Here is a 72,089-nt window from a genome sequence, read left to right as displayed (position 1 = left end):
GACCAACAGGAATGGCTAGTGTTGATGAGTTAGGATGTGTGGGATTAAATTGTTTGGAGAATCCTTCATTTGATAATCAGTAAATTTTAAAGTTAAATAATTGGTTTAATTTTGTTTTCTCCTAATTAATAATTACTATACTCATGACCAATTTAAAGAATATTTGTTAATGCTATGTGTGCATATGTGTTTACATAAACTACATTTTTAGATTTCCAAATTTTAAGAACTGTGTTTCTTGTTTTGATAGCTTTCCCTGAGTCCTGAGACCAGAGTCTCATAAATATAATTTGCAGACATGCATTAAATTTAACTAAATCAGCATGTTTTATTTTTAGGTGCTGAACCATGAAGAACATAAATGCTTTTGCAAATTTTGGACGTTTTTCTTTGTCCTCTCCACCTGACCCCATTAAACAAAACAGTTTTTTTTTTGTTTTTTTTTTCCCACTCTAAATTGAGCTTGTGCTCACTGGAAGTATTTGTCATCGTTTTTTTTTTTTTTTTTTTTTAACAAGTTCCAAGATATTTGAATGAGAATTTGTGCTTTAGAGAAATAGTCATTCAAAATCACACTTAATTTTCCAGATTAAAAAAATTAAGAATTGATCCAGGTGAAGAACTGTTCTGCTAGTATTTTGAAACAGTAATAAAATTTGACAGCCACAATATTTTTTATCCAAGTTCTCTTTAAAATCTCTGTAATTTTAATGATGTCATTCTTTCACACAGATAATACATCTGGTTTTATCCCAACTGATGCTTCTTCAGACTTCCTATATTCCAACTTATCAGAAAAGCCTTCCTCTAGATTCCCGTTAAAATATATATAGTGATCTAGATATAGACGTAAACTTGGTGTGTAACTCTAAATCAGACCTTGGCATATTATAATAACTTTTATGTAAACTTTGTTTTCCAATTGTGTTGGTGTTATTATAAGCTCTCTTCTGTTTTATGTTTAATCTTTCTGAGTACCCTTTAAAATAGGTATAATTGCACATATTTTGACAAGTAATATTAGTTCTCAGAAAGATTGAATTACCCTTGGGATGATATGAGGAAAAATATGATAAAGCTAATTTTTAAATCATAATGGTGAAGTTTCTTCCACGATACTGGTTTATTTCTCACACATGTTTGACTCTCTAATGTTTAGAACAGTAGCTGACACAAGCAGGGCTTCTCATTAAAAACTGCATGATTGGTATAAGGAAGTGTAACATAACAAAACAACATGACATAACAAAATGTAAATGAGAAAGCTGGCAAAACAGTTTTTTCCTTTCAGAAGCTGTTATAAGGATGGGTTTAGAACCAAGTTTTTTACTTTGACCAAAATAAATAAAAAAACAAATTAAAAAAAAATAGAAAAAACATGACTAAAAGCTGAAATCAAAAGGATTATATTCTATTAGCTCTTTGAAGCTCAGGTTATGATAAAGCAAGAAGATTTTATGCTAATAACAAAGATATATGCATGGCATATGTATTTGAATGAGTGTGTTTATGTATATGTTTATGTGTAAATGTAGGATATTTTTATAACAAGATGCATTATGTGATTTTAACCTGCTTCTACCTGGGCATTAGTCATTTTTACTTGTATAAGGTAGAATGTTTAAAATCAAAGTGCCTCTTTTTAAAACTTTGTGTAAGAACTTGGCTTCTAGTTGGGCTTTGAAGAGAAAAATGAACACACACACATAAAACACTCAACATTCATATATTATTTTGATGTACACTCTTTTATGTATAGTAAGTACTTTGCTTATAGAAATTCAAGTACTAGGATCTAGGAAATATGTTCTGGTTTCAGCACTGCAGTGAGCATCAGAAGTTCCTTAATTATTTTTTCTAAAAATTTCCCACCTTTCTTCCCTCCACCTCCCTTCCTTCTTTCCACCCTCTCTCCGTTCTTTTCTTCTGTTTTTCTTTCCACCTGTATCACTGTCTTACTCTGCCATTCTTGCTGCTTCTGCTGCTTTTTTACTTTATCCAACACATGTTTAAGCTGCTATGTATTGAGCCGGAACATTGGCTTGTTAAACTACAATTTCTTACCAATTAGTATTTTCTTGTCAAATCACCATGGGATTTTATTTTATAATGTCTACAATTTACTTATGTATATATTTGTTTTGAACTGAATACTATAAAAGCTCAAAAACAAATGCTGACTAACTTTTAGGCAATATGCGGTGTGCTTTTGCTCTGCCTTATATAATTAATCCTCATAGCAACATTTAATATAGCATCTTTATTACAAATTTATTAAAATGAAAGCTGAGAATTATTGAAATCGAACAACTTGCCTCAGCCATTTTGTTAAGCCACTCATTTAGAAAAAAAATTTATCATAATAAGTAAAATATTTTCAGAAAAAAAATCTCACTAGAGAAAGAGGCATGTGATCTCAAATACTTGCAGATTAGTTAATAGGGCAGAAATACAAGAAATACTTTCTAGAAGACACAGTATCTGAGATTAATTTTTCAGGACTAAATAGAAATTCACTGGGTATGTAAGAGAGAGGGAGGAGCGAGTGATCCAGTCAGAGGGCTTGTCTTGAGCAAAGGTTTAAAGACACAGAATGATAATGCATAAAGCTAGGGCTCCCAGCACCTTCAGAATTATTGCAACAAAATACGGAGCATAGGGATGTCATTTATATTAGTGATGAACTTAGAGAACCATGCACGTTTGTTTTGTAAATGTATTGTGCCTCATAATAAAGAAGCAAAGGAAATTAAGTTTATTTTGTTGCTTATGAGAAAATATTTAAAAGGGTACAATGTAGTCTTGTTGACATTTTAGAAACTATGAAAAGTGTAGGAACAATGTACTAAAGAACTACTAGGGGAAGAGCTTTCAGATAAGAAATTACTAGTTTGTTTAAGGTAAAGAGCAATGTTGAGAGTTAATAACAGTAGCCTTGAGTTGAGACCTGAGTTCGATCCCTGGGTTGGGAAGATCCCCCTGGAGAAGGAAATGGCAACCCACTCCAATACTCTTGCCTGGAAAATCCCATGGATGGAGGAGCCTGGCAGGCTACAGTCCGTGGGGTCACAAAAAGTCAGACATGACTAAGCAACTTCACTTTCACTTTTTAAACAGCATTTATATCTGTCTTGTGCATGCTCAGTCATGTCCGACTCTCTGTGACCTCATGGATTGTAGCCCACCAGGCTCCCTTGTCCAGCAGATTCTTCAGGCAAGAATACTGGAGTAGGTTGCCCTGCCCTTATCCAGGAGATCTTCCCTACCCAGGGATTGAACCAGCTCCCTTGAGTCTCCTGTATTTTCAAGCAGGTTCTTTACCATCTGTGCCACCTGGGAAGCCTATGTATAGACATATCTGTATGTATACATACAGATGTATATAGATCTATATATATATATGAAGTGAAAAAACTGAAAGTGTTACTTGCTCAGTCATGTCCAACTGTTTGTGACCCCATGGACTGGAGCTTGCCAGGCTCCTCTGTCTGTGGAATTTTCCAGGCAACAATACTGAAGTAGGCTGCTGTTTCCCCCTCCAGGGGATCTTCCTAACCCAGGGATGGAACCTGGGTGTCCTACATTGCAAGTGGCTTCTTTTATATAGTGAGGCATTTTTTCCTAGTGATTTCCCATTAGAACCTTACAGACAGTAGATACTGAAATCCTCATTACACCAAGAGGGAAGTAAGCACAGAAAGGCAACAGCCAAAGGCAAATGACCGACTCGAATGGCGCCATCTATTGAACTCGACAGTCTGGCTCCTGACTTTGCTTTTCAGAGTGACATTACCAACAGTAAAATAAACTGGCATTACGTTTACAATAGTCTCATCAACACTAGGGCTTACCAGGTGGCACCGTGGTAAAGAATCCACCTGTAATACAGGAGTCACAAGAGAGGCGGGTTTGATCCCTCTGTTAAGAAGATCCCCTGGAGGAGGGAAATGGCAACTCACTCCAGTATTCCTGCCTGGAAAATTCCATGGATAGAAGAGCCTGACAGGCTACAGTCCATGAGGTCACAAAAATGTCAGACATGACTGAACACATAGTCCATCAATAATATTTTTGAATAAAATACATGAAAAAGTTGTATGGGTTGGAAAGGGTTAAATTAACTCTTTTGCTTAGGGCGTATATTTTAATTTCCTGTGAAGCAACTGGCTACATATGTCTTTGTATCAGTTGAACACATGTTCAGAAAAGATATCTGGATTGAGTATGAAAATTTGAAAGTTAACTGGTGACTTTAGAATATTCAAATTGCTCAGAAATTTTACATGAACCATAACAAAAGGGAAAAGGCATAAATGTAAGCAGAAGAGTAACGGAAATACTTGAAGTTTCTAAGGAAGAAAATAATATAGAGATTTAGAGCCTTCTGAGATGGAGAAATAATGAAAGTCACTGCTCACAACAAAGGATAGAGTTAATTTGTTTTTCTATGTAGTATGTATGTTGTACCACTTAGAGGGAATCAAATAGGTGAATGTATAAAATAAAATAGCCTGATACCCATCCCAGATATTAATCAATTTCTAGTAATGGAGATCAAATTATTTCACAAACTACAGTGACATTTCCTTTTTGAATTGACTGAAAGGAAAGAATTAGGGAAGATATCCCTAAAGAGATACATTTTAATGAACTACAATTTGATGAGCTTTAAATAACATGTAAAATCGTGTGATTAGTACATCAGCCATGATATGGAACATTTTGATCTTCCAAAAAGTCATTTCCTGCCTATTTGTACTCAGTCTCTTTATACTTGCTTTTCATCTCTAAAATCTCTGATCAACCATCACTGATTTTGGCTTTTCTAAAATTTCATACAAATGAGATCATACAATATGTGGTGGTTTGTGTTTGCTTTCTTTCACAGAGCACAAATGACCCATTCAGCTATTGCCTCTATCAGGAGTTATTTCCTTTTCAAATTAAAGCTTATGGATCTTTGCAATATGTGCATCCATTCAACACTGGGTGTATGTTTGGTTTCTTTCCTTTTTTTTTTTCTTGCTGTCATGAATAAGCTTATTTGATTATGTACAAGTCTTTGTATGGATATGTGTTTTTATTTCTCTTGGGCAAATTCTTAGAAGTGAAATTGCTGGGTTCTGTTAAATGTTTGATAAGCATGCATGTGGCTTTATGTGAAACTGCCAAGCTGATATCCAAAGAGGCTCTGTATCATTTGTATCCCATCAGAATTTCAGTTGTTCCATATGCTCACCAACACAGTATTTTCAGATATTTTTAATTCTAGCCATTCTAATGGTATCTTACTGTATTTATCATTTACATTTTCTAAATAAATAAAGATGTTGAACATTTTTTCATGTGCTTAGTTGCCATTCGTAATATCAAGAGGAATAATTATGAAGTTATAAACTCAATTTTGAGTTCTTCATGTTTTAATTTTGTAACTCTATATATAGGCAATCAGTTTGCTTTTAATCAGATTTCCTGACACACAATTTCTCTTTTATAGGGTGAGAAGCAGAAGCATTGTGGACTTCAGTCTGACCTACACCTTTCCATGTGGTCTTTTAATCACACTGTTTCTAATTGGCCCACCTTCTCCTTCATTGGTATACCTGGTCTGGAGGCTGCCCAAATATGGATTTCCATTCCCTTCTGTCTCCTGTACGTCCTAGCCCTTATGGGAAATGCTCTTCTGCTTATCCTAGTTAAAACAGAACGTAATCTTCACGAACCTCAGTTCTATTTTTTGGCTGTGCTGGCCCTTACTGACCTAGGCCTTTCATTGTCTACAATGCCTAGTGTCTTGGCTATCTTCTGGTTCAATGTCCACTTCATCGGCCTGGATGCCTGCTTAACGCAGATGCTCTTCATCCACACCCTCTCCTCAGTAGAGTCAGGTGTCCTGGTAGCCATGGCTTTCGACCGCTTGGTAGCTATCTGTGCTCCACTGCACTACGCCAGGATCCTGACCCACTCTACTGTCGCCTGTCTTAGTGGAGCTGCTGTCATACGCGGTGCCAGCCTGGTGGCCCCTCTGCCTTTCCTCCTCAGGACCTTTCCTTTTTGTGGGGCCAATATCCTCTCACACTCTTATTGCTACTACCCTGATATGCTGAACTTGGCCTGTGGGGACGTCACTTTTAGCGGTGTCTATGGATTGGTGTTTGTACTCTTCACATTTGCAGCAGACGTTGTCTTCATCTTAGTTTCATACATGAAGATCTTGGCCACTGTTCTAACGCTGGAGAATCGAGACAGAAACTGGAAATCACTGCATACCTGTGCCTGTCACCTATGCGCAGTATTTGTGTTTTACCTGCCCCTCATCAGCGTGGCAGTGCTGCATCACTACACTCAGAACACTTCCCCAGTTCTGTTTACCAGCATGAGTAACGCCTACCTCCTCATGACACCAGTGCTCAACCCCCTTGTCTACAGTCTCAAATCCGGGCAGATCCAGGCTGCTCTGCGCAAGCGATTTGGGGTGCAACGTATCATTGCTGGAGAATGACATTTTTCTCTATATCAGAAGAGTGCTGTTCAGGATCCGCTATGTGCCAAATAGTATGATAGGCACCATGAATTCAAAAATAAAAAGACTCAGGCCTTTCCCTCAAGCTAATCTAACTATAGAGGGAAAGAGAAGCAGAGGGCTTAAATAAATGATCACAATTGCTCATGAGTGATGACGGTTTGGTAGTGGTAAGGGGAAATGGCAATAGAAACTCAAGTTCAGTGTTTTTGGTGTATGAGTTGGATAAAATCATGTATTCACAACTGCTAAATTGAAGTGTATGATGCTGGATTTTATTTTATTTTATTTTTATTTTATTTATTTATTTTTTTTTAGTTTTTTATTTTTTCAATTTTAAAATCTTTAATTCTTACATGCATTCCCAAACATGAACCCCTTCCCACCTCCCTCCCCATAACATCTCTCTGGGTCATCCCCATGCACCAGCCCCAAGCATGCTGTATCCTGCGTCAGACATAGACTGGCGATTCAATTCTTACATGATAGTATACATGTTAGAATGCCATTCTCCCAAATCATCCCACCCTCTCCCTCTTCCTCTGAGTCCAAAAGTCCGTTATATCCATCTGTGTCTCTTTTCCTGTCTTGCATACAGGGTCGTCATTGCCATCTTCCTAAATTCCATATATATGTGTTAGTATACTGTATTGGTGTTTTTCTTTCTGGCTTACTTCACTCTGTATAATCGGCTCCAGTTTCATCCATCTCATCAGAACTGATTCAAATGAATTCTTTTTAATGGTTGAGTAATACTCCATTGTGTATATGTACCACAGCTTTCTTATCCATTCATCTGCTGATGGACATCTAGGTTGTTTCCATGTCCTGGCTATTATAAACAGTGCTGCGATGAACATTGGGGTACATGTATCTCTTTCAATTCTGGTTTCCTCGGTGTGTATGCCCAGCAGTGGGATTGCTGGGTCATCAGGTAGTTCTATTTGCAATTTTTTAAGGAGTCTCCACACTGTTCTCCATAGTGGCTGTACTAGTTTGCATTCCCACCAACAGTGTAGGAGGGTTCCCTTTTCTCCACACCCTCTCCAGCATTTATTGCTTGGAAATTTTTGGATCGCAGACATTCTGACTGGTGTGAAGTGGTAAAAGATCAAAGAGGGGCTGATTTTACTGAGAAAACAAGATTTCACTTGATTCAGTTTCACTTAATTTCCCATGTTGTTTAAGTTGAGGTATTATAAAATTTTAAATTGGTGATAAATTTATGACTATATGCTTACTATTTTTGACCATTTCATGGAGCTGGAGTACGAGTTGATATCCCAATCTGATGGTTTTTAACAAAAAAGTAAAGGAACTGTATGAAAAGAAATAATATATAAGAATGTGAGAAATGGTTATTCTTACTCATCCTGCTACTTCATTCAGAATTCATACTTTATTGGATTTTGTTTGGTTTCCCACTCCATACTGAGAGTATATAGGGTTACATTTTGGCTTCTAAAACAAGGATTCAACTCCTTTCTCTAACTTTCTAAGAAGAAAAATGAATTATTCTCTTGGGATCAAGTCTTGAGGTTAGTCATAAACAAATGAAGACTTGTCCTGCTTTCTGTCTTGTCAGTTCAGTTGCTCAGTCATGACCGACTTTTTGCGACCCCATGAATTGCAGCACGCCAGGCCTCTCTGTCCATCACCAACTCCTGGAGTTCACTCAGACTCAACGTCCATTGAGTCCATGATGCCATCCAGCCATCTCATCCTCTGTCATCCCTGTCTCTTCCTGCCCACAATCCTTCCCAGCATCAGAGTCTTTTCCAATGAGTCAACTCTTCTCATGAGGTGGCCAAAGTACTGGAGTTTCAGCTTTAGCATCATTCCTTCCAAAGAAATCCCAGGGCTGATCTTCAGAATGGACTGGTTGGATCTCCTTGCAGTCCAAGGCACTCTCAAGAGTCTTCTCCAACATCACAGCTCAAAAGAATCAATTCTTCAGTGCTCAGCTTTCTTCACAGTCCAACTCTCACATCCATACATGACCAATGGAAAACCCATAGCCTTGACTAAATGGACATTTGTTAGCAAAGTAATGTCTCTGCTTTTGAATATGCTATCTAGGTTGCTCATAACTTTCCCTCCAAGGAGTAATCATCTTTTAATTTCATGGCTGCAGTCACCATCTGCAGTGATTTTGGAGCCCCCAAAAATAAAGTCTGGCACTGTTTCCACTGTTTCCCCATCTATTACCCATGAAATCATGGGACCAGATGCCATGATCTTCTTTTTCTGAATGTTGAGCTTTAAGCCCACTTTTTCACTCTCCACTTTCACTTTCATTAAGAGGCTTTTAGTTCCTCTTCACTTTTTAGCTTAGGAAACAAATAAAAGACTTAATTGTCAATGGCAATAAATAAATATACAATAGCTTTAGCAAGAATTTCAAACTAATTTACGGAAGTTCTAAGTAAATTTCAAAATGATCTCTAAAGTAATAAAAATATTTTTCAGATTTGTCTAGCATATTTAGTAAGGCATCAGAGTCATACAGAAGGGAAAACTATAATATTCATATAGCTTCCATTCTATTAATGAAAATCATGGAACAGCAGCAGGTCATGCACCTAAATATAATTAATGAATTGGAGACTTGGTTTAAATTATGTAAATTAGAAGGAAAGTAAGCCAGTGAAAACTGGGTTTATTAGAAACTTCTGCCTGCAAGACTGAAAAGATCACAAAAAGAAAGACCATGGAAGCTTAATATCTATCTCAATTTCAAAATCATTCATCTACCTGAAATCTGTTATATATTAACAGAATAGAGGGAGTAAAATATATTTAAATGTGTAATCTTTGATCTTACTGAGAAGTTATTTGAGAAATATTGTGAGTACCTTCAAAACATAAAATGAAATTCTGATTCTTAGTATGTTTCTACAAGTTGTAAAATCTGATTTAATGTTTCTCTTTATTGAGTCTTTCCACTCAAAAGCATTTTAACTTTAACAGTCTTAAATATGATGATAGAGAAATGGGGATCATTTCTCAGCATTGTTCCATTTTTTGAAGACTGCAGATAAATTTCCGATGAGGAACTCCTCACCTCTCTGTACAGCTTGAATGAGACCAATAATAACAATATTCTAATAAATCCCTCTCCTGACCTTTCAACTGCAGAGATTAAAAACTGAAGAAAAAAATTCTCCCCCTTTACATAGTATGCTATAAAGAGTTTAAGATTGCTATTTCTACTGGACAGTGAAAGGAGACAAAACCATTTACAGAACATCTTCCCCAGTTATGTGATTATCTACATTAGGGGAAGGAAAAAATGAGTGTAAAACAAGATAAAAGCAGATACGAAAGATTGCTTCAGAAAGAAAGAGGGACATAATGACATTGATTACTAAAACTTGGGTCCCTAAGATCCTTTAATTTAATCTGTGCCCCATTCTGATATTTCAGTTTATTTATAAATTGCTTTATGTGTAAGTTAAATAATTAAGCAATTAATGGTATGTTCTGTCTTAATGGCATGTTGTTGCCTTAAAGTATGACAATTTTATTCCTGTGTTGTCTCACTCACTATGTACTAATAATCTAAATGAGAGCATTTTATCTGATTAATTTGTCCCCTAATGTGTGGCATATAGTGGATGCCAAGAATAGCTATGTAAATATACAAAATAAAGGGGAACATGAGAAAGTGTAAGAAACAAAGGACAAGAAGTGATAGGTAAAAACAATTATGCATGACTATTGAACCAATAGATTCATGAATTAATGTCCACATAGTTAATTAAAAGTGAATGGAATAATAATATTTGGCTCTACTCTTTGATAGTTAATTTTCAGGCATCATTAGCATAAATAAATAACTTAATACCTGTCTTTGACTTGAGGTGACAATACTGAGCAGATAAATAAATTATATACAGTTATAAAACAGGCAACCTAGTCTGAATTCTTGTAAACATTTACAAATACATACATTTTATATTTCAACATATGGAACATATATTAAAACGAACTTCTAAATATGTCTTTGAACTTCAGAGCAACTGTATTATTTGCTGGTCATCTTTGATATCACCATCTGAGCAATAAAGATTTTATTCTTTTATATTTATCTTTAAATCGTGCTTGACCTTTGTCCTTATCATATTTTTAGCTTCTAATATAATGGTTAATATTTATTGAACATTTATTATATACCAGATATTGTGGTAAGCATATTCAATAAGTTATGTGTAGCATAGCAAATTTCTTTTTGCAATGTTCTTAGAAAATAGATACCAGTATCAACTCCTTTTCAGTTGAGGCACATTAATGGTCATTCACCATGTTCCCTGGATACATCAGTTCAGTTCAGTTCAGTTCAGTCGCTCAGTCGTGTCTGACTCTTTGCGACCCCATGAATCACAGCACACCAGGCCTCCCTGTCCATCACCAACTCCCGGAGTTCGCTCAGACTCATGTCCATTGAGTCCGTGATGCCATCCAGCCATCTCATCCTCGGTTGTCCCCTTCTCCTGCCCCCAATCCCTCCCAGCATCAGAGTCTTTTCCAATGAGTCAACTCTTCGCATGAGGTGGCCGAAGTATTGGAGTTTCAGCTTTAGCATCATTCCTTCCAAAGAAATCTCAGGGCTGATCTCCTTCAGAATGGACTGGTTGGATCTCCTTGCAGTCCAAGGGACTCTCAAGAGTCTTCTCCAATACCACAGTTCAAAAGCATCAATTCTTCGGTGCTCAGCCTTCTTCACAGTCCAACTCTCACATTCATTCATGACCAATGGAAAAACCATAGCTTTGACTAGACGGACCTTAGTCAGGAAAGTAATGTCTCTGCTTTTGAATATACTATCTAGGTTGGGCATAACTTTTCTTGCAAGGAGTAAGTGTCTTTTAATTTCATGGCTGCAGTCACCATCTGTAGTGATTTTGGAGCCCAAAAATATAAAGTCTGACACTGTTTCCACTGTTTCCCCATCTATTTCCCATGAAGTGATGGGACCGGAATGCCATGATCTTCGTTTTCTGAATGCTGAGCTTTAGGCCAACTGTTTCACTCTCCTCTTTCACTTTCCTCAAGAGCCTTTTTAGTTCCTCTTCACTTTCTGCTATAAGGGTGGTGTCATCTGCATATCTGAGGTTATTGATATTTCTCCCGGCAATCTTGATTCCAGCTTGTGTTTCTTCCAGTCCAGCGTTTCTCATGATGTACTCTGCATAGAAGTTAAATAAGCAGGGTGACAATATACAGCCTTGACGTACTCCTTTTCCTATTTGGAACCAGTCTGTTGTTCCATGTCCAGTTCTAACTGCTGCTTCCTGACCTGCATATAGATTTCTCAGGAGGCAGGTCAGGTGGTCTGGTATTCCCATCTCTTTCAGAATTTTCCATAGTTTATTGTGATCCACACAGTCAAAGGCTTTGGCATAGTCAATAAAGCAGAAATACATAGCAAATAAATTATAGATTTCTGATTTTACTTTAATTGATACATACTTATCCTCAGATTAATGTGAAATCCAACTTAATACAACATGAGAAAATTAAGTATGATTACATAGATGGCAAATTTTAGGTACAGAAGCTTTGTTATATTTTTGCTTTAATCTCTTATTGTATTTTTGTATCTGATGAAGTTTAGGTTAATGTGGTTTCAGGAAAAATCATAAAATAGATTTCAATAAAAAATATTAAAATAAAACCTATTGTTTCCCATTTGGACTATTTCCCTTTATAATATCTCAAACCCACCAAAGATAATAACTCTCTGTATAATAATATAAATATCTTACTTTTAACCAAATTTGAGCCATATAACTGTATATGAGGGATTCTCATACAGAAAATATTTGTCAAATTGTTTAGATTGAAATGGAGCTCCTGGATAAGTGATGTGAACTTTAGGGATACATAAACTTTAGAGAAACATAAGGTGAAGGTGAAGGTGAAGGAACCTTTAGAAATATATTCCTTGATCTAATATTTAAAACTAAAAGGGAATCTCCTACTTCCAAAAATATTGTAATAAAATTACACAAAGTGAAAGTGTTAGTGGCTCAGTTGTGTCTGACTGTGTGTGACTCCATGGACTGGAGCTTTCCAGGCTCCTCTGTCCATGGAATTATCCAGGCAAGGATACTGGAATGGGTTGCCATGCCCTTCTCCAATGGATTTTCCTGACCCAGGGTTTGAACCTGGGTCTCTTGCTTTGCAGGCAGATTCTTTACCATTTTAAGTCACCTAGGAAGCAAAATCACACAGAAAAATCCAAAGGGAGGACTTCAACACACAAGAAATAAATGTCTATTCTTGTTTCTTTTTACAATATTCCTGACCTTTTGATCATTTACTCAAAATATTTCTACTCTGTTCTGTCTTGTCTTAACTTTGAGCAGTCTACCTAGTGCATTTCTAATCTGTTTTGTTTTCACAGTAAACCAATGGGTTAAGGACAGGTGTGAGAAAAAGGAAAATATTGCACATGATGATGTGGGGGAGAGGGGAGTGGTACTTGCCTATTCTGTGGATCAAGGCTAAGGCAATAAGTAGGACGTAGAAAATGAAGACAGTGAGAAAGTGGGAGACACAAGTGTTGAGCACCTTAAGGCTTCATCCTTCCCTAGAAGCTATTTCCAGAACTGTCTTCAAGATTAGAGCATAAGACAGAACAATAAAGACAGAGTCAACCCCAAAGGAGCAGAATACCAAGGCCAGCCCATAGGTGAGGTTCACATGAACAGACCAACATGCCAGCTTCATCACATCAGTGTAGAAGCAGAATGATTAGGACAGAACAATATTCCTACAGAAGGGAAGCTGTTGGAGCAGAATGGGCAAGGGGATCATCAGTGCTACCCCTCGAGCCACAGCAGCCAGGCCCATCTGAGGAATAGGGGAGGGAGTCAGGACTATGATGTAGCATAGTGGGTTGCATATGGCCACAAAATGGTCAAAGGCCATAGCCAGCAGCATGGCTGACTCCATGGAAGAGAAGGTGTGGATGAAGAACATCTGAGCCAGGCAACCATGGAACTCAGTCTCTTGATGGTTGAAAACAAAGACTTTAAGAACAGTGGGCAGTGTAGACTGACATGTCTATGTCAGTGGTGGCTAACAAGGACAAGAATACATATTGAGGCTCATGAAGGCTGGGAGTCTTGTGTACTATGTGAATGATGATGCTGTTCCCCAGGATGGCAGTCACATACATGATGCTCAATGGGATGGAGATCTAGTTATATGATGCCTCCAGCCCTGGGATTCCTGACAGAAGGAAGAAGGGTGTTTGATGGTGGGTGCTGTTGAGCATAGACATGACGGTGAAACCTGAAAAAACAGAGTATGTGTAGAAAGCCAAGCAGAAACGTTAACTCAGTTTCATTCCGTAGTTGAAGAGAGAATTTAGAGGCAGAGGAAGGTAAATTCTGTTGTATGAAGATTGAATAGGGTTAAATTTAGTTTAATTCAAAAAGCCTATTTAGTATTTTTAGGTAATTCATAAATGTTTTATGAGTATATTTGTTGATGCACTGGTAGCATCCAAAGACTGCCAGGTAAACTATGCCAAAGGATTTTAAACAGAAAGATCCCACAGAACAAATGCAAGATTCACAAATGACAAGATTAATTTATTCTTTTTAAAACATGCAGTGGGGGACTTTCTTGGTGGTTCGGTGGTTAAGACTTTACCTTCTAACTCAGGGGGTGAAGGTTCAGTACCTGGCTGAGGTGCTGGGATCCAACATGCCTTATGGCAAAAATCAAAACAAAACAAAAACAAAACATTAGTACTATTGTAACAAATTCAAAAAAGACTTTAAAAATAGTATGCATCAAACAAAATTCTTTTATAAAATAAAATAAAACAAAACAATGCGTTGGAAACGAGGGTAAAGATGGGATTTATTAACAGATTTAAAACAGTGTATAAATGAGAAGGAAAGCTTGCAGTACTTGAATGCTGGATTATGCAATATTCATATGTCCTGTCTCTCTGCTGATGGTGTTATAAAGATGAGGTGAGGTCTGAGCAAGGTAACTCCACAAGTGAAAAATCCTTGGAGCCAGCACTCATGCTCACTCTATCAGGCACACAATAGCAGGTAGGTATGGCCACAGCTTTAATTTTTCACTAATAAGCCTGCCCAACATGCATAAATCCTTCCCATATTTCTTGGGCTGAGAACCTGGGGATCAGAGCAAAACCATAATCGATGTTATTAATGGGTGACAGACTTAGATATTTATAAAATAACTGTCATTCTAGGCATGGCATTATCATACTTCTGATTTTTTCCTATTCATTTTCTATCTAGAAATAACATGTTTGTTCTATCATATATTTCATATACTCTGTATTTAGCATATCCTAACATGACTTGTCAATAACCTCAGATATGCAGATGACACCACCCTTACGGCAGAAAGTGAAGAAGAACTAAAAGGCCTCTTGATGAAAGTGAAAGAGGAGAGTGAAAAGTTGGCTTAAAGCTCAACATTCAGAAAACGAAAATCATGGCATCTGGTCTCATCACTTCATGGGAAATAGATGGGGAAACAGTGGAAACAGTGTCAGACTTTATTTGCTTGGGCTCCAAAATCACTGCAGATGGTGACTGCAGCCATGAAATTAAAAGATGCTTACTCCTTGGAAGAAAAGTTGTGGCCAACCTAGGTAGCATAAGCAGAGACATTACTTTGCCAACAAAGGTCCGTCTAGTCAAGGCTATGGTTTTTTCTGTGGTCATGTATGCATGTGAGAATTAGACTGTGAAGAAAGTGGAACGCCGAAGAATTGATGCTTTTGAACTGTGGTGTTGGAGAAGACTCTTGAGAGTCCCTTGGACTGCAAGGAGATCCAACCAGTCCATTCTGAAGGAGATCAACCCTGGGATTTCTTTGGAAGGAATGATGCTAAAGGTGAAACTCCAGTACTTTGGCCACCTCATGCGAAGAGTTGACTCATTGGAAAAGCCTCTGATGTTGGGAGGAATTGAGGGCAGAAAGAGAAGGGGACGACAGAGGATGAGATGGCTGGATGACCGACTCGATGGATGTGAGTTTGAGTGAACTCTGGGAGTTGGTGATGGACAGGGAGGCCTGGTGTGCTGCGATTCATGGGGTCGCAAAGAGTTGGACACGACTGAGCGACTGAACTGAACTGAACTGAACATGACCTACAACTTAGCCACTATCTATATTTACTATAACATATTAACGTTGCCTACATCTTATCAGCTATTTATTTGTTCTTCATAATAGTAGTTAACAAATACCATACATTCTACCTAAATCTCAAAAGGACTATTTTGTTCAATTTGTATGCTTAATGCAGATCATAACTTTTATCCACTCCACTGTCTTCTTTTCTGTACTTGAATTGAATATTCTCCAATCATACAACAAATATTTATGGCTTCTTCTGGGGATATGAAAGTTCTTGCTGGAAAAGAGAGAGAAACAAATTGTATAAACAAACAAAAAAAAATAATAAAGAAAGATTGGCATAGACAAATTGACACAAGAGAAATAAATTAGCAACTGTTTGTGTCCAAAACTCTTTCAAATAAGTACAATGAGAGACAAAACAATAGAAACTGAGTAACACAGAATTACCAAATATTTATTGAGCACTTAATTTGTACCATCAAATTTGACAGGATCTCTAGGTGATACAAATGATATGCAATTTATGCTCCCTTCTCTAAAGTTCCTTGCAGAGTATGACATACTTGGTAGAAGAAGAATTAATTCAAAACTAGGAACAAAGAAAGACAGAAAATGATCTCTCACTGTGTTATTTATAGAACTTTAATCAGTAATTTTTCCTCAATCATTATTTTATTTGATAATGACTTCACTCCAACATAGAGGAAGCCAGGTTTATTGTTTCAAAGCCAAAACAAAAATGAAAACAAAGGAAAACAAAAACTAAAATCTTCTTAACAGACTTGTGTGTGCTTAGTCACTCAGTCGTGTCCAACTCTTTGTGATCCCATGAGCAGTAATCCACTAGGCTCCTCTGTCCATGGGATTCTCCAGGCAAAAATACTGGAGTGGGTTGCCATTTCCTTCTCCATAACAGAGTTAGGGGATAAACAAGTTCCCAAGGCCATGCGACTGAGTCAGTCAGTATTAAAACCTAAATTTTCTGTCCTGCTACTCTGTTCTTCCAATAACACCCTTGTTACGTCATAAAAAATAAATACAAATAGTAGGCAGACAGTGAAAGGGTACTAAATGAGGATGTAGAGTCATAGCAGAATTCAAGGAGAGAATCAAATATGAGCTTGTATTTGGGTGATGAAAAATTTTAATTGGAACAAGTGAAATCACTTGTTCCAGGCTGAGTAATTCCAGGCTCACTGACTTATAAGAGCAACAATATAAACAAAAGCAAAACTGAAGAAGCAAAAAATAGCAAAAGTATGGACATCAGAATAAGACTAATTAGGGCAGGGCACAAGGAATATGCTTCTGAATGATATGAAGAGTTGAAAAAGAAACAAAAATAAAATAAGATAGAATAGACAGTATAGAGTCTTGTTAGAAATCATAGGTTGGTGTAAAGAGGATGTGGTATAATTAGGGGTTTACTGAGTATCAGAATGCAAAATAGTTCGTGCTAAAGACAGTTTGGATTTACTGCAAACTTCTTGGCTACTTTTATACCCACTAAGAGGTCAAGTGGTGAGACCCTACACAATTGTATTTGATCCACCAGAGAGAGACACAGACAAGGGCACTTTTAAGTGGAGGAAAAAGAAAACAAGCAACAAAAACGAACAGGATTCAATTGACAACATAAAGGGGAAGAAGTTCCGTGTCTCTCATTTTACACCAAGATTTTGAGCCTGGTTTCTGGGCTTAGAGAATGACATGAAAGGACATTTTAGCCAGTTCATGAGCAAGAACTAAACTTTCTCAGAGAGAGGGTTTGAATAAAAAAATGTCCATTTTAAAAACATTGTATCAGTCATTTATTTTCCAGCATTATCTCTAATGCCTTATTGAGAGTTAGAAGGACTGGACTGGGCAGAGGTAAAACTTGTTTATGGAAAAAGGGACATCACTCTCAGAGGTCATAGCTACTGTCAAGGAGGGGAAATTCCCTCCCCCAACCCCTTGATTCCGGGGTTCTTTTTGCTATTCTAATAAATAAATGTTGACAAGTCAGATTAACAAGAAAAAAATTAATTTAGCATGCATAGAGGTCTAATAGACACGGGGCATAAGAAGTGGCCACGGCGGCAGCTTTTATACTTTTTAAACAGAGAAACAATACCTACGAGAGGAATTGACAGGGCAAAGAAATTTAGCCTTGACTGCTTAATTAGTGAAGAATCTAAACAGAGTTTGGGCTTGGGATAGCAAATTAAAAAGGAAGTGAAAAGCTTCATTAACGTAGGCTTCTCACCCTGAATCCCTATCTCTGGTGATAGAATATCTCCCTTGGTAAGGGAAGGGTACCTTTCACATGAGAGACTTTCCTGCTTTCAGGGGCAGAGAGAAAGGTTTTCTTACACTGGCTGTTTTTCAAGTAACTTTAATTCAAAATAATCAATATGTCATTGTGCCATATTTTTGGGAGGTCTGCCCTGAGAGCTAGCACTAAAATTAGGAATAAATGATGTGTATAATGGAATGGCTAGTCAAGAGAGTTAGGGCTAAAAGATGCTTAGTAGACATAGTTTTCAGGAATTTGGAGAAGGAAAAAGAGCAATAGTAATCAACTATTTCTGTTAAGAAATAATAGTAATAAGTTAAAAGAGTAAAAGACAGCTGAATACCAACTCTCCCAGGAATCAAAAAATGAGAGGGTTTCAGTTATTACTGAAGGCACATATTGTATAATTGAAGCTGAGGAGCTGAGAAATCCCCTGTATTATAGCTGATGGTTAGAAAGATTGTTGGTAAAAAGTGGTTTTAGACTAGAGCATCAGGAATCAAGTATGGAAGGCGGTGTCTAGAAGTGAATGGGTAGTGCAAAACTGGTGGTGGAAAAATGTAAGCTGTAAAGTATAAGTAACAGCAAAAGCAGTACTAGCTTTTTGCAAGATCAGTTCAGTTCAGTCACTCTGTTGTATCTGACTCTTTGCAACTCCATGGACTGCAGCATGCAAGGGTTCCCTGTCCATCACCAATTCCCAGAGCTTGCTCAAACTCATGTCCATTGAGTCAGTGAGGCCATCCAAACATCTCATTCTCTGTTGTCCACTTCTCCTCCTGCCTTCAATCTTTCCCAGCATCTGGGTCTTTCCCAATGAGTCAGTTTTGCAAGATAGCAGGAATAAAAAAGACAATTTGAAATAGTGTTTAAGAGCGTAAGCTCTAGAATCAGAAATTCCCAAATCAGACTCCTGCTCCCACCACCCCTATAATATATTAGATTTGTGACCTTGGTTAGCAGCTTAACCATTTTCTTCCTCAGTAAAATGAACCAGAGGGATCCTATCATACTGCCACTAAAGTAAGACTTTAAGCAGATCAGCAGAGAGTGCACTGTTGAAAGCTGAGTGCTGTAAGAAAGAAGGAAGGTGGATAGGGCTTAGCAGGAAAGAGGGGGATTTGAAAAGCAAGGACATCTTCCTTTCAAAGCCCTAGTTTTGCAAAGTCCTTCCCCTGTAGAATACAAAAGGACAACTGCACTGTTAAAGCTCACAACTCTGTCACTTGTGATGCTGCACAATACACACAAAGGAGGGCTTGCTTTTTCTCCTCAAGTATACTTTCAGAAAATATACAGTGTATCACATAATTTCCCTTGGGGAACCTGAAAAAAAGAAGAAGATTAGGTATAGAATCTTATTTTTTCTAGGTCATCTTAGAGCTGTGGAGCATTGGTCTCTCTGAACTAGTTCTGGGGCAGGAAGACAGGAAGGACATTACTTGCTGTTGGGAGTGGCAAAATGCCTCCATAGACCCAGTACAAGGAGCAATAAGACTAAACTACCTAGTAACTCTCATCTTATATGTTATCCTCAAATATCCCTACAAAATAAAGAATGTGAGGATCTGCCTCCCTTTCATAATAGAGTGCAGGTACTCTTGCCTGGAAAATCCCATGGATGGAGGAGCATGGTAGGCTGCAGTCCATGGGGTTGCTAAGAGTCGGACATGACTGAGCGACTCCACATTCACTGTTCACTTTCATGCACTGGAGAAGGAAATGGCAACCCACTCCAGTGTTCTTGCCTGGAAAATCCCATGGATGGAGCAGCATGGTAGGCTGCAGTCCATGGGGTCACTGAGGGTCGGACATGACTGAGCGACTTCACTTTCACTTTTCACTTTCATGCACTGGAGAAGGAAATGGCAACCCACTCCAGTGTTCTTGCCTGGAAAATCCCAGGGATGGGGGAGCCTGGTGGGCTGCCATCTATGGGGTCGCACAGAGTCGGACACTACTGAAGTGACTTAGCAGCAGCAGTACTATCGTAAATCATTTATGTTACATTTAATATTTAGATAACTTTGTATCTGTTCTTTCCATGGTAGAGGATTAATGCTGGCAAATATTAAAAAATTTGAGAAAAGGAAAAAGTGAATAATGGAGCTTGTGGAAATGGAGATGTTCAAAAAATAGGAAGGATATCAGCTTCAAAACAGTACTTCAGGATATGGGAAGACGTGAAGAATAAAGTCTAACATGGTAATCATGAGAGGAAGCACACTATAAGGGCAGAAGCATTATTAGTGGTTCATTGACCTTAAATTCAGCCGCTATGAGAACACTTTTCCTTTCAGCTTTAACCAACCTTTTCCTGTGAAGTTCCTCTGAGTTATAATAAATTACTGCTTTCAGGTCTTCACACTTAAAGTTTAGTCAGAAAAGTCTTAGGTTACGTTTGGGGCCACAGCACCTATGACAGGGCGGCTGAACTCTGGACAATGGTTGGAGCATTTATCCACATACTGCAGTGTTTTGGCACTGCTGGGGCATGTTCCAGGTGGAAAAGTTTAGTTAAAAAGCCATCTCGCTCTTCCAAATCCCTTGAGGATTGGCCAGGTCTTACAATGTCTTAGGAGATCACAGATTTCCTCAGAGAATAAGGTTTGGGCACTAAAAGTGAAAAGAAATCAGGCCAGAAAAAAACATTCTTTCATTTTCTTTATACAGAGAAAACAGTTTCAGTGTCCAAACATTCCTGTGAAGAGATAATGAAAGTAGCTAGATCACAGTAAGATTTAGTGTTGTGTCTGAGAGTGTATGCTGGTGTGAATGGAATAGTATGAGGACAAGAGATTAGGACTTATTATTTTTAGTTAAAAATATGTTTTTCAAGAACCTTCTTTAAAAATGTCAATCTCAGTTATACTCAATGTGAAATATACTGTCACACATTTAAGACAATACAGGTTGAGCCAGATCAGTTTTCACGGAAAAATTTAAAGCATGCAAGTTAGTTTTCTTTTGGATAGATTAAAGAATTCAAGATTGTTGAAAGAAGATCCCCCAAAACAGACAAAAATATACCAATTCAGTTTCTGATGAGTTTTCCTTTAGAGCCATACACACATAGGCTGTTAGAATAAAAATGAATTGAAGATTATCATGGATTTCTCATTTATAGATATGAGTCCCTGAGGAATGGATAAATATATGGTACATACATAAAGTGGAATATTACTTTGCCATTGAAATGAGTGAAATAGAGATTGTCAAACTGAGTGAAGTAAACTAAAGTGAAATATCATATAATATCCTTATATGCAGAATCTAGAAAGAAATGATACAAATGAACTTATTTACAAAACAGAAATTGACTTATAGACTTAGAGAATGAATTTATGATTATGCAGGCTGGAAAGGAAGGCAAAAGGATAGTTACAGAGTTTGGGATCAACATGTACACACTGCTATATTTAAAATGGGTAAACAACAAGGACCTATAGTATAGTACAAGGAACTCTGCTCAATATTATGTAACAATCAAATGGGAAAAGAATTTTTAAAAGAATGGATACATATATACATATAACTGAATCACTTTGCTGTACATCTAAAACTATCATAACATTGTTAATCAACTACACCTCAGTGTAAAATGAACAATGCAAAGATGTAGAGGAAAACAATAGAATGGGAAGGACTAGAGCTCTCCAAGAATACTAGAGATACCAAAGGAATATTTTATGCAAAGATAGGCACAATAAAGGACAGAAATGTTATGGACCTAACAGAAGTAGAAGATACTAAGAAGAGGTGGCAAGAATACACAGAAACTATACAAAAAAAGATCTTAATTACCCAGATAACCACAATGCTGTGATCACTCACCTAGAGCCAGACATCCTGGAATATGAAGTCAAGTGGGCCTTAGGAAGCATCACCATGAACAAAGCTAGTGAGGTGATGGATTCCAGCTGAGCTATTTCAGATTCTAAAAGATGATGTTATTAAAGTGTTACACTCAACGTGCCATAAAATTTGGAAAACTCAGCAAGGGCCACAGGACTGGAAAAGGTCAGTTTCATTCCAATCACAAAGACAGGCAATGCCAAAGGATGTTGAAACTACTGCACAATTGCTCTCATCTAACACACTAGCAAAGTAATGCTCAAAATTGTCCAAGCTAGGCTTCAACAGTTTGTGAACCAAGAAATCCCAGATGTTGAAGCTGACTTTAGAAAAGGCAGAGGAACCAGAGATCAAATTGCCAACATCCATTGGATCATAGAAAAAGCAAGAGAATTCCAGAAAAATACCTGCTTCATTGACTATGCTAAAGTCTTTGACTGTGTGGATCACAACAAACGGTGGTAAATTCTTCAAGAGATGGGAATACCAGACCACTTTACTTGCCTCCTAAGAAACCTGTATGCAGGTCAAACAGCAACAGTTAGAACCAGACATGGAACAATAGACTGGTTTCAAATTGGAAAAGGAGTATGTCAAGGATGTATACTGTCACCCTGCTTATTTAACTTATATGCAGAGTACATCGTGTGAAATGCCAGGCTGAGTGAAGCACAAGCTGCAATCAAGATTGTTGGGAGAAATATCAATAAGCTCAGATGTGCAGATGACACCACCCTTAAGGTAGAAAGTGAAGAAAAACTAAAGAGCCTCTTGATGGAAATGAAAGAGGAGAGTAAAAAAGCTGGCTTAAAACTCAACATTCAAAAAATGAAGATCATGGCATCTGATCCCATCACTTCATGGCAAATAGATGGGGAAACACTGGAAACATTGACAGACTTTATTTTGGGGGGCTCCAAAATCACTGCAGATGTTGAGTGCAACCATAAAATTTAAAGACACTTGCTCCTTGGAAAAAAAGCTATGACCAACCTAGATAGCATATTAACAAGCAGAGACATACTTTGCCAACAAAGGTCCATATAGTCAAAGCTATGGTTTTTCCAGAAGTCATGTATGGATGTGAGAGTTGGACCATAAAGAAGGCTGAGTGACAAAGGATTGATGCTTTTGAACTGTGGTGTTGGAGAAGACTCTTGAGAGTCCCTTGGACTGCAAGGAGATCATACCAGTCAATCCTAAAGGAACTCAACCATAAATATACATTGGAAGGACTTATACTGAAGCTAATACTCTGGTTCTTTGGCCACCTGATGATAAGAGCTGACTCATTAGAAAAGCCTCTGATCTGGGAACGGATTGAACCCAGGAGAAGTGGATGAAAGAAAATGAGATAGTTGGATGGCATCACTGATTCAATGGACATGAGTTTTGAGTAAGCTTCGGGTGATGGTGAAGGACAGGGAAGCCTTACATGCTGCAGTCCATCCAGTTGCGAAAAGTCAGACATGACTGACCAAATGAGCAACAACATAAAAACTCGCAAAATTGTGAACTTGCTAAATGTAAAAAAAAAAAAGAGAGAGAGAGAGTTGTCCATGCTCATGAAATATATTTGTAGTATATTTAAAAATATAAGTCCAAGTTTTTTGACTGAGTTTACAGAGTCACTGAGTTCAATAATAAAAGCCAAAATTTTGTAGCCAAACTGCCTGGGGTCAAAGCTCCACTAAACTTGGACACTTTGGTGTCCTTTAACAAATTAATTTAATGAAATGTGCCTTTGTTTGCTTATCTATAAAATGGGTATTTATGAGTAGTAATGCATAAAGAGTATTGTGTATTTGGCAAATGGCAATCCACTCCAATATTCTTGCCTGGAAAGTTCCACAGACAGAGGAGCCTGGTGAGCTACAGTCCATGGGGTCACAAAGAATCAGATAAGAAAGAGCATGCATGCATGTTATCTGAGCCCAGTGACCATGAAATACAGCTGTTAATCTAAAATAATAAAGTAACCAGTTATTTTACTAGCAAAGCAGGTTTATTCAGAAGCAGCAAAGAATTGCAATTTGGTTATATGGAATTAAGGGCTTTCCAGGTGGCTCGGTGGTAAAGACTCCTCCTGCCAATGTAATAGACACAGGAGAACATGGGTTTGATCCCTGGGTTGGGATGATCCCCTGGAATAGGAAATGGTACCCTGTTCGTCTATTGTTGCCTGGAAAATTCAATGGACAGAGAAGCCTGGAGGGCTACAGTCCATGGAGTTGCAAAGAATCGGACACACACACATGACAGCACACATATGCACTTAAAATTATGGCGAACAACATGCAATCCCCATAAAGCATAAGAGAGGAAACTTTTATAGAGAAGGGGAAGTTGGGGGCAGGGTGGGGTGTATTAAAAACAAAATAACATTGGAGGAAATGGAATTTGTAGTATAGAAGCTTTTTATTGGCTAAATGGTAACAGTCTTCATTGACTGAGCTATTGCCAGGGAAGGAGAAAATATTTCTTCTTCCTGTTAATAATGAATTACTGTCACTTCCTGCCAGATACACAAAGCATATCTTCAGGTCAGGATCTGTATTTACATCAAGCATGAGAGCTGCCCCTTTGGCTTTCCAACTGCATTTTTGTGAGGTTTCCCATGATTAATTTGCACATAGCAAAGTTTAAGTTTTCTCTAACTTTTTTACTCTTGGAAGCAGCTTACTACAAGGAACCACCCTTCCCCGTACAACATAGATGAGCTTTAGTGATGCCCTTTTCCATACATGTGACAAGGCCATACACAGACCATTTAAATTCCCTTTTTTAAATCTCATAAATGATAGCTGAGCTATTTTGTTTCCACTGATCAATTTTTCCTCCCAATAATCCTTTAAAATAAGTACAGAGTTTGTTTCATATTTTAAAATGTCCTGACATAGGTCAAAGACTATAAAGGTGTTACTTATGGCATTTTTTACTATGTGATATTGTTAGAATCTTTAAAAACTAGGCTCACAGACTTTTAAAGTAAATTTATTTATTTATTTTTAATTGAAGGATACTTGTTTCGCAATATTGTATTGGTCTCTGCCATACATCAACATGAATCAGCCAGAGGTACCCATATGTCCCCGCCCTCTTAAACCTCCCTGGCACCATCTCTTCCCACCACTCTAGGTTGCTCACAGACTTTTAACTTAACACTTTAAATGTAAGAAATGAATCGCCAGTCCAGGTTCGATGCAGGATACAGTATGCTTGGGGCTGGTGCACTGGAATGACCCAGAGGGATGGTATAGAGAGGGAGGTGGGAGGGTGGTTCAGGATTGGGAACATGTGTACACCTGTGGTAGATTCATGTTGATGTATGGCAAAACAGATACAATATAGTAAAGTAAAAAAAAAAATTTAATTAATTAAAAAAAAGATTTTAAATGAAAATGTATGGTATTATAAGTAACATAACTAAAATTTTAGATGGGCAAATATGAAACAACATAACAGGTTTATTAAAAGTCTAGAACATTTGAAAGTGTATGAATCACTCAAAATCTCCCCACTCCTAACGCAATTGTTATCACACTTGATATCATCCCCCATCCTTTTGTAGATAGTTTAGTTTATTATAGTTTCAATCATATACAGTTTTAAGCAGTCTTCAAAAACTTATAACTATTAATTAGAGTAAATATGTAATTCATATTCCATAATATCATTTTAAAGCCTACAATTCATGGTTTTCAATATTTTCAAAAAGCTAAGTGAACATTTGAAGTAACCCTTAAATACAGACTCCCTACTGCAACAGCAAATGAAGATAGGAATTGATAGGTTTTTGTCTGCTTTTGAAGGGACAAAGGATTCTGCTTTCCCCATAAATGAGATATAAACAAAACAGTATATCACCAAAGACTTGAGTTATAACTCCTTAAATTCCAGTTGGAGGTCCAATTCTTGTGTACTAAAGCAATTTGGAGAATGAGAAGAGATAAAATTCTCTCAGTTCAGTTCAGCTCAGTCGCTCAATTGTGTCCAACTCTTTGCGACCCCATGAATCGTAGCACACCAGACCTCCCTGTCCATCACCATCTCCCGGAGTTCACTCAGACTCACGTCCATCGAGTCTGTGATGCCATCCAGCCGTCTCATCCTCTGTCGTCCCCTTCTCCTCCTGCCCCCAATCCCTCCCAGCATCAGAGTCTTTTCCAATGAGTCAACTCTTCGCATGAGGTAAATTCCATTAAAAAAGTACAGAGGAAATGTTCGGATCATCACAAACCCCAAAACTCAACCAAACAAGAAAAAATATGTATTACATGGCTTCTCAGTTTCTCGAATGGAAAAATGTAAGAACAATTAAAATTAAAACTTTTATCTAAGATGACTAATACAATATACATATACAAACAAACAAACAAACAAAAAACAATTTTAAAAGACAGAAGACAAAAACCAAGTTTCTAATCCCAGTATTTGGCCAGGGTTGTGTGCATGGTGTTGAAGCATTTATCCTCTCATAATAATAAATGGAATTTAGTAATAATCTGAGCATATCTTTATAAAGCCTCACATTTTAATATTTTAATTATCATTTACTTCTTTATTGGCCTGTAAATGACTGACTGGAGTGGAAAAAGTAGTATTCTTGACATAAAACAATAAGACATCTAGTTGTTTCTTAGAACAGTATATGTATCACTTAACTAGGGTCTTTCCTGGTGGCTCATGGTAAAGAATCTGCCTGCCGTGCAGGAGACAGGAGTTCAGTCCCTGGGTTGGGAAGATCTCCTGGAGATGGGCATGGCAACCCACTCCAGTATTCTTGCCTGGAGAATCCCATGGACAGATGAGCCTGGAAGGCTACAGTACAGAGGATTGCAGAGACAGTCACAACTGAGCGACTTAGCATGCACTTAATTAGGCATATTTGCTTGCCTAGCAAACAATTATTATTTTGTCAAGAATTTATCCAAGGCCCTTACCTCACAGTATCTGTCAATTCTAATCTATTTTATCATGAATCTTGCTCCATTTTAATCTCTAGATTATGTCTACATTTAAATCATTATTACTTTTAGATAGAGCTAAATTAGATTTATCTAGGGATTAATTATCTTCTATGAGGATCTTATATCACAATTACTGTGCAATTTGAAGGAAAGTTTTTAAAGTGCAGGTGAAATCATCCCTTTTTCTTGCACTCCAACAATATGACGTACTTTTGTCTGCCTCAAATTTGGACATTGACTTTATCTGTATTTTATAATTTATTTTATATAAAATTTCTATTTGAATATATCCATTTTTGTTGTTGAAGAAGCATGAACTTTATTATGACTCTGTTGCTGTCTGCCAATCATGCCCTTGATTCTATTTTTTAGGCATTTCATTTTTTTCTTCTTTTTGAAAATCACAAAACAAATTTTCCTGATCATATTGAACTATAATTGACATATAACATTCTGCAAGTATAAGGCATATAATGTATGTATTTGATACACTTATATATTGCAAAATTATTACATAGTAAAGAGTTAGTTAATACCGTCAGTCAGTTCAGTTCAGTCACCCAGTCGTGTTCGACTCTTTGTGACCCCATGGACTGTAGCATGTCAGGGCTCCCTGTCCATCACCAACTCCTGGAGTTTACTCAACTCATGTGTATTGAGTCAGTGATGCCATCCAACCATCTCATCCTTTGTTGTCCTATTCTCCTCCTGCCTTCAATCTTTCCCAGCATCAGGATCTTTTCAAATGAGTCAGTTCTTTGCATGAGGTAGCCAAATTATTAGAGTTTCAGTTTCAGTCCTTCAAATGAATATTCAGGACTGATTTCTTTTAGGATGGACTGGTTGGATATCTTTGCAGTCCAAGGGACTCTCAAGAGTCTTCTCCAACACCATAATTCAAAAGCATCAATTCTTTGGCTCTCAGCTTTCTTTATAGTCCAACTTTCCATCAATACATGACTACCGGATAAACCATAGCTTTGACTAGATGAACCTTTGTTGACAAAATAACGTCTCTGCTTTTTAATATGTTGTCTAGGTTGGTCATAACTTTTCTAAGGAGCAAGCGTCTTTTAATTTCATGGCTGCATTCACCATCTGCAGTAATTTTGGAGCCGAAAAAAATAAAGTCTGTCACTGTTTCCACTGTTTCCCCACCTATTTGCCATGAAGTGATGGGACCAGATACCATGATCTTAGTTTTCTGAATGTTGAGTTTTAAACCAACTTTTTGACTGTCTTCTTTCGCTTTCATCAAGAGGCTCTTTAGTTCTTCGCTTTCTGCCATAAGCGTTGTGTCATCTGCGTATCTGAGGCCATTGATATTTCTCCCAGAGATCTTTAATCCAGTTTGTGCTTCATGCAGCCCAGTATTTCTCATGATATACTCTTCATATAAGTTAAATAAACAGGGTGACAATATACATCCTTGATGTACTCCTTTCTTGATTTGGAACCTGTCTGTCGTTCCATGCCCAGGTCTAACCGTTACTTCTTGACCTGCATACAGATTTCTCAGGAGGCAGGTCAGGCAGTCTGATATTCCCATCTCTTAAATAATTTTCTACAGTTTGTTGTGATCTACACAGTCACATAATTATCATTTCCTTTTTGTGGTGGAAACCCTTAAAATGTATTCTAAGCAATTTTCAAGTATATAGTGCATTATTGTTAACTACAGTCACTGTGTTATACATTAGATACCCAGAATTTACTCATTTCATCACTAGAAGTCTGTATACTCTGACCAAAGTTTTCCTATTTCCTCATCTCCCCAGTCCCTGCCAAGTACCATTCTACTCTCTGTTTTTATCAGTTTAGCATTTTTTATGCAACTCATATTTGATTACATGAGCAAGTTTTTCCTGCACTTGAATACCTTGTGCACTGCGAATCTTATCTGTTTTGTTTTTAGACTATAAACCAAGGGGTTGAGAACAGGAGTCAAGAAGAGGAAGAGGTTGGCCATGGTGACATGAAGAAGAGGAGATGTGAATGTACCAAACCTATGAATTACAGCCAACACAATGAGTGGCACATAAAAGATGCAGACAGTGAAAATGTGGGAAACACAAGTATTAAGTGCCTTGAACTGACCATCTTTGGAGGCAATACCCAGCACTGTTTTCAAAATTAGGCTGTATGAAATGACAATGAACATAGAGTCAACTCCGAAGGAGCACAGGACAAGGGACAACCCATAAATGATGTTGACTGTGATAGGGCCACAAGCCAGCTTCATAACATCAGGGTGGTAGCAATAACAATGTGATAGAATGACATCCTTGCAGAAGGGCAATCGCTTGAGCAGAATTGGCAAAGGTACCATCAACACCACACCCCTAATCATGGCTGCAAGCCCTATCCCCATGATCCGAGAATGGGTTAAGACTACTGTGTAGTGCAGTGGGTTGTGAATAGCTACAAATCTATCAAAGGCCATGGCAAGCAGGATGGCTGACTCCATGGAGGAGAAGGTGTGGATAAAAAACATCTGCATTAGGCAGGAGTGGAACTCAATCTCTCTGTGATTCAGGAGGAAGACACTGAGTACTGTAGGCAGAGTTGATAAAGACAGACCCACATCTGTGGCTGCCAGCATAGACAGGAAGATGTATTGAGGTTCATGAAGGCTAGAGGTGGTTTTGATAATGAAGAGGATAGTACTGTTTCCTAAGAGGGCAATTAGGTACATGATACACAGTGGGATAGAGATCCATATTTGCACAGCTTCCAGTCCGGGAATGCCTGTTAAAAAGAGAGTGGGTGGCGGGAACCAGCTACTGTTTATAAACTCCATAAAGATATATTTATTTTGGGGGGGGGGGGAGTGGCACACAGCCCAGATCAGTTTCTAAATGTTTCTACTGGGAGAAAAACACAGATTTTTAAGATAGAATATAATGCATCTAACTCTTGTGGGGCAGCATTATTAATTCTAGCCATCTTTACATCAAGGAATGGATCCTTAGAATGTTTTCAACTCTATCTGAATAACTACTCAGAGTTAAGACAATGGATAACTGCTATTAAAATGTAAGATCTACTAGAATTATTTTAGTCTAGAAAGCTTCAGTCATTAATTAAGTGGCAATGAAAATTAAGAGTATTATTTTCTATTTTTATCCCAATGCTTAGAAAAATTTCATTCTTGGATTCTGTTTCTTAATATATCCACTTATGTTGAATATATTTACTTTGGATAAGATGACTCTGAAAGAAGTTTCTGCACTTTCTCCACATCGATGTCACACCTATTAATATTTAGGCATCTGGGGACTCCCTTGGAGGTCCAGTGGTTAAGATCCTATGCATCCACTGCAAGGGTGCATATTCAATCTCTGGTGGGAGAACTAGGATCCCACATGCCATGCAGCATGGCCACAAAAAAAAAAAAATCAAGCATCTTGAAACCTGAACATTTTTCCTGTTAATTATACCTGTAGAAATAAAGCATAAGATATTTCAATAAACCACATAAACCTCAAGCTATTTAAATAAATACTTCAAATGATACTGTTCATTTTCTTTTTTTTTTCTTTTTTTTACTTTAATTTCTAGGTTGTTTGACATGTTCTTTTAAAATGATATGTTGATTTTCCAAAATATGAGAGAGTGATAAAACCATCAAATGAGTATTGTTGTTACTTTTAAATTGGTGCCAGAATAGTATCAAACATTAACAAATAATTTCTTGAATAAAATCTGAAATATCTCTATTTTAAAACACATATATAATATATTGTGTGTGTGTGCTTAGTTGCTCAGTCGTGTCTGACTCTTTGCGACCCTGTGGACCATAGTCTGCCAGGCTCCTCTGTCCATGGGGATTCTCCAGGCAAGAATAATGGAGTGGGTCACTATGCCCTCCTCATATAGTATAGTAGGAAATAGTAAATATCCACATTTCAATAAATATCTTAAACATGGCATAACTGGAAGAAATGGTGTTAATATTTATGTGCTTATCCTCCAAAGATAAGTAGAAAGAGATTATATATGATTGCTTAAATACAGTTATATTTAAGTGTTTTGTTTAAATTTGGAAGCAGAAGCAAAATAGTGAGTTAACTACATTTGGATATTGGGGGAGATTGTAAGGGAACTAATATGACTGACCTTATCTGGAGAAATATGAAATCAATACACATTCTTTAATAAAATCATATTACTTAAAAGTGTAGCCAAAACTAAAACACCAGAAACAACTTTTTTTTTTTTTTAATTAATGAAGGATTCCTTTTGGAAGAAAAGGCGAGGGTGCACTTGGATAAAACAATATTCTGTTTTTGTCTTCAGGAAAAATGAGTACTATAGTGCTGTTTTAAAATCATGTAGATATAAACAAACAAAATTATATTTTTATAGATGTAAATACATCTTTGAAGAGCAGATCCAAGATGAATCACAATGTATACATTTCCACCCATTGATGTATCAAGACCTATACTTATACAGTCAGTCATCCAGCCTACAGTCAGTCACCCATTCATGTATGCTTAGCAATGACGTCTTCCATATTCTATTACATTCTCTCTTAGTATGCGTAGTAAAGAGTGTTCTACAAAGCATATGTTTTTTTTTTCTTTTAATTGGAAGCTAATTACTTTTTGCCATACATTCACATGAATCAGCCATGCACATACGATAATATACATGTTTCAATGCTATTCTCTCAAATCATCTCACCCTCGCCTTCTCCACTGAGTCCAAAAGTCTGTTCTTAACATCTGTGTCTCTTTTGCTGTCTCGCATATAAGGTCATTATTACCATCTTTCTAAATTCCATATATATGTGTTAATATACTGTATTGGTGTATTTCTTTTTTTTTTAGTTTTTATTTTTTAAATTTTAAAATCTTTAATTCTTACATGCGTTCCCAAACATTTCAGACAGGGACTGAGTCTATCATAAAGAGAACCCTAGTAGAGAAGTTGACTTCTTAGGGACTTAGAAGTTTAAGTTTTATATAATTTTTTAAGTGTCAGAGTCACTCATGTTTAAAAAAGAGAAGAAGAAAGCCATGGTTCGTAAGAGAGTAGGACATCAATCATACCACAGATACTATCCGCACACAGTCATTCAACACACTGCATCTCACAGCACTAAGATGTGAGATTCTCTTATAAAATTCTAAGCTGCCCCAACATACTCTGCATCTCATTTAAACATATGCCGAGATATATATTATTAGCAAATGGAGAAGGAAATGGCACCCCACTCCAGTATTCTTGGCTGGAACATCCCATTGGGCAGAAGAGCCTGGTAGGCTGCAATTCACGGGGTCACAAAGAGTCAGACATGATTTAGCAACTGGGCATGCATGCGCAGTACTAGCAGTAGCAGACATGGATATTAAAATAGTTATAACTGTATTCTGCATGCCAAATTAAATAGAGACAGTGGAGTAATACTGAGTCTGAGCTACTGTGTATAGTGGAGAGTTATATTCGGTAACGCTGTACTTTCTCCAGTACAGATTTCCTCCTCACTCAAGATGGGCTCTGACATCCTGTGTACAGCTCCCCCGTCGCGTGGAGGACGCCTCACCCAACTTGGGTTCCAGCACTTCGTGTCAGGCTCCCATGTCCAGGTGCGAGAACATCCTCCTTAGCTCACACAGGTCCACATTTCATTTTGGGACGCCTGTCGCAGGTATAAACCCTTCCCACTTTGCTCAGGCTCTGGCGCTCATCACTTGGACTACATTTAGAATCCAACTTCCTGCTGAGCTAATACCCTCCCTTCCACTCCCATCTGAACATTGTTATCATTCTCTCTTGCTCTGACATCCCATGCTGGTCTACCTCTCACAAACCACCCTCCTCAAAACTGTCAGGACCAAGCGCCTTGTTTAGGCACATTAGCCATACCCACTCCCCACCCCATACACGGTGAAGATGTCTACATCTGTGCTTCAACCAACAGTTATAGGACATAATCATTCAAGATGAGAAATAAAAGGAAGGGAAGGAAAGGGAAACAAAAGAGAAAGGGGAAGGTGAAGAGCCAAATTTGTTTATATTAAACTCAGTATGTTTAATTTTATTACTCATGTTTTGTTTTTCCCCATGATGTGGAGCCTGCAGGATCTTTGTTCCCAGACCAGGGATTGAACCCACACCCCCTGTAGTGGATGTGCAGAGTCATAACCACTCGACTACCAGAGAAGTCCCATTCTTATTCAGTTTACACATTAAGTTGATTTTGATTTGAAAAGTAACTTTATATACTTTGACAGTCAATCCATCATGTGATGGGCATGTTGCCAATATAGTATATCTGAGAATTACATCTTTCAAATTAACATGTTATCTGTGTTGCCTTGAGCCAAACATAAATTTTAATATATCTCTAGTGTTTTTTAAAATTAGAACTTCTGGGTTTATATTATGAAAAGAAAGGAATTTCTAACAGTTATAAAACTATATTCCAACACAGTGTACTGATTTCATAAGTAACTTTTATGTTCAGAATTTTTATTAATATTAATACTAAAAGTTAATCCATGCTTTCTACATGTATTGTTGCCTGGCAAATCCCGTGGACATAATCTCCCACTTAAGGGTAGATCATGTCTTTTGAGTTAAAGAAAGCCTGTGTTAAACTTAAACATTCTTGCTATGAAACAACTCCAAATTGAATCCTTATATTCAAACATTTTCCTTCTAAAAATTTCACTACACTGAAAGGAAAAATCAACATAAAACAGTGTCATGACTGCTTATAGTTTCTTGGATCCTGAAATGTACCCACTGCTGAATTTTCTGTAGCTTGTATCTTTTGTCTAAGTATAACAACAACAAAAACATTAGTGTCATCAATCCACTCATTGCCTTGGTTTTATAGCTTTACTGACTTGCTAATGATTCCAATGAAGGTCCAGTGTTGACTATACTGCTAATAGAACTTGGTTTTAAGACCATTCTCATCTCAAGTTTAGAGCAGTACTCAAAGCTCTTTTCAACCACCTTCAGTGAGACACATAAGGGTCCCTGCTTCACATGGACAGCTTATGGAAGTTGGAAATTCAGCAGATGCCTTTCAAGATACTCTAGCTAGACATATCACATGCCACTTATAGTCTAAGGCACTGCTCTGGGTCAACACAATGCTGCCTGCAAATCAATTTTATTTCAAATTTCTTATTTGAAACTGAACCATTTGTATTTAGTGCCTCCCTTTAAATATTTTAGGTGTTTATCAGCATGTTCACCAACTCTACCAATGAAGACTAGATAAGAGGAGAGCACTGAGCTTCATCTTCTTCCATATTTCATTTCTTCCTAAACTTCACACCATTACTGCTTACAGGAAGGGCTTTTATTTTTTATTTGTATCTGATAAGCATTTCCGTATCTAGTAACCACTGGAGAAGGCAATGGCACCTCACTCCAGTACTCTTGCCTGGAAAATCCCATGGACGGAGGAGCCGGATGGGCTGCCGTCTATGGGGTCGCACAGAGTCGGACACGACTGAAGTGACTTAGCAGCAGCAGCAGCATCTAGTAACCACTCTGTCCCTGTGCTTTGTTCTAAGGGACATATACTATATTCTTCCCTGGGAAATTAGTCCACATGACTTTAGTATAGAAGTAAACAAACAAACAACAGGAAAGAAAACATATGCCAGTATTTTAAAATTCCTTAGTATTTGACCTACCTTTTTAGAAGTTCAACATATCTAGACTTTTATTATAAAGCCTCCTTGGAAGTTTGATTTGATGGAAGGCTTCTGTGAGGACCTACATTGTGCTAAGAAAAGTGTTCTGCTTGGTTCTGTACTTTACCCAAATACATATATCCTAAAGGCACAATATGAAGGGATATCAATTATCAAGAAGATCAGACATTGTAGATTCAGAGCTTTCTCTGTCCCTAATTAAACCTAATCTGCCTTCTCAATAGCCTTATCTCATTTCTGACAGTGTTCAGTGCCAGCAGGGCACTGGCCAAGCAGATCACCCTTGTATTTGACCTTACTATACAGAAGAATTTTACTGTTCAGGGAATTTCTGGTTCTCTCTAGAGGCTAGTATAAACCTCATAGCAATGGTTTCATCAGGGCCTCTCCTAGGAAAGAGAAGGTCATAAGAAAGTATATTTAATTGGTGTAGGGCTCTGTCAGGATAAAGAGTTTTTTTGTTTGATGAAAAATGTAATGCAAAATACAACATGAGGTATAGTTACTTCTCAATGAACATTTAGAATAATGGGTAGAAAAGAAGTATTTATATATTGCTTATTCTCCAAATCAATGCATGTGAAGATTTTTTATAGTGTTTAAGCTCTAGTTTTTTCTTCTTCTGGTCTAAGAACTATCTGTTTGTGTTCTTTGCTGTAACATGCCATATCCCTTGCTGATTTCATATCTCCCACCATGAGAGAAAGGAAATGTGCATGTATGTGTTCTAAGTCACTTTAGTTGTGTCTAAGTCTTTGCGACTGTGTGGACTGTAGCCTGCCAATCTCCTCTGTCCATGGGATTCTCCAGGCAAAAATATTGGAGTGGGTTTCCATGCTCTCCTCCAGGGAATCTTCCTGTCTCGGGAATTGAACACGTGTCTCTTAAGTCTCCTGCACTGGCAGGCATGTTCTTTACCACTAGTACCACCTGGGAAGTCCTCAAAAGAATAATTAGCCACACAGTTAAAACTGTAAATGCCATAGTTCTTTAAGAATTTCATTGTATTGATGAACTATACATCTTGTTGCCCTTTCAGTTCCCTAAAACCATGAGTTCATGTTGGCTAAGTTGTTAATGATGAACCTGCATTATCTATTGTGTTGCTGGGGTATATTGGATTACTGAGGGCAAACCACAGGTGGACATCAAAAAGAACCAAGGGTAGATTTATGCACAAGCCAGAAACAACTTCTGTCTGATTATACCAGGGTGATACTATATAGAGAAATATAGATAGATCTGATAGATCTATTATCACATTTTTTATCCCACTGCTTTCAAATTGGAGTCTTTCTTTTTAATATTGCAATTCTGGTTGAGATGGGTGCATGATGGGGTATTGGATCTCTGCCATAGAGTGTAACTATAATCCATACATTCCAATACCATTTGCATAGTATCTTCCATATAGAAATAATAAGCTATGCCTAGACAGTTTCTGACTTTAAATTAATTTTTGTTCTGTTGGAAAAGCACTTCTTTTGGTTGGTCACTCTAAAATTTTAATGACAATGTTGTTTAAGAAAAGCATGGGATTAGACAAAGGCAAACCTACGTTCAGATTTTAGCTCAATTTCTTACTATATGTGCAGATGAACTTTCAGGACTTCAATGCCCTCATCTAGTCACTGGAAACATAATAATATCAGGAGTCATTGTGTTTTTAAAAGTACTGATACATCAGAAATATGTTTTAAACTTGCTAAGTACTATGGCAATAGTACTTGCTAAGTACTATGGTAATAATAGCAGATATTAAAGGCTAATTTTCCCCCACATACATATCTCCCTTCCTAAACTAAACAGTTAGCAGGGTTTGAGGAGTGTATATTGCTTTGAAAGTGAAAGGGTTAGTAGCTCAGTCATGTCTGCCTCTTTGTGATCCCATGGATTGTAGCCCATCAGGCTCCTTTGTTCATGGGATTTCTCAGGCAAGAATACTAGAGTGGATAGCCATTCCCTTCTCCAGGGAATCTTCCCCAACCAAGGACTGAACCCAGGTCTTCTGCACTCCAGGCAGGTTCTATATCATCTGAGCCACCAGGGAAGCCCCATATATTGCTTTACACGTTGCTGTTGTTCAGTCACCCATTCATGTCCGACTCTTTGTGACCCCATGGACTGCAGCACTCCAGGCCTCCCTGGCCTTCACCATCTCTCAAAGTTTTCCCGAGTAGCTATTAATATATTTGACTCATCTTTAATAAGAAAAAAGTCTTAGAAATATTTGATTACTCTACCCCTCCATGGATTTTTTAATGTTTCTTGAGAGACAGAAAATTCCTAAGAATTATGTTCCTTCAACACTAAAAAATAGACCTTCCAACTCTCACAACAGCTCATGCATTTAATAAATGGAAACCTTGACAACGTCCTATATTTCTATGATTTTTTTGTGTCTTTCAGGGCAGTCTATGTATGGGTTGCTACTGTTAATACAGCTGTTGTTAATTCCCCAGGGTTGTCTAAGAAGCATGATCTTCCCATAAGCCTATTTATTCATTCAGTGGGTCTTTCTTGGCCTTAATAAAAGGATCAAAAACTCAGAAGACCATAGGTACTTTTCTGTATTCCCAAATTCTCTTGGGTTTTAGTTCTCCTGGGATAGGTAAAACTATAGAACCAGCCTCTGAGTCAACATTGGAACCTAGATCAAGGACAGATAGCCTGTCTTATGGGATGTCTGTAAGTCTGCGGCTGTAGAATAAAGGAGGTGATGAGGGCCTGGTGTCCAATATTGGACAGTAGGTGACTGCTTGATGGATTCCGAAGGGATCATATGAGTCTCAGATACCATACTAGTCTCACTCCTAGTCCAAAGGACCTGTGATTATTTTCCTGCCTTTTATGCTTACCTTATAGCACCTGCCCAGGGCCATGATTTAAGGAGACCCAAGACTTGGAGTGGAGGCATGTCCAATGCTTGTGAAATGATATTTGTTAATAACGAGAATCTCTGGGTACCTGGCTGAACCATGATCTTTCAAGTTAATGAAGGGTTCATTGAAGGTGATTTATAACTTTTGAAACAGCCAGTCTTTGTGAGGAAGAAATTTTTCAGGATTTAAAAGCTGGGATAAATCTAAAGTAGGGAACATAGGAAGAAAAGGGCCTGGTGTTTTTCTTGCTCTGACTGTAGTCAGTCACAGATTCTTGAGATTCTTTTTATTTTTTCACATTCTATCTCACAGGTTTCTGTGTGGTTTCTTTATTTATTTTCAGCTTGCTGGTTAAAACTCTCTTTGGAATAGTTTATTGCAGAAGGAGTTTGTCTCATTTTATCTAAAACAGAAAAGGAGTCGAGATACAAGGCTAGATGTAGTGGGTGTGGAAGCCCATTTCACAGAACTGAAAGAACTGGCATCTCAGGAGGCTCTGATAGTGGTTTTTATAGACTGAGGCTTTTTTTTTTTTTTTCCCTGATGGGGAATTGTATTCTTATCTATTTGGAACAAGATAGAATTAGGATGGTAAAAACAATAAAAATAGTAAATTATGACTTAAATCACAAGCTGAGAATATGAGAAAGAAAGATATAAGTGGTTGGGAATAAGAAGAAAAAATATTTCAAAGAAGAGCATTTAGTGTAACTTCCTTCTTGGTAAGTAACAAACCCACGAGGTCTGCTGCATATCATGTGTCTGACGAAATTCCAAGGTGTCTCAGATCAGCTGGCTCACAGTTTATGGCATCTCCTTCTTGCACAGTTCCTCAATATGATCCCACTGCTGCAGTAAGAAGTTGCTTTAACCAGTGAGTACTGGGGAGAAGGGAAATAATATAAATTATAATAGAAAATATTGAGGTTCTAAAAGATCTTCAGAATAGAACTGAATGGCTGAAGGCTTCTTTCTGAAGCCTAGACAGTGAGCTATGAGGATCATGGTATCTCTACTTATCTTAGAAACTGGTTGAATTGATATCTAAGCTGGTTTTCAAAATCAGCTCATTTCTGTGTCTTTATGGATTTACTTTAATATATTAGTACACGTTCACTTAAAAGATGAAAGTACTTCTGAAAGGAAAGTGGATAGAGTGAGTATAAGAGAAAAAATATATATAAATGAGGAATATAATTTCAGACCTGTAGTTAGGGAGAAAAGAAATTAGAAAGATCCAGGACAGAATTTTGTGTTTGATTAGTGTCAGGTGAACAGGAAAGAAATTCATCCCTCCCCCACCCCTTCCCTGACCAACCCTGCTTTTTCTCTGTTGGTCCCTTGGGATCCCATTTATCTTTGGGAACCACCTGTGCATTAATTCATCATTTCCTTCAATTGCCAGCCAACTATGCTGTCTTATGATTAGCTCTCCTCTTTCTCTTTAATTTTTCTTGATTCTGAAAAATTGAACTTTCCTGAAGAATCAGTTGACTCATCCTGCTATAAAATATTTCTCTCCTCTCACCTCGATAGCCTTCACTTCTGTTGGACAATGGCTTATTCATTTGTTTTCTGTTCTATACACCTTTTGTTTTCAATAGTATCTCTCTCTGTCTCTCTCTCTTTCTCTCTCCCTCTCTATTTTTGTCTGTATGAGTTTTGACACTAACTCTAATAAGCATATTGTTGTTGTTGCTTTATCATTCAGTAATGTCCAGCTCATTTGTGAGCCCATGAATTATAGCCAGCCAAGCGCCTCTTACTACGGGATTTCCCAGTCTAGAATACTGGAGTGGGTTGCCATTTCCTTCTCCAGGGGATCTTCCTGACCCAGGAACTGAATCCACATCATCATTGGCAGGTGGATTCTACTGCTGGGCCATCAGAGAAGTCCCCTAATAAGATATTTATTATAAATATCTGGATCAAATATGAGTCTTTTGAAAATTTTCCATATACCCCATATTCTTCTGACTCCATTTTGCCTCAAGGAAAAAAGCAGAACACTCATATGGTAGCTTGAATGATTTTTTTTTTTTCTGTGATGGGAACTTAATTGTAAAAGATGTTCACTTTCTAGCTTCAAATTCTTTACCGTGAGACTCCATTGACTTTAAGCATCATACTTATTTCTTCTGTTCAAAAGAAAACTTCCTAGTATCTTTTGATACTTCTAGTTACTGTTTTCCTTTCCTCGGCCCCAATCTTCTCAAGTTGCCTACCACTGCTGTTTTCAGCTGTTACACAACTAATGTCTTGTGTTCTGTGATCAGACTTTATCCTCACTAATTTCTTGAAATTGTACTAGATGCTAGTGAAAGCCCAATGGTTTCACTAGTGAAGGTCTAGTGTTTTATCTGACATTCTACTCTCAACACAACAGTCTAGAGGTGGCACTGAACAATAAGAGCAATAACAATAATAATAACAGCAATAATGATAACACTGTAAATAATAAGATTAGCATTGGAGAAAAGACTCAGAACCGTGCAAATGTAGTACGAAGATAGGGGTATAATGGGATCAAGGAAATCAAAGGAGAAGAAAGGTTAAAGAAGGGATTGCTCACAAGTGGGAAATGAAGTTTAGATTTCTGTATCTAGAAGGGAACCATCTATGAGTTAATTTGATTCTAATCTAGAACATATAGAGAGTTCAGAGTGGTGAAATGCTTCTACCAAGATCTCAGTCTGTTTATGGCATAACTGAGGCAAGCTCAGCTAAAGCCTCATACCTAGACCAGTTCTCTTTCCAGGGTACTAGGCAAGTTTGAGTCAGTCAGTCACATTGATTTCCTCAGTCATTCCATAGACATGTTAAATATTAATACTTTCAGAACATTTGTATTAACTTTCTCTGAATTCTGCATCCCCTAGCTTATTCCCTTTATTGGTTAGAGGTATCATTATTATTCCCAGAACAATATGTCTCAAAATATTTTATTGCCTTTCACTTACCCCTCATATAGCCTATCACCTGGCAGTCTATTTTTTTCATTTTTTCTTGACGTATTTCTTCTCTATACCCTGTTTTCACTGTTAAGGCTACATTCCTGACTGCCTTGATCTGCTGGAAAAGTTTCCTAGAGCAACTCTAGAGAGCTATCTTCCTTCATTTCAATAAATTTCACCAACTTTTAAAGTATATTTACTCAACAAAAATGTATTATACTGGATGCTGAAGATTTACTCATAGCTACATGGAAATTGAAATGTATTAGTGAACAATATTGCAAAGTTTGTAATTAAGAATTGTTTAGCTATGCTACTGGGAGATAGGAGGTTTAAAAAAAGAACTTCCCACCAGCAAAAGCTTCTCTGAAACATAAATCTTAATTTTTTTATCATATTATATTCTTCTTAAAACTTTGCTAAAATATTAGAGACTCAGTATATACTGTTGACTAATAAATTAGTTCTTCGTGTGACAAACTAAACTCAAAGCCATGAAGCCATTAGCTTGACTTTTACAATTCTGTATCTTCAAGACACAATCTACTTGCTCAGTCATATTTCTTATGCTAGATGATCTTATTTTTACAGTGATTTAAATACCTTACTTTAGCTTTTTGTTTGTCTTTTCTGTTCTTTCCTGAAGGTTTTTTTTTTTTTTTTTTTTTTCTGAGAAACCGGCTAATGACCACGCTTCCATGAGTCTTTTCATTATCTCTCTAGTGAAGGTTAGGCTTCTTTGTGTCGTACACATGTGATTGAATATCTCAAATTATTTTATCCTGATTTTCTTTGAAGGGAGGTGTTTTGTTGTCCACATTTCATGACCTTCACAAGGGTAGGATTCCTTGAAATAGAAAATATTTATGATCTGTATTTGATTCCTTCCTCAGTGAGGTATTAAATACAGAGTGAGCTTAAAGAAATATTCATTAACTTATTTAATGCTTGTGTGTTTAATTCTTGAGTGCTTGAAACTCATTTTCTATTTTATTATATACAAGCTTTTTTTTTTCTTTCCTCTGGAAATAGTGTTCAAATTTGAGCTGAGAAAAGAAGAGAAGGAAAGAACAGATATTTGAATATAAGCTGGGAGAAATAAATGGGAAAAGAGAAAAAAAAAGCGAGGTAGGCAAGTGAGATTGGAGGGAGGAAGATAATGTATGTGAGTGATGAGAGGACATATGTTCTATGTTAGAATGATGATTTATCAGTCCTTGCTTTGCACAGTATTGAAAGTGAAAGTGAAGTCTCTCAGTCGTGTCCGACTCTTTGTGACCCCATGGACTGTAGCCTACCAGGCTCCTCCCTCCATGGGATTCTCCATGCAAGAGTGCTAGAGTGGGGTGCCATTTATTAGTTCACCTGAAATGCATGAATCCTGGGACCATACAAGAGAGAACATGGTTTCAGTATGCACACTCTTAAAGTAGAAAAACACTGTTCAAAGTAAGGCCTGTCTACACTTATATTACTCTTTCTAAGTTCTTCTGGTTTGATAATGAAAGTCTTCATATTAAATCATAAGAATAATGATTGTTACTGAGCTCCCTAAAAGGCCACACCAGTATTCTGAACACTTTTTTCTTTAGCTCTAGAGAAAAAAAAAAAAGTGTCTATTAATCACTAGGAGTGACTAGTCAGACAAGAAGGAAAACTGATGATACTCAAGAGCTTATAAAGTTTTCTTGTATGATGCTAAGTCAATAAATATAATGTATTGGTCACAGTGCCTAAATGAAATTATAAGCCCATTCAATGTTTATTATTATTGCTATTTTCATTATCAATACCAATAGCATCATCTCTATTAAGTCATGGTAAGTTTCATGTCAGTGAAGTCTATTTGGCTTATCATCCTTGAATCAATACTTATTACCATCCTTTTTAAAGGCAGTTAAATTACTGCAATGCCAAGAGTCGCACTTAATCTGATAAAATAGCCCTGATACTTCATTCTCATTCTCTTTCTCTCTCCCTCACCCTATTTCAGGGTTCAGTATCAGAGGACAGAGTAAAAGATGACAACCTCTTCAAAGTGCGCTAACCTTACAGACATTTGGTACCCCATGATTGGGATCCCAGGGCTGGAAGATGCACACACGTGGATCTCCATCCCCAGTTGTTCCATGTACATAGTCGCTGTTGTAGGAAATAGCCTCTTACTATTTCTGTCTTCACTGAGCACAGTCTTCATGAACCCATGTACCTTTTCCTCTCCATGTTAGCCTTGGCAGATATCTTTCTTTCCACTGTCACCACACCCAAGATGTTAGCAATCTTCTGGTTGCAAGAAGGGGGTATATCTTTTGGTAGCTGTGTGTCCCAGATGTTTTTCCCCCACTTCATCTTCGTGGCAGAGTCTGCCATATTGCTGGCCATGGCATTTGATCGCTATGTAGCCATCTGTTATCCACTAAGATATACTACCATTCTAACATCCTCAGTCATTGGAAAAATAGGCATTGCTTCTATAATTAGGAGTTTCCTCATCTGTTTCCCCTTGGTTTTTCTGGTTTATCGGCTTACTTACTGTGGAAGGAACATTATTTGTCACTCATACTGTGAACATATGTGCATTGCCAGGCTTGCCTGTAGTAGCATCCAAGTCAACATCTACTATGGGGTGATTGTGGCTCTGTTTTCCACATGCCTGAATGTGGTGCTCATCATCATCTCTTATGCCCTAATACTGTGTACTGTGTTTAGAATTCCTTCCCAAGATGCCCGGCTCAAGGCTCTGGGTACTTGTGGCTCCCATGTCTGTGTTATATTACTATTCTATACCCCAGCCTTTTTTTTCATTCTTTGCTCACCGATTTGGGGGCCACAGTATACCACTCCATGTACATATCCTTCTTGCCAATCTTTATGTGGTGGTACCACCCACTCTCAACCCCATCATTTATGGAGTTAAGACCGAGCAAATTCAGGAGAAATTTATCCAGATCTTTTCTTTGAGCAAGAAATTTTGCTGATGTAGATTAAACAGCATAGTTCTTTACTTCTTTATGTAACTCCACTAATTGAAGTGTACCTACAATTATGTTGTATATCATATTATGCCAGAATTAAGAGAGAACAATAGCATTAAGATTTGAGTAAATCAGATTATGTTAAAATCTTGTTTCACTGTTTTTGTTCAGGACAGTGTCAGACCATGGACATTTTAGCGTCTGTGTAATAATGAGTTTTGTTACAAGTTTAAAGCAAAGAAATTCAATAGCTAATTTTAAATTTATGTTAACATAGATAAGCAGGAGAACTGAAGACACAGCCCACCCACACACACTAAAAAACATGAAAAAAAAATCTCAAATCAACTTATCAGGGTTTTAGTTTATTCTCCTATAATATGACCTCTGTAAATCAGAGAAAATAGTACTCATATATTTAGCATCCTGATGTATTAGCTGAGCATTTGGGCTCTAAATTCAGAGTCTTGAATTTCAGATGTATGGCCTTGGCAGAGTGCATTTGCTCTTTCTGGAATTCTGTACACTTACCTTTATAATAGTCACAAAATATTGTGTAACTTACAAGGTTGTTAAAATTATTAAGTAAATTGATTTATATAAAGCTTCTACAATACTGCATAGCATGTAATGAAGATGAAGGAAGGTTGTCTGTTGTTACTATTACCAGTAATACTACTGTAATCAGTCTGCATCCTACATACACTGGACCTGCAGGACAGAGAAAGGAATCTCCTTTATATTTCCTCCTTATGTGTAATACACATTGGTCAGTTGTCTCCAGCTCCATGACCCCATGGACTGTAACCTACCAGGCTCCTTTGGCCATGGGATTCTCTAGGAAAGAATACTGGACTGGATTGCTATGCCCTCCCCAAAGGGATCTTCCTGACCCAGGGATTGAGCCCCCCTCTGATATCTCCTGCACTGATCAGAGGGTTCTTTACCACTAGTGCCACTTGGGAAGCCCATATTTCCTCTTTCCTAAGTATAATTTCAGGCATTATGGGACATAATGGTTTTAGGTGATCTTGAGGCATTAAGCTATTTTAATTTTTCACTCTGGAGACAGGAGAAAAATTTACCAGAGGTAGAAATTTACAGATTATTAGCATGTGTGTGTGCTAAGTTGCTTCAGTTGTGCCTGACTCTGCAACCCTATAGACTCTAGCTCACCAGGCTCCTCTGTCCATGGGTATTCTCCAGGCAAGAAAACTGGAGTGGGTTGCCATGCCCTCCTCCAGGGGATCTACCCTACCCACGGATCCAGCCCCTGTCTCTGTCTCCTGCATTTGCAGGTGGGTTCCTTACCACTAACATCATACATTAGTAAAAGCACTGGAATGAATCAAAAATCTGCATCTGCTCCTCAAATGAATGTCAAAGCTCCTCTTGATCATTTTATAATCATACTATAGACTGCATTTATTTTACCATAGTGGTAATAATTATTACTCTTACTAGCAACAGTAAAAGGTATTCATCAGGGAAGAAAAGAAACAGTGAGATGTCTGAGAACATAAATGATTTATAAAATAATAAATAATAAAGAATATTTTATGTGTTCACTTGTACAAGTAATAATGAAAACTCTTGAACATGTTAATGTCTTCACAGCATTGATGACAAAAATGAAAACTAGAAATATAAATGTACAAGCTGAATGTATTGCAATACATTTTAAAAACTTGGTACAATTATTACTGAATATGTTACTACAAAATGCTAATATGGAAATAAGCTTAAAACATTTTAAAGAGTAATTACAGGTTGCAGAACAATACATATCAGATGATCTTAAGTAAGGGAATGTACACCCATATATTAATGTATGGAATCTTACACACAAGTGTATTTGCATAGAAATTCTGGTAGAATATATAGAATTCTCCTGATAGTGTGTATATTTTTAAAAGAACATTTAAATTAAACTAATTATAAATAATTAAATTATATCTACTGATTCCTGTACAAGATGAGATATTTAGCATTAGCATGACTTAATATTATTCTACCTTCCCTGCAGCTATCCCTATTATTTTCTTAATTGCTTAAGTATCCAGGATTTATATTTAATTACTTTAATTGTCTCAAAATTATCCTTTTTTTTTTTTACTCTGATGGAGGATATTCTGAGCATTTTTGTAGTAGGATTTTTATGTAAGTAAAAATAGAATTTCTATTTTATTTTACAACTTAGCAGTGAGCAAAAGAAATCTAAGTTTATCATGATTTCCAGATTTGTATATGATTACTGATTAATTGTATTGTTTCTGATTCTTTCTGTATTTACTATTTTGCTTAAATTCTGTGCTGTTTCCCCTAGATATTGAAAGAAAACAGGAGTATACAGAAGTGATTTTGGCAAATTTTTGTTTCCCATACATGTATAAACATCAAATTTTTAAAATATTTTAAGCTTATTAAGTATATTATACTCAGTAAAACTTTCAATTCTTTCTCTTCTGTAGAAGAAAAACTCTGTAAGTTCTATCTTTAAAGTCCATTTTTAAACTTTTAAAATCATAATGTGAGTGTATTCATGTACAATCAACTATAGTGATTGTGAACTCTTATATTTTCATAAATGCTAGTTGGCCTAAATATTGCTTTAGGACTTGAAATTTGATTCGTTGTTCTGTTGATACCTGTTTACAAAGGATAACTTTATTATTTTATTGCTGGATATCACACATATCTCCTTGAAATTTACAAGAATGAGAGTATGAACTGACTTTTTAAAAGATTAATATAACTTACAAACAATCAAAGTTATCAGGAAATAGAAAATATACAATTACAAAATAAAAATTAACTTCATTATATTTAATAACTAAGACAAATGAGAAAACCCCTTGCTATGTACAAACTACTGAAGCTCATTTTGAAAGAAATAGATAACCTAAGTACTCTCATAACTACTTGAGAAATTGTAGTTTGAAACCTTGCAAGAAGGAATTTTCCAGACCCAGATGAATTTGCTAGATGAATATGACCAAACATTTAGAAGGAAAATAATATGGATTTCATAAAAACTTTTATCAGAAAATGGTAAAGGATAGAGCCCATCTCAAATTATTTAAGAAGAGCAGCTCTATGCTGCTATATAATTGAGAGTATGCAAGATAAAGAAACCACTACAATATTTTTGTAAAGAAAATCCCCTCTCTTTCCACATATATTTGTTCTTCCCTCAGCTGTCTATATTTAAAGCCACACTAATCCTGGGATCTTTTTCTTCTGTCGATCAGCATCATGGAGCATTCCCATTTTTACAATTCTTAGACATGTCTTCCTTTGGAGTTAAGTACCTCACAAGGTCTGTTCACCTCCTCATACATTAGTTCACAAATTTAAGTTCTAGCCATGTCAGTCTTACACAGTGATAGCAAGTACTTTTTCACAGGGGCTTGTTGGAAAAGACTCTGATGCTGGGCAAGATTGAAGGCAAGAAGAGAAGGGGATGACAGAGGATTAGATGGTTGGATGGCATCACCAACTCAATGGACATGAGTTTGAGCAAGCTCTGGGAATTGGTGATGGACAGGGAGGTCTGGTGTGCTGCAGTCCATGGTGTCTCAGAAAGTCAGACGTGACTGAGTGACTGAAATGAACTGAACTTCCAAGTGGTGATAGTGGTAAAGAATCCCCCAGTCAAAAGTCTGTTCTATACATCTGTGTCTTTTTTGCTGTCTTGCATACCACGTTATCATTACCATCTTTCTAAATTCCCTATATATGTGTTAGTATGCTGTATTGGTGTTTTTCTTTCTGGCTTACTTCACTCTGTATAATAGGCTCCAGTTTCATCCACCTCATTAGAACTGATTCAAATGGATTGTTTTTAATGGCTCAGTAATACTCCATTGTGTAGATGTACCACAGATTTCTTATCCATTCATCTGCTGATGAACATCTAGGTTGCTCCCATGTCCTGGCTATTATAAACAATGACTGTACACCTGTGGCAGATTCATGTTGATGTATGGTAAAACCAATACATTACTGTAAAGTAAAATAAAGTGAAAAAAAAAAAAAGAATCCCCCAGTCAATGCAGGACATGCAAAAGAAGTGTACTGGATCTCTGGGTCAGGAGGATCCCTTGGAAGAGGTCATGGCAACCCACTCCAGTATTCTTGCCTGGAGAATGCCCATGGATAGAAGACCCTGGTGAGCTAGAGTCCATAAGGTCAAAAAGAGTTGGACACAACTGAAGCAACTTAGCAGGCACAAACTCCAAGATCTCATAAATATCAGTATTTTTGAAGATTAAAAGAAATAGATAAAGCATGGGTCACTGTCTAATACTGTGTATTTGGCACAGTGTGACTCTGGTTGTTTTCTTTAAATTGATAACAGCCCATAGGAACTCTTTAGCAACCTCCAGGTTATAGAGAAGCTAAAAAAAAATCTGAAAATATGCTGGTCCTGGTAAGATAATAAAAGTAAAAAGAGAAGTAAATGTATTTTAATTATAATGTAGGACCAGACTACTAGTTACAAAGAAACAGACTACTAGTTACAAAGGCAATAATTCTAAAGAGCTATTCTAACATCCAACCACATATTTTTAAAAACAATGGGGTTGGGATTGTTTGCAAAATTGCCTTGAAGCCATAGACACAGAGAGGACTGTGAGAACTAATGATGCAATGAGAGAATCAATGAGGCCTCAGAGTGGATCCAGCAAGTGCAAGGATTTACCATTCCAAGAGGAAAGCACCAGCCCTACAAAATTCAGCAAGAGTTTAGAAAAAAATAAGAGTTCTTCACAGAGACAAGGCCAGGTAATGTGCTCTGGAACTATGTGTCTTCTTGCAGGAGCTAATGACTAAGAATCATCTCTTTTCCTTGCTAAGGAGTCTTAATACAACATTTTAAAAAATTCCTAGATATCTGGATATCATGTTACTTAAAATGAACTTTAGAATGTGCATCTGGGTAATTTACTAGCAGTCAAGCTTTGAGACTCAGTACTTTCACTGCTGAGTCAGGGAATTAAGTTAATTAATTAATTAACTCCTGGTCAAGGAATTAAGATCCTGCCACAAGCAGCATAGAGTCAAAAAATAAATTAATTAGTACATTCGATAAAAGAATGTGTATCTGACATATCAGGCAGAAACTGAAGAAATGTATATCACAAAGTGAAGTGAAGAAGTGAAATGAAGTCGCTCAGTCGGTCCGACTCTTTGCGACCCCATGGGCTGTAGCCTACCAGGCTCCCCCTGTCCATGGGATTTTCCAGGCAATAGTCCTGGAGTGGATTGCCATTTCCTTCTCCAGGGGATCTTCCCAACCCAGGGATCGAACCCGGGTCTCCTGCATTGTAGACAGACGCTTTACTGTCTGAGCCACCAAAAGAAACTGTTAATAAAGGAGTCAGGAAAGTGTAATTGTGATTAGCAATTATAACTTAAAATAGTGCAGACAATATATAGAATCATAGTAAAACTTAAGAATGAGAAAGAATAAGGGTTTAAATACTGTTATTAAGAGTGAAGTTAAAAAAATAAAAGTGCAGTCATTTTCATGTAATTAATTGGAATTGCTAGTTTGAAGCATTAGGACACAGTGTAGGCTTGTGACTAAAGAGGACAATCTCTGGAGTCAGATTTCTAATAATAAAATCTTGGTTCCATTGCTTCTAGGTATAAAATCTTAGGGAACTTATTTTGTAAGTGTGGATATTTTGTTAAATTGAGGAAATATTAAGGCACATAACAATATCTGGAACACAATAAGTGTCCAGTGAATGTCAATAGGGACTAACAGAGTTTTGCCAAGAGAACACACTGGTCATAATAAATACACTCTTCCAACAATGCAAGAGACAATTCTACACATGGACTTCACCAGATGGTCAATATCAAAATCAGATTGATTGTATTATTTACAGCCAATAGGAGAGGTTCTCTACAGTGAGCAAAAACAAGATCAGGAGCTGACTGTGGCTCATCTCATGAACACCTTATTGCCAAATTCAGACTCAAAATAAAGAAAGTAGGGAATTAGACCATTCAGGTATGACCTAAATCAAGTCTTTTACGATTATATAGTGGAAGTGACAAATAGATTCAAGGGATTAGATCTGATAGACAGAGTGCCTGAACAATTATGAACAGAGGTTTGTAACATTGTCCAGGAGGTGGTGATCAAAACCATCCCCAAGAAAAAGAATGCAAAAAGGAAAAATGATTCTCTGAGGAGACCCTACAAACAGCTGAGAAAAGAAGAGAAGCTAAAGGTAAAGGAGAAAAGAAAAGATATATCTGAATGCAGAGTTTCAAAGAATAGCAAGGAGAGATAAAAAAGCCTTCCTAAGGGATCAATGCAAAGAAGTAGAGGAAAACAATAGAATGGGAAAGACTAGAGATCCCTTCAAAAAAATTAGAGACACCAAGGGATCATTTCATGCAAAGATGGGCATAATAAGGAACAGAAAAGATATGGACCTAACAGAAGCAGAAGATATTAAGAAGAGGTGGCAAGGATACACAGAAGAACTATACAAAAAAGATATTCATGATCTAAATAACCATGATGGTGTGATCACTCACCTAGGGTCATACATTCTGGAGTCTGAACACAAGTAGGCCTTAGGAAGTATCACCAGAACCAAAACTATTGGAGGTGATGTAATTCCAGTTGAGCTATTTCAAATCCTAAAAGGTGATGCTGTAAGTGCTGCATTCAATATGCCAGCAAATTTGGAAAACTCAGCAGTGGCCACAGGACAGGTCAGTTTTCATTCCAGTCTCAAAGAAAAGCGATGCCAAAGAATGTTCAAACTACCACACAATTGTGGTAGACTCTCAAGCTAGCAACATAAAGCTCAAAAGTCACCAAACAAGGCTTCAACAGTATGTGAAACGAGAACTTCCAGATGTTCAAGCTGGATTTAGAAAAGGCAAAGGAACCAGAGATCAAGTTGCCAAAATCTGTTGGATCATAGAGAAAGCATGAGAATTCCAGAAAAACATCTACTTCTGCTTCATTGACTACACTGAAGCCTTTGACTATGTGGATCAAAACAAACTGGAAAATTCTGAAAGAGATGGGAATACCAGACCACCTTACCTGCCTCTTGAGAAATCTGTGTGCGCATTCAGTTCGGTTCAGTCACTCAGTCGTGTCCAACTCTTTGCGACCCCAAGAATTGTAGCACGCCAGGCCTCCCTGTCCATCACCATCTCCCAGAGTTCACTCAGACTCACATCCATCGAATCTGTGGTGCCATCCAGCCATCTCATCGTCGGTCATCCCCTTCTCCTCCTGCCCCCAATCCATCTCAGCATCAGAGTCTTTTCCAATGAGTCAACTCTTTGCATAAGTTGGCCAAAGTACCGGAGTTTCAGCTTTAGCATCATTCTTTCCAAAGAAATCCTAGGGCTGATCTCCTTCAGAATGGACTGGTTGGATCTCTTTGCAGTCCAAGGGACTCTCAAGAGTCTTCTCCCATACCACAGTTCAAAAGCATCAATTCTTCAGTGCTCAGCCTTCTTCACAGTCCAACTCTCACATCCATACATGACTACTGGAAAAACCATAGCCTTGACTAGACGGACCTTAGTCAGCAAAGTAATGTCTCTGCTTTTGAATGTGCTATCTAGGCTGGTCATAACTTTTCTTCCAAGGAGTAAGTGTCTTTTAATTTTATGGCTGCAGTCACCATGGAGTCACCATGGCTCCATTTTTTGGAGCCCAAAAAAATAAAATCTGACACTGTTTCCACTGTCTCTCCATTTATTTCCCATGAAGTGATGGGACCAGATGCCATGATCTTCATTTTCTGAATGCTGAGATTTAAGCCAACTTTTTCACTCTCCTCTTTCACTTTCCTCAAGAGGCTTTTTAGTTCTTTCCTCAAGAGGCTTTTTAGTTCCTCTTCACTTTCTGCCATAAGGGTGGTGTCATCTGCATATCCGAGGTTATTGATATTTCTCCCAGCAATCTTGATTCCAGCTTGCTCTTCTTCCAGCCCAGCGTTTCTCATGATGTACTCCGCATATAAATTAAATAAGCAGGGTGACACTATACAGCCCCGAAGTACTCCTTTTCCTGTATGGAATCAGTCTGTTGTTCCATGTCCAGTTCTAACTGTTGCTTCCTGACCTGCATACAGATTTCTCAAGAGGCAGGTCAAGTGGTCTGGTATTCCCATCTCTCTCAGAATTTTCTACAGTTTATTGTGATCCACACAGTCAAAGGCTTTGGCATAGTCAATAAAACAGAAATACATGTTTTTCTGGAACTCTCTTTCTTTTCCATGATCCAGCGGATGTTGGCAATTTGATCTCTGGCTCCTCTGCCTTTTCTAAAACCAGCTTGAACATCAGGAAGTTCATGGTTCATGTATTGCTGAAGCCTGACTTGGAGCATTAAGAAACAAAATTAGAAGTGGACACGGAACAACAGACTGGTTCTCAATTGGGGAAAGGAGTACGTCAAGGCTGTATATTGTCACCCTGGTTATTTAACTTATTTGCAGAATACATCATGTGAAATGCCAGCTGGATGAAACACAAGCTGAAATCAAGATTGTAGAGAGAAATATCAGTAACCTCAGATATCACCTTTATGGCAGAAAGCGAAGAGCCTCTTGATGAAAGTGAAAGAGAAGAGTGAAAAAGCTGGCTTAAAACTCAACATTCAAAAAACTAAGATCATGGCATTTGGTCCCATCTATACATGGCAAACAGATAGGGAAACAATGGAAAGAGTGAGAGACATTATTTTCTTGGGCTCCAAAATCACTGCAGACGGTGACTGCAGCCATGAAATTAAAAGATCTAAATAGACATTTCTCCAAAGAAGACATACGGATGGCTAACAAACACATGAAAAGATGCTCAACATCACTCATTATTAGAGAAATGCAAATCAAAACCACAATGAGGTACCACTTCACACCAGTCAGAATGGCTGCGATCCAAAAATCTGCAAGCAATAAATGCTGGAGAGGGTGTGGAGAAAAGGGAACCCTCCTACACTGTTGGTGGGAATGCAAACTAGTACAGCCACTATGGAGAACAGTGTGGAGATTCCTTAAAAAATTGCAAATAGAACTACCTTATGACCCAGCAATCCCACTGCTGGGCATACACACCAATGAAACCAGAATTGAAAGAGACACATGTACCCCAATGTTCATCGCAGCACTGTTTATAATAGCCAGGACATGGAAACAATCTAGATGTCCATCAGTAGATGAATGGATAAGAAAGCTGTGGTACATATACACAATGGAGTATTACTCAGCCGTAAAAAAGAATTCACTTGAATCAGTTCTGATGAGATGGATGAAACTGGAGCCGATTATACAGAGTGAAGTAAGCCAGAAAGAAAAACACCAATACAGTATACTAACACATATATATGAAATGTAGGAAGATGGCAATGACGACCCTGTATGCAAGACAGGGAAAGAGACACAGATGTGTATAATGGACTTTTGGACTCAGAGGGAGAGGGAGAGGGTGGGATGATTTGGGAGAATGACATTCTAACATGTATACTATCATGTAAGAATTGAATCGCCAGTCTATGTCTGACGCAGGATGCAGCATGCTTGGGGCTGGTGCATGGGGATGACCCAGAGAGATGTTATGGGGAGGGAGGTGGGAGGGGGGTTCGTGTTTGGGAACGCATGTAAGAATTAAAGATATTAAAATTAAAAAAAATAAAATAAAATAATAAAAATAAAATAAAAGATGCTTGTTCTTTGGAAAAAAAGCTGTGACAAACCTAGACAGCGTATTAAAAAAACAGAGACATTAGTTTACCGACAAAGGTCCGTGTAGTCAAAGCTATGGTTTTTCCAGTGGTCATATATGAATGTGAGAGTTGGACTATAAAGAAAGCTGAGGGCCGAAGGATTGATGCTTTTGAACTGTGGTGTTGGAGAAGACTCTTGAGAGTCCATTGGACTTCAGAGAGATCCAAGCAGTCCATCCTAAAGGAAATCAGTCCTGAATATTCATTGAAGGACTGATGCTGAAGCTGATGCTCAAATACTTTGGCCACCTGATGCAAAGAACTAACTTATTAGAAAAGATCCTGATGCTGGGAAAGATTAAAGGCCAGAGGGGAAGGGGACACCAGAGGATGAGATGGTTGGATGGCATCACTGACTCGATGGACATGAGTTTGAGCAAGTTCTGAGAGTTAGTGACAGGGAAGCCCACATGCTGCAGTCCATGGGGTCACAAAGAGTCAGACCCAACTGAGTGACTGAACTGAACTGAAGTGTCAATAACCATTTACAAATATAATAGTAAAATTTAGTTTGCACTTTTGCAGTGTCATGTTGGTGTTGGGACTTGATTCAAATATAGTACTGTGGAAAAAAATGTTTAACTTATGCCAAAATGTATTAGCATTATTTTATAACAAGTAGAAATTGCTAAAATTCAGATATATTATCAAAAGAAAATAATTAGTTGAAACCATTCAGAATATGTATATATATGTGTGTATGTATATATTTGTATATATGTGTGTGCATATATATATATATGTATATAATATTTTGCCTTTTGGATATTATTGATTTTTCTTTTCTTTCACTAGCATCTTACTTTATCAACTACATCTGTTAGATGGTACCAGCTAGAACAAAGACAGAAAGCAAAGAGTTTGGGATGTAGAGGAAGTTTCTTTTAGATATTAAAACAAAAGAAGAGTAATGGAACCCCTTTCAGCACGAGCTAGAGAAGAGAAACACAGATAAGCAAAGAAAATTGAAAAGATATAATCTTCAAGGTCTCAGGTTCAGCTGCACTCTTTGGCACTCATTTACAGTGTCAGGGCATGAGAAGCTAGAAACCCAGTGTGTTTTGAGGGAGAAGTTAAAAGCAGAAGGATACTAATAACCTACTACTTGTTTATCTCCTGAGGGAGATTTCCATGCAAACTATCTCATGCCATCATCAGAGAGCAGCATAAGGGTAAAAATTAGCACATGGTATATTCAGTGAGGGAACCAGTTTCTTGCTCTTCCACAATGCAGCACATGGATATAGGTGTTCTTTACAGCATTGTGGGGGACACAAAAATCACGGTGAATGCTCACTAGCAGAGATGTCAAGGGAACTGTTATGCCTAGGAAAAAATGATTCTGTAACCAAAGGCTAAAAAAAAAAAAAAAAAAAAACCCGAAAACTTAGAGTCAGGGAAATAAGAGAAAATGTGTCAGTTTCAGTTTGTAGACTAAGAGCCATTTACAGTTGGATTACTAACTAGATTGATTAGAAAATCAGTCAAAATGCAACAGAGGGTGAGAAAAATCAGCGTTCCATACACAGTGAGGAGGTAAGACAAGATTCATTCAGCAAGGGTCTACCAAGTGTTACAGACTTAGAAAAGAGGCCTATCCAGTTCTTGGGAGAAGGGCCATGTCAGCTTCTCCTTTAATGTAGTGATGAGGGGTTTGTAGAGAAGTGACAGTTAGTGGCAGAGACCTGTGAAAGAAAGAAATTTCCTGCCAGAGAATATCAGTTTCCAATTGACAGAAAATATGATACCACAGCAAATATACTTTTTAAACTCAAAAACTTTAATTCACATTTTAAGTGGAAGAACCATTGGCTCTCTGAGAGCAGATAAGACTAAAAATAAACTAAACTCATCACATGTTATTATTTGAGTATAAAATATAAAACCTTCTACATTAGAATTTTATATATCATAATACTGGCTGATGAAAGAATGGCCTACTAAATGATTGTTTCAAGTGCTAATGCATTTGAAAACTTATATTTACAGCAACACACAATTTAAAATTTTTAATTCACACCATGAACACCACCAACAATAAAAACAGAGAGAGAGATAGGGAGATAACTGCAATGTAAAACGGTACTCTAATGGCAGTGGTAAAAGTACTGTGAAACTAAAGTGCCCCACAATTGTTTTCTACTTTTTAAAAATCCCTTTACTTCAATTTCCTCATCTGCAAAATTAACTGATTATGATTTACCCATGGACTGGCTCTAAAGATCAACAGTGAGAATCATTACTGTGTCCTTCCACAGTGCCTGGCATATAATAGGAATCTGATAAATATAAGCTAATTATTATTTTATGACCATTATACTTGTTATTGTGATGATTGAAAATAAACTCTAACAATATTAGGGAGTTGCTTTTAAAATTGCATGGTGTAGCTGTTTATAACTGCTTCATTCAAAATCAAAACTATAAAATGCTAACCCAATCAATTAATGAATAGTTTTCCCTATGTAGTACAATGGAATAAAACTCAAATATAAAAATGAGCTGCGGATGCAGGCAACAACTACAAGGTGAATCTCAAAAGTATTATTGCAAGTGAAAGGATCTGGACAAAAAGATTACATTACTTATGATTCAGTTTACGGGATCTTCTCTAAAAGCTGCTTCCCAGGTGGCTCAGTGGTAAAGAATCTGTCTGCCAATTCAGGAGACACAGAAGATGAGGGTTTAATCCCTGGTCAGGAAGATCTCCTGGAGTAGGAAATGAACTCACTCCAGTACTCTTGCCAGGATCATCCCATGGACAGAGGAGCCTGGTATGCTACAGTCTACGGGGTTACAAAAGAGCTAGACACAGTTGAGCACACAAGTAGGGGCTCTCTTAAAGGCAAAACCTATGATAGAAATTAGTTTGGAGGCAGTGGAGAATTTGGGGCTGTGGGAGAAGAGTGACTGCAAAGAGATATAAGGCACTTGTGGGGTGATGAAAATATTCCATATCTTGATTGATTGCGGTGGTGATTTCATGACTGTAAATATTTTTGAAAATTTATCAGATGGTGCATGTACATCTAAACAGAGTGAACTACTATTTGAAAGTATGCATTAACAAAACATGCCCTAAACATATCAAGTAGATTATATAAATATCCTTGCAACAATAATGTTTTAAGGAAATTTACACATACCAAGAGTCCAAATGTGTGCATTATTTTGCTATCCATGATTTATTTGTGGTTTTGCTCACTTTTATTCTATAAAAGTTTTATGATGGTTGTGGAACCATTTAAGAAACTTCATGTTGAAAAGTACAGAAGGGAGATAGGAAAGAAAGATTTTTTATGTGATTTGAAAATAAAACAGAATATATTCAATCACATCACCCGCTGCCACCTAAAATTTGATGTGTCATTTAATCTTTGTGTTTTTTAAACTACAAATCATATATGTATTAGAAAATAGCATCTACCACAGAGTCTTGATGGGGAGATAAATTAGAAACATTTTTCTTTGATCACAGTAACATTCTCTCCTCATTGGATTTAAATGATCTATGGGTTCATAGGAAATATTTTCAAATGGTTTTCAAGTGGAGTAGCTATTTGTTATTGTTCCTTGGATTAAGAAAATAAAACTAATCACAAACACCTATTTTTTTTTTTTTTTCTACTCTGGCAGTTACTGATTGTCTCTATCTCCAGTTCAGTAGGGTGAGAGTGAGGAAGATTGGCTGATGGGCAAAGAGTATCAAGATTAATGCTTGCTTATTTCATTGCTTTTTAAATTTATTCAAAAAGGTCAAATTCTCTATTATGCTTATTTAGTTACATTGCCATGGGACTAAATTGGGAAAATGGGTAGACAATAAACAAGAATGTAGTTTAGAGTAGGGAGAATTGGAGTAAAATAATTTTTGGTCCTTAAGTAATTACTTGCGGGATTTTAATTAGCAAAATGTACCTTTTTATAATGAATGACTCCCAAACTGGCCATAGTGAGATGAATTTTAATAGCTAATCTGCCTCAGAACTCATTATGATTCAGAAGCTATTATATATGTATTTTCAGATATTCAAAAATATTGACAGCATAACTCATGTCAATTTCACTAATATGATAGTTTCAAGGAAAATGCAGAGGAAAGTGTTTGTAAAATGGAAAGCCTCATTCAAATGAAAGTCATTAAACATATTTTAATTATTCACTGACTCTTACCCTTTTGAACTCCTTTGCTGACTTTTAAATGCATTCACATTTGATATTAAGACTTACATTTTTTCAAGTAAAACAATCTCTGGACTCTTCTTCGTATTTGCTGGGTCTTGATACTATAAATAATGGGATTCATCAAGGGTGGGAAAAGGATATAGACATTGCCCATGAGAACATGAACCCAGGGTGAGAGGTGTCTGCCAAAACGATGAACCATGGTCAGACCAATGATTGGGATGTAGAAAACCAAAACAGCACAGATGTGAGATACACAGGTCTGCAAAGACTTGATTCTCTCTTCTCGTGATGCAATTGCTAAGACTGCATGCAAGATCATGATATAGGAGATAATGATGAGCACTGCATCCAACAACAAGTTGCTGATCACCAGGGCCAGACCATAGATGCTATTGAAGCGGATGTCTGAACAGGCCATTCGAATTAAGTCTTGGTGCAGGCAGAAAGAGTGAGAAAGGATGTGGGGGTGACAATAATTTAAGAACTTTAGGCGAATAATGACTGGAGGTATGAGCATAGAACTCCTACATAAGATTGCCACTCCAATCTTCATGATTTTGTCATTAGTTAGGATGGAGGAATAGCGTAATGGGTTGCAAATGGCAATATAGCGGTCAAAAGCCATAGTAAGGAGGACAGAGGACTCCATGAAGGACAGACCATGGATGAAATAGGACTGGGCAATGCAGGAATCCAGGCTGATCTCTTGAATGATCCCCCATAAGATTCCCAGCACTGTGTGCACGGTGGACAGCCCCACACACAGGTCAGTGAGGGCCAGCATGGCCAGGAAGTAGAACATGGGCTGGTGCAGACTCGGCTCAGTCCTGATCACGTGGAGCACCATGCAGTTCCCCAGGAAAACCATAGCATAAATGGAGGCAAAAGGGATGGAGAGCCAGAGATAGTCAACTTCTAAGCCAGGAAAACCAGTGAGAGCAAATCTGGAACTGTTGAAGTTCAAGATAAAGGTAGCAGACATTAATAGAGGATTAAAAATATTTCTAGAGAGGTATTAAAAATTAGATCACTTTATGACCCTTTAATTTCTAGTAATGTTTGTCTGCTTTTGAGAAAAAAATATAATACAGTTTCCTCAACTATCATGAACTCAGTAAAGTAGAGGCCTGATTCATTATTCTTTAGGTCAAGAACCAGTTGTCTAAACATAGCTATTCCAGTGCTAGTGACTAAGAATGTCAGAAGACTAGAGGGTTTTATGCAGAAACAATAATGTTAATAGGCTCATGGGACTCAGTTGGGGATACACTTCTGGGGTCTCTGTTTATTTCAAGAGGAAGATAATATATGACCACAGGAGCATACTGCTGCCATGACTGGCAGCACCACTGGGAAAATATGAAATGCATGTGTAATTTTTCTCTTGGGTAGAACAGCTGATCATTTGACTATCACCAAAGTATCATAAGATCCCAAAGGAGATAGACTTGTTAAAGTAACCTAACTTTGCATAAAATAAAGTTAGCCAAAATAAATCTAACAAAATAAGTGGAATCAGAATTGTTGTGTGGTGGATTCCACACTGCTTAGCTTCTAATAAATTATTTACTGATTTTAGTTATACTTTATTTTTCTTCTCTATGTTCATGTATCTCTTTATCCTATTACAAGCTTTCTAACTTTTCTGACATTCTCAATACTTTTACATTTAATGTCTTTCTATAAAATATAAGTCATGCATTTTAGACTGTAAAGTCCAAAGCCTGCATTTGATCTTGAGTAATAGCTGGGCACAAAGTAGCTAGATCATATGGTAGATATTTAGCACTTTGGCAAGAATAGAGTGGAATGAAATATTTGAGTATTCTAATGAAAAAAAAAAACGGTCTAAATTTCTACATGTAGTGACATTATCCTTGAAAAGTGAAAGAGAAATATTTTCTCAGGTGTGCAGAAACAGAGATCAACAGGTAATAAACTGGCACTGCAAGAATTACTTTAAAAAGTTTCTCAGAGTAATGAAAAATGGTATTGTCAGAATTTAGATCCACTTTAAAAAAGTATCAGAAATGGAATAATGAAGCTAATAGATACTTTATTTTTATTTTTAATTGATACAATAGATGACCACTTATTCAAAGAAATAGCTGTAAGAATTTATTTTATGATTATATGGGTAAGTGAATGATTAGCAGCAATGTTATAAAACATAGGAAAGAGAAATTGGGAGTTGGAAATATTCTAATGTAAGTTAGCTTCGGTACTCATAAAGTGGCATGTTGTTGAGTCGCTAAGTCATGTCTGACTCTTCTTCAGCCCCATAGACTATAGCCTGCCAGGTTCCCCCATCCATGAGATTTCCTATGCAAGAATACTGGAGTGAGTTGCCATTTCCTTCTCCAGGAATCTTCCAGACCCAGGGACTGAACCTGCACCTCCTGCATAGCAGGCAGATTCTTTACTGCTGTGTCACCAGGGAAGCACATAAAGTGATATATTATTGTTTAAAAGTGAACTTGGATTAGGCACTCACTAAACAAGAATGAAAAATAGGTAAAATTGATATGCAAGCAAATAAAAAAGAATCATCTAATGTGTTCAATTAAAACTAGGGAAGGGGAAAAAAGACAGGAAGAAGGGAACAAAAATAAGAAAGAAGAGAAAAGTAGAACAAGTATAACTTATAGAAAACAATACCAAACATGGCTGATTTTAATCCAATTAAATCAAAGATCACTTTAGGTGTGAAACATCAGAATATCAAAAGTAATAGGGATAACTTGTCAGAGCGGATTTTAAAAACATATAATTATATATTGTCTACATGATACCACTTTAATGGCACAGGTTAAAAAAATTGTGTGAACACTGATAAAAAGAAATCTGAATTAAATATTTAAATAATTTATAAACAATATTTATTTAAACAATTAAATAAATTGTTTTCAGACAAACTGATTTCAGAACAATGGAAACTATCATGATGAAGCAGAACATGACATAGTAAAAAGAAAGGGGGGCGGCAATTTTTACCCAAAATTATTATTCAGAGCTTTTGTGGTTATTTGTGGACATGCTCAGAGAGGGATAAAATTGAGTCTCCTGATGTAAATACATGTCCCTGATGTAATACTCTCTTTTCTTGGTTCAGCCCTCGTACTGTAAATAATGTTCTTCATGATCTATTTTGTGCCATCATTTAAACATTTTTGTACTTTTGATGGTAAATTTGCTGCTTGAAATACCTCCAAACAGTGCTGTCTAGTATAACAGCAAGAAGGCTGGGATGTGCCTTACAGAGAAAATGTGTGTGTTACACAATCTTTCTTCAAGTGTGTTTCATACTGCTGTTGTTAGTTCAAAGTCAATGAATCCAGGATAGACTACATCCAGGAAAAAAGAAAAAAAAAAAAAAAAGAGACAATACCTGCATCCGTATATGAGGGCACTCCAGAAACCGCTATAATAACATCTGTAGTGCATCATGAAGCTTGAAGAAAATGGGATAACAACTAAATTTGTGGATTCATGAGATGACAGCTGACAAAAAAATTCATAGTGGACATCATTGTTGAGTGATTGAAAGCCAAATAAATTAATGGTCAAGATTTCAGGCTTTGAAAAATGTTATCCCTTTTCAGCTAATGATGGCTGATTGAGTGTTTCAAATGGCCTTTTGGCATGGCAAATATTAAATGTTAGACAGTGTAGTTTTTATATATGAGGAAACAGAGGAAGATTTTTTTAAATTAATTTATTATTTATTAAAGGATAATTGCTTTACATAATTTTGCTGTTTTTGGTCAAACCTCAACATGAATCAGCCATAGATATACATATATCCCCTAGCTTTTGAACCTTCCTCCCATCTCCCTCCTCATCCCACACCTCTAGGTTGATACAGAGCCCATATTTGAGTTTCCTGAGCCATACAGCAAATTCCTGTTGGCTATTTTACATATGGTAATGTAAGTTTCCATACATCTCACCCTCTCCTCCCTTCTCCCCATGTCCATAAGTCTCTTCTCTATGTCTATTTCTCCATTGCTGTCCGTAAATAAATTCTTCAGTACCATTTTTCTAGATTCCATATATATGCATTAGAATATGATATTTATCTTTCACTTTCTGACTTCACTCTGTTTAATAGGTTCTATGTTCATCTGGGGCTTCCCTGGTGGTTCAGAAGTTAAAGCATCTGCCTGCAATGTGGGAGACCTGGGTTCGATCCTGGGGTCAGGAAGATCTCCTGGAGAAGGAAATGGCAACCCACTCCAGTATTCTTGCCTGGAGAATCCCATGGACGGAGGAGCCTGGTGGGCTACAGTCCACGGGGTCACAAAGAGTTGGACATGACTTCACTTCACTTCACGTTCATCCACCCTATTCAGATGTGTTCCATTTTATAGGCTGAGTAATATTCCATGGTATATATGCACCACATTTCTTTATCCATTCATCTGTTGATGGACATCTAGATTGCTTCCATGTTCTAGCTATTGTAAATAGTGCTGCAATGAACAATGGGATACACATGTCTTTTTCAATTTTGGTTTCCTCAGGGTATATGCCTAAGAGTGGGATTGCTGGGTCATATGGTAGTTTTATTCCTAGTTTTTTAGGGAATCTCCATACTGTCTTTCATCGTGGCTGTATTGATTTACATTCCCACCAACAGTACAAGAGCCTTCCATTTTCTCCACACCATCTCCATCATTTATTGTTTGTAGACTTTTTGATGATGGCCATTCTGACCAGTGTGCGGTGATATCTCATTGTAGTTTTGATTTGCATTTCTCTAATAATGAGTGATGTTGAGCATCTTTTCATATGTTTGTTGGGCACCTATAGGTCTTCTTTGGAGAAATGTCTGTTTAAATCTTTTTCCTACTTTTTGATGGGCTTGTTTGTTTTTCTAATATTGAGTTGCATGAGCTGCTTGTATATTTTGGAAATTAATCCTTTGTCAGTTGTTTCATTTGATATTATTTTCTCCCATTCTGAGGGTTGTCTTTTCACCTTATATATTATATATATACAATATATTACATTGTTGTGTAAAAGCTTTTAAGTATAATCAGGTCCCACTTGTTTACTTCTGTTTGTATTTCCATTACTCTAGGAGGTGAGTCACAGAGGATCTTGCTTTGATTTATATCATTGAGTGTTCTGCTTATGGTTTCCTCTAAGAGTTTTATAGTTTCTGGTCTTACATTTAGGTCTTTAATCTATTTTTAGTTTATTTTTGGGTATGTGTAAGGAAGTGTTCTGATTCATTCTTTTATATGTAGCTGCCCAATTTTCCAAGCACTATTTATTGAAAAGGCTTTCTTTGTCCCATTGTATATTCTTGCCTCCTTTGTCAGAAATAAGGTACCCATAAATACATGGGTTTATTTCTGTGCTTTCTATCTTGCTCCATTGGTCTATATTTCTGTTTTTGTGCCAGTACCATATTGTCTTGATGTCTGTAGCTTGTAGCATAATCTGAAGTCAGGAAGGTTGATTCCTCCAGCTCCATTCTTTTTTCTCAAGACTGTTTTGGCTATTCAGGGTCTTTTGTGTTACATATAAATTGTGAATTTTTTTGCTCTAGTTCTGTGAAAAATACCATTGGTAATTTGATAGGGATCACATTGAATCTGTAGATTGCATTTGGTAGTATAGTCATTTTCACAATATTGATTCTTCCTTCTCAGGAACATGGAATATCTCTCCATCTGTTTGTGTCATCTTTGATTTCTTTCATTAGTGTCTTATAATTTTCTGTGTGCAGTTCTTTTGTCTCCTGAGGTAAGTTTATTCCTAGATATTTAATTCTTTATTTTGCAATGGTGAATGGGATTGATTCCATAATTTCTCTTTGTGATTTTTCATTGTTAGTATATAGAAATGCAAGCAATTTCTGTGTGTTAATTTTGTATCCTGCAACTTTGCTAAATTCACTGATTAGCTCTTGTATGTTTCTGATACTATCTTTAGGATTTTGTACGTACAGTATCATGTCATCTGCAAACAGTGAGAGCTGAATTTCTTCCTTTCTGATCTGGATTCATTTTACTTTTTTTTTTCTTCTCTGATTGCTGTAGCTAGGACTTCCAGAACTATGTTGAATGATAGTTGTGAAAGTGGACCCTGTTGTCTTGTTCCTGATCTTAGGAGGAATGTTTTCAGTTTTTCACCATTGACAATAAAGATTGCTGCAAGCTTATGATATATGGCCTTTGCCATGTTGAAGTATATTCCTTCTTTGCCCATTTTTGAAGAGTTTTAATGATAAATGGGTGCTGAATTTTGGCAAATGCTTTTTCTGCATCTATTGAGATTATCATATAGGTTTTATCTTTCCATTTGTTATTATGATGTATCACATTGATTGATTTGCATATATTGAAGTAGCCTTGCACCCCTGAAATAAACTCAACTTGATCATGGTGTATTTTTGATGTGTTGCTGAATTCTGTTTGCTAAAATTTTGTTGAGGATTTTTGCATCTATGTTCATCAGTGATATTGGCCTATAGTTGTCTGTTTTTTGCTTTTGGTATCAAGATGATGGTCACTTCGTAGAATGAGTTTGGAAGTGTTCCTTTCTCTGCAATTTTTTGAAAGAGTTTTAGAAGGATAGGCATTAGCTCTTCTCTAAATGTTTGATAGAATTCTCCTGTGAAACCATTTGTTCTTGGGCTTTTTTGGGGGGGGCGGGGGGCGGATTTTTGATCACAGCTTCAATTTCAGTGCTTGTAATTGGGTTGATCATAATTTCTATTTCTTCTTCATTCAGTCTTGGAAGACTGAATTTTTCTAAGAATCTCTCCACTTCTTCCAGGTTATCTATATTTATTGTCATATAGTTGTTAATAATAATTTCTAATACTCCTTTGTATTTCTGCATTATCTGTTGTAACCTCTCCTTTTTCATTTCTAATTTTGTTTATTTGATGCTTCTCTCTTTTTTCCTTGATAAGTCTGGCTAAAGGTTTGTCAATTTTGTTTATCTTCTCAAAGAACCAGCTTTAAGTTTTATTTACCTTTTTTATTTCTTTTTCACTTATTTCTGTCCGGATCTTTATGATCTTTCCTTCTACTAATTTTGGGGTTTTTAAGTTCTTTTTCCAGTTGTTTTAGGTGTAAAGTTAAGTTGTCTATTTGATGCTTTTCTTGTTTTTTTGAGGCAGGTTTGTATTGCTATAAACTTCTCTCTTAGAACTGCTTTTGTTTTATCCCATAGGTTTTGAGTTGTGTTTTTATTGTCATTTGTTTCTAGAAATTTTTTGATTTCTCTTTTGATTTCTTCAGTAACCTGTTGATTATTTAGAAACCTGTTGTTTAATATCCATGTGTTTGTGTTTCTTACTGCTTTTTTCTTGTAATTAATATCTAGTCTCATAGTGTTGTCATTGGAGAAGATGGTTGATACAATTTCCATTTTCTTAAATTCACTGAGGCCTGATTTGTGATCCAAGATGTGGTCTATCTTGGCGAATGTTCCATGTGCACTTGAGAAGAAGGTGTATTCTTCTGCATTTGGATGGAATGTCCTGAAGATATCAGAGAGATCCATCTCATCTAATGGGTCATTTAAGATTTGTGTTTCCTTATTAATTTTCTGTTTTGATGATCTGTCCATTGGTATGAGTAGGATGTTAAAGTCTCCTACTATTATTGTGTTACTGTCAATTTCTCCTTTTATGTCTGTTAGAGTTTGTCATGTATTGAGGTGCTCCTATGTTGGGTGCATAGATATTTACAATTGCTATGCCTTCCTCTTGGATTGATCCCTTGATCATCATGTAGTGTCCATCCTTATCTCTGGCAATATTCTTTATTCTATGTTCTGTTTTGTCTGTTATGAAGATTACTACTCCAGCTTTCTTTTGCTTCCCATTTGCATGGAATATATTTTTCCATCCTCTCACTTTCTGTCTATATGAGTCTCTAGGCCTGAAATGGGTTTCTCATATACAGCATATATATGGGTTTTGTTCGTATATCCATTTAGCCAGTCTGTGTCTTTTGGTTGGAACATTTAATCCATTTACATTTAAAGTAATTATTGATATATATGTCCCTATTGCCATTTTCTTAGTTATTTGGGTTGATTGTGTAGATCTTTTTTTCTTCTCTTGTATTTCTTGACTATATAAGTCTCTTTAACATTTGTTGTAAAGCTGGTTTGGTGGTACTGAATTTTCTTAATTTTTGCTTATCTGAAATGTTTTTTATTTCTCCATCAATTTTGAATGAGATCCTTGCTGGGAACAGCAATTTCGGCTGTAGATTTTTACCTTTCAGTTCTTAAAATATATCTTGCAATTCCCTTCTGGCCCGCAGAGTTTCTGATGAAAGATCAGCTGTTAAGCGTATGGAGTTTCCCTTATATTTTACTTGTTGCTTCTCCCTTACTATTTTTAATATTCTTTCTTTCTGTTTGGCCTTTGTTAGTTTGATTAGTATGTGTCTCGGTGTGTTTCTCCTTGGATTTACCCTGTATGGGACTCTTTGTGCCTCTTGGACTTGATTGGCTATTTCCTTTTCCATGTTGGGGAAATTTTCAACTATAATAACTTCGAAAATTTTCCCATACCCTTTCTCTCCTCCTCTTCTGGGATCCTTATCATTAGAATGTTGGTGCATTTGATATTGTCCCACAGGTCTCTGAGACTGTCCTCAGTTCTTTTAATTCTTTTTACTTTATTCTGCTCTTTAGAAATTATTTCCACCATTTTATCTTCCAGCTCACTGATTTGTTCTTCTGCTTCAAATATTCTGCTATTGATTCCTTCTAGAGTATTTTTAATTTCAGTAATTGTGTTGTTTGTCTCTGTATGTTTATTTTTTAATTCTTCTAGGTTTTTGTTAATTGATTCTTGCATTTTCTCCATTTTGTTTTCAAGGTTTATGACCATCTTCACTATCATTATTCTGAATTCTTTTTCAGGTAGTTTGCCTATTTCCTCTTCATTTATTTGAACTTCTGTGTTTCTAGTTTGTTCCTTCATTTGTGTAGTATTTATCTTCCTTATCACTATTTTTTTTAACTTATTGTGTTTGAGGTCTTCTTTCCGCAGGCTTCAGGTTGAATTCTTTCCTTGAAGAAAGTTGAATCCTTTCTTCCTTTGGTTTCTGCCCTCCTAAAGTTGGTCCAGTCATTTGTGTAAGCTTCGTATAGGGTGAGACTTGTACTGAGTTTTTGTTTGTTTGTTTTTCCTCTGATGGGCAAGGCTGAGTGAGGTGGTAATCCTGTCTGCTGATGCTTGGGTTTGTATTTTTGCTTTGTTTGTTGTTTAAATGAGGCCTCCTGTGCAGGGTGCTACTGGCGGTTGGGTGATGCCAGGTCTTGTATTCAAGTGGTTTCCTTTGTGTGAGTTCTTGCTATCTGATACTCCTTAACATTAGTTCTCTGGTAGTCTAGGGTCTTTGAGTCAGTGTTCCCACTCCAGTGGTTCAGGGCTTGAGCTTATGGATGTATGATGCAGGTAGTTCCTCAGGTCACAGATTCATATAAAACAGATATGGGATTTGAATCCTATCCAGTTTCATAGAAAACCCAGTGCTTATCTTAGTAAAGCACAGTGTAGAACTCTGGTGGAATCCTTGACCTCAAAGAGCTTCTTTGCATCCCTTACAGGCCACTCCCCAGAGCTCTCCCTGGAACTGCCAACATGCACTGGCCTCCTGTTCCAGTGCATTTTAAGTCCCACGACTGCTGGGCTCGAGATGTTTTCGCTCACATTGTGACCCAGGGTAGCATGGAAAGGAGGCCACTGGGCCTCTAAATGTTGAAAGTAACCTTGGAGCTGAGGTGTTGGTCATCGTGGGGGACACAGGTCTCTGACACGTGCTCCCTCAGGAGTCAGGAAGATATTTTTGAAATATCTACTAAGTGTTATATAGGGAAACAGTGTTGTGCATGAACTAGTATTCAGTGCTTGTGAGACTGGCTTGTTTTATAGAGTCATGGGCAAGTGAATCTATATAACATAACAGTAGGTCTGTTATGCTATTATATGCACAAAGCTGTCAAAAGCAAAAAAAAAAAAACCAAACAAACAAACAAACAAACAAACAAAAACAAAGATGCTGTGACCAAGACTTGTAGAAACCTACCCTTGTATTTCCCCTAGAAACAATATTTCTGTGGTCACCAGTTCAGTGTATGTGGCAACTTTATAGAACAGAACTACCATGAATAATGAGAATTAGCTGTATAAAGGTGGAATCGACGTTTTCAGTATAAGTGGGTAGATTTAATACCTAGCTAATGCCCCTGAAATAACCAATAGGAGCATTGTTTATCCAGTAGAAATGACATGTCTAGAATGCAAATCTCAGCTTCTGAATAGTGATCTGTATGAAAAAGAGCCATAACTTCTTGGGAAAATGGATGATTCCAGGGCCAGGTTAGTGAAAGTACATTGAGTACACTGTTGTACCAAAAACCAAAGAAGTGTTCCAAGAATAATGAACACAAGTCAAAAACATGCCAACGCCAGATTATGGTGCCCCACTGGCCAAATCTGGAACATTATAAAATCAACATTAAATTGAACAATAAAAATAATGATAGTGAATATTCTCTTCCCCAAAATACTTATTAAATGCCAAAAGAAAATATGTAACTTTATAGGGACAAACCCTGGCTGACCTCACCTAACAAGATAATCATCCACAATGGGGCAAATTCATAACAGGAATAACGTGAAACAGATGCATGGGAAGAAAAGAGACTGACAACCATGGCATGCCTGCATAATTGAAATCTAACAATGAGGACCCATCAAACAAACCCCACTGAGGGACATTCTACAAAATACATGACCTGTGATGTTCAGGTTTGTGTCATATAAAACAAGACAAGTTTGAGGAAGTATCAGAGAAGAGACTAGAATAACAGAACTATTAATACTAACACAAATAATTCTGAACCAAAATGTTTCTAATATAAATTATATTAAAGGTACAATTGGGGAAAGTTATATTCAGTTCAGTCAGTTCAGTTCGGTCACTCAGTCATGTCCGACTCTTTGCGACCCCATGAATCACAGCACACCAGGCCTATATGTCCATCACCAACTCCTGGAGTTCACTCAGATTCACATCCATCGAGTCAGTGATGCCATCCAGCCATCTCATCCTCTGTCGTCCCCTTCTCCTCCTGCCCCCAATCCCTCCCAGCATCAGAGTCTTTTCTAATGAGTCAACTCTTCTCCTGAGGTGGCCAAAGCACTGGAGTTTCAGCTTTAGCATCATTCCTTCCAAAGGAATCCCAGGGCTGATCTCCTTCAGAATGGACTGGTTGGATATCCCTGCAGTCCAAGGGACGCTCAAGAGTCTTCTCCAACATCACAGTTCAAAAGCATCAATTCTTTGGCGCTCAGCCTTCTTCACAGTCCAACTCTCACATCCATACATGACCACAGGAAAAACCATAGCCTTCACTAGAAGGACCTTAGTCGGCAAAGTAATGTCTCTGCTTTTTAATACGCTATCTAGGCTGGTCCTAACTTTTCTTCCAAGGAGTAAGCGTCTTTTAATTTCATGGCTGCAGTCACCATCTGCAGTGATTGTGGAGCCCAAAAAAATAAAGTTTGACACTGTTTCCACTGTTTCGCCATCTATTTCCCACGAAGTGATGGGACCAGTTGCCATGATTTTCATTTTCTGAATGTTGAGCTTTAAGCCAACTTTTTCACTCTCCTCTTTCACTTTCATCAAGAGGCTTTTTAGTTCCTCTTCCCTTTCTGCCATAACGGTGGTGTCATCTGCATATCTGAGGTTCTTGATATTTCTCCCAGCAATCTTGTTTCCAGCTTGTGCTTCTTCCAACCCAGTGTTTCTCATGATGTACTCTGCATAGAAGTTAAATAAGCAGGGTGACAATATACAGCCTTGGGTTCTACAAAGGCAATGGTAGTAATGTGTCAGTGTTAATTTCATGATTTGATGGTTGTATTATTGTCATGTAGGAGATTGTCATTATTTGTATAAAACACATACTAAAGAATTTGAGGATCATGAGACATCAGATAAGAAACTTACTCTAAATGAATCAAGAAAACTGTTTGTGTGCTATATTTGAAACTTTTAAACAAGAAAAGATTTACTGAGTTGCCTCAGAGGAACAAATTGAATAAAAGTTATCTAAAATTTCATATAAAGCACTGGACAATAATTATACACATGTGAATATGAGAAAATACATTAAATGTTTCATAGATAAATGCATGACGAACTAAGTAAAATTAACCCTAATTGAATGTTTTAGCAATACGTGTATGTGCTCAGTCTTATCTGATTTTTGCAACCCCATGAACTGTAACCTGCCAGGCTCCTCTGTCTAAGGAATTTTCCAGGCAAGAATACAAAAGCAGGTTGCCATTTCTTCCTCCAGGGGGTCTTGTTCACCCAGGGATCAAATCCATTTCCCTTGCATTGCAGGTGTATTATTACCACTAGCACTACCTGTGAAGCCCAAATGTTTGTCATTATTATAGCATATTTTTAAAAAATTTTATTATATGGTTCTCTTTATTATGTCTGTCAAAAAGGAGACATATTTCGCTACAGTTCAGAAGACAGAAAAATCAACTAAAAAAAGACATTTAGAGAAAAACAATAAATCAGTTCACTTGTTCAGTCATGTCAAACTTTTTGCGACCTCATTAACTGCAGCACACCAGGCTTCCCTGTCCATCACCAACTCCTGGAGCTTACTCAAACTTAAGTCCATTGAGTCAGTGATGCCATTCAACCATCTCATCCTCTGTGGCCCTTTCTACTCCTGCCTTCAATCTTTCCCAGCATCAGGGTCTTTTCCATTGAGTCAGTTCTTTGCATCAGGCAGCCAAATTATTGGAGAATCAGCTTCAGCATCAGTCTTTCCAATGAATATTCAGGACCAATTTCCTTTAAGATTGACTGGTTGGATTTCTGTGCAGTCCAAGGGACTTTCAAGAGTTTTCTCTAACAACACAGTTCAAAAGCATCAATTCTCTGGTGCTCATCCTTCTTTATAGTCCAACTCACACATCCATACATGACTACTTGAAAACTCATAGCTTTGGCAAGATGGACCTTTGTTGACAAAGTATTGTCCCTGCTTTTTAATATGCTGCCTAGGTTGGCTAAGCTTTTCTTCCAGTAAGCAAATGTCTTTTCATTTCATGGCTGCAGTCACCATCTACAGTGATTTTGGAGCCCAAGAAAATAATGTCTCTCACTGTTTCCATTGTTTCCCAACCTATTTGCCAAGAAATGATGTGACTGGATGCCATGATCTTAGTTTTCTGAACGTTGAGTTTTAAGCCAGGCTTTTCACTCTCTTCTTTCACTTTCATCAAGAGGCTCTTTAGTCTTCCTTGCTTTCTGCCATAAGGGTGGTGTCATCTGCATATATGGGGTTGTTGCTATTTCTCCTGGCAATCTAGACTTGTGCTTCATCCAGCCCTGCATTTTGCATAATGTACTCTGCATGTAGGTTAAATAAGCAGGTTGATAATATTTAGCCTTGACATACTTCTTTCCTGATTTGGAACCAGTCTGTTGTTCCATGTCCAGTTCTAAGTATTGCTTCCTGACCTGCATACAGATTTCTCAAGAGGCAGGTAAGATGGTCTGGTATTCCCATCTCTTTAAGAATAAAGCTATAAATAATGAATAAGTAAGTAATAAAACAATAAATAAGACTTACTAAAATATATTTCTTATTTCAAAGTGAAAACGAGTCAAGAAAAATGCTTCAGAATGCTGATATTCTATTTTCTCATTGAATGTTCATGTTTTGCCTTCTCCTTTTGAGTAAGTGTTGAATTTTCAGTCCATGCAGTTATGTTCCTCTAAGATTAAAAAAGAGTTGTGGGCTCCCAGGAAAATGAAGTTATTCATCTATTTCTCACATTTCCAGGGCACTACTATTTTCTAAGTGACCACACAGAATCTCTCACTTGCATCATTCCCCCGAGGGGACACAGGTGCACAGGAGCATAGGTTCACTGGACTCACACAATCAGTCCTCTATTTTCCTTCCTCATAAATGTGAACACTCTGACTGCCTGGGCTCAAGGACTTGGGATGGAGAGAGTGTGCAGAGGCTTCTCAGGAGCAGCAGAGCAAGACAGCATTGTGCTCTCAATAACTGCAGTCACTGTCACCTGGCTTGTGTGCTGCTAGTCTCTCAGAGAGACCGAAAGGGAATGAAGTTTATGACTCACTCTGCCTACAATCATCAGGATCTTGATTATCTTCTCTAACTTCTGAGACTAATACCAAGGAGGTTCCCTATGAAGTCATCTTGTGCTGTAACTTCTAATACAGAGTTGACACTCCCTGGGATTCTACAATCAGCTTTCCCTGGGTAATAATCCAAGAAGCTGTGTTATATCTGACTGCTCTTATTTTTCAAATATTCATGTCTGCTTCTTCTGCTTCCAATATCAACTCTTCGATATTCATTCTCACGGGGTTCCCCGGCCTAGAACAATACTATCCTGGGTTTTCAGTTCCCTTTTCTTTGATCTATGCTGTGGTTTTCCTGGGAAACTGCCTGGTGCTGCATGTGGTTCATACTGAGCCGAGCCTGCATGAGCCCATGTTCTACTTCCTGGCCATGCTGGCCCTCACTGACCTGTTCATGGGGCTGTCCACAGTATACATGGTGCTGGGGACTATGTGGGGGCTCAGCCAGGAGATTGGTCTAGATGCCTGCATTTCCCAGACTTATTTTGTTCATGGACTATCTTTCATGGAGTCTGGAGTCCTTCTTGCCATGGCTTTTGATCGCTTGATAGCAATTTGCAATCCTCTGAGATATGTATCCATTCTGACTAATAGCAGGATCATTTACTTCATGATGACCATTTTGGCAAGAAGCTCTTTGTCTATTCTTCCTGTCATCA

At 37.3% G+C, this 72,089-nt stretch overlaps 4 protein-coding genes and 2 pseudogenes across 4 annotated transcripts in view; 3 read left to right on the top strand and 3 right to left on the bottom strand.

Moving 5' to 3' along the window:
- The first annotated feature begins 5,545 nt into the window (after positions 1-5,545).
- Positions 5,546-6,502, top strand: LOC101108775 (olfactory receptor 51H1-like). Its single transcript, XM_012096583.3, has one exon. It carries the CDS (start codon positions 5,546-5,548, stop codon positions 6,500-6,502), a length of 957 nt encoding a protein of 318 aa, XP_011951973.3.
- A 6,347-nt stretch (positions 6,503-12,849) lies between these two features.
- On the bottom strand, positions 12,850-13,814 carry LOC101108513 (olfactory receptor 51I2-like; annotated as a pseudogene).
- A 14,802-nt stretch (positions 13,815-28,616) lies between these two features.
- LOC101108252 (olfactory receptor 51A4-like) lies at positions 28,617-29,570 on the bottom strand. Its single transcript, XM_004016666.3, has one exon. It carries the CDS (start codon positions 29,568-29,570, stop codon positions 28,617-28,619), a length of 954 nt encoding a protein of 317 aa, XP_004016715.2.
- A 12,742-nt stretch (positions 29,571-42,312) lies between these two features.
- LOC106990501 (olfactory receptor 52Z1P-like) lies at positions 42,313-43,269 on the top strand (annotated as a pseudogene).
- A 13,994-nt stretch (positions 43,270-57,263) lies between these two features.
- Positions 57,264-58,214, bottom strand: LOC101107731 (olfactory receptor 51V1-like). The gene has a single exon (XM_004016665.2). The coding sequence runs from the start codon at positions 58,212-58,214 to the stop codon at positions 57,264-57,266; it is 951 nt and encodes a 316-aa protein (XP_004016714.1).
- Positions 58,215-71,575: 13,361 nt separating this feature from the next.
- Positions 71,576-72,089, top strand: part of LOC101107469 (olfactory receptor 51V1-like) — a 969-nt gene continuing 455 nt past the window's right edge. The window contains exon 1 of the mRNA XM_012096582.4: positions 71,576-72,089. This exon is cut by the window's right edge and continues 455 nt beyond it. Within this exon, the coding sequence (XP_011951972.3) occupies positions 71,603-72,089 (487 nt within the window). The 5' untranslated portion in view covers positions 71,576-71,602.

The sequence above is a fragment of the Ovis aries genome, chromosome 15 (genome assembly GCF_016772045.2).
Source record: "Ovis aries strain OAR_USU_Benz2616 breed Rambouillet chromosome 15, ARS-UI_Ramb_v3.0, whole genome shotgun sequence".
Taxonomy (NCBI): domain Eukaryota; kingdom Metazoa; phylum Chordata; class Mammalia; order Artiodactyla; family Bovidae; genus Ovis; species Ovis aries.
Note: the sequence above shows the minus strand (reverse complement) of the source record. Positions and strands in the feature narration are given on the sequence as shown.

Bases quoted from the DNA above. Each gene is read 5' to 3' on its own strand.
- LOC101108775 (XM_012096583.3), top strand. From the start codon at position 5,546: ATGTGGTCTTTTAATCACACTGTTTCTAATTGGCCCACCTTCTCCTTC.
- LOC101107731 (XM_004016665.2), bottom strand. From the start codon at position 58,214: ATGTCTGCTACCTTTATCTTGAACTTCAACAGTTCCAGATTTGCTCTC.
- LOC101108252 (XM_004016666.3), bottom strand. From the start codon at position 29,570: ATGGAGTTTATAAACAGTAGCTGGTTCCCGCCACCCACTCTCTTTTTA.